Raw genomic sequence first — 72,089 nt, 5'->3', positions numbered from 1 at the left:
ACCAATTACAGCTGTAATTAAGAAAGATCTGCAACGTTTGGATAACCTACATCTCTCTATCATTGGCAGAGTAAATGTGATTAAAATGGTATTTTTCCCCAAAATTCTATATTTATTTAGAGCAATCTGCTTAGAATTTTCCATACCTTGGCTTAAGTCGATAGAACGGATATTCTCTTGCTTTGTATGGGCTTATTCACAACCACGGCGGGCCTATAAATTCCTTACTCTCCAGAAGGATCGTGGCGGGTTAGCTCTCCCAAATTTACAGGCGTACTACTGGGCAACCGTGTAATTATATAGTAAGGAATTACTGCATAGTGACTCGGAAGGTCGGGTGGGGGAGGACTATACGCCTTATGCGCCTTCTACTTTTCAACTACTCCTGGTTAGCGAGAGCAGAGGGTACTGGTGGAGACATCTTCACGACAGCTACCACAAAAAAGTTAAGCATGAAACATTACTTAGTGGATTCAAGGTTTGGAAAACCGTCAGGAAATTGCTCGGGATTGGAAGACTCTCGTTCTATACACCCATAAAAAACAATCCAGATCTGCCCGAAATTTGTAATGACAAATATATGCACAAATGGCATAATACAGGATTTACCCATTTAGGTTGCTTCTTCTCCTCTGCCGGGGTATACTCTTTTGAAGAATTAAAAAATAAATTTGGCTTAGATTGGCGGGATTTTTTTAAGTACTTGCAAATTAGAGACTTTTTGTTACAGAAAATAAGCCAGACGGTGGGGGTGGTTAAGTATAAAACTAAGCTAGTAGACAAATTGTTATCTGATACAAGAAACACGATTGGGGGCATTTATTCTCACATCAATGCTATGTTTCCTGATGATATGGAGAAAGTTGCACAGAAATGGTTAGAGAAGGCTGAAATTGCCAATGAAGAGTTTAATTACGCTTATGAAATGTCACAAACAACTTTAATGTCAACCAAACTCCAAGCACAATTTTTTAAAACTTGCTTTTTCTTATACTATACACCGGATAGAATTGCAAAATGGGGCAGTGGTCCGAGCTCTTGCTGCCCTAGATGTATGCTATATAAGGCTGACTGTATACATATCTTTTCTACCTGTGTAGGACTAAAATCGGTCTAACAAGAGATAGGGAAATTTTTATCTACAATTTTGCATAACACTACTGTTCTATCCAGTGGGGTTATTTTATTGGGGGCAGTAGACCCTGGAAACACCAGGGCAGGCCCCGAACTTCTCTTTATCGCCATGGCTGTTTTCAGGCTATGTATTGCCTCAGCATGGCGAGATAATTCTGCCCCCATCTTCCAACAATGGTTAGCCAGATTTCTGGCCGTCGCAAACACCGAAATTGCAATTTATAAACGTAAGGGCAATAGGCGACGTAAAAAAGGGTTAAAAATGTGGTCCCCTTTAATTCTATGGCGACAGACTCTTGGCTTTCTGGAATGAATTGTAGATTTAACAGGTAATCAGTTGTGGATACCTTAATATATATATTTTTGGTTTTTCTTGGCTTTGTTGATCAAAATTCATGATGTACAAATGTATGTATCCCTGTCTGTCCGGGGGGGGGGAGGAGGGTCAGGGGGTGCTGGGGAAAAATTAAGGTTGTTGTTAAAATTCTGAATAAAGATATTTAATTAAAAAAAAGAATCCAGATCTGCGGAGTCAACTACTAACAATGAGTATGAAACGTGCCCACACCATAACAGGATTAACTGCAGAGCATGAGTAAATTAAATGAATTTAAAAAACCATAGTAGGAAGATATAAAAACATAAAGAATCTAAGGCTTCAGAGTGACAGTTTCAATCGCATGAAGTCTAATGTCATGAAGGAACATCTTAAATTTGAAAGGAGTCAACAAAAGATTTAGTAGTGCCCTCGTAGGTAATGAGCCAAAAGTATTCCGAGCTTACTCCTATCTTGATCAATATATTCAGGAGTAAATCAGGAATACTGAAAACATAGCTAAAAGCAACATCTATGTAAATGTTGCCCAGAGAGACTGAGCTACTTCGAATGAGGACAAGCCGGTCCTTTTTTACCTAGAATGGGAACACACCGGTATTTTGCAGTGAGGATCTACAGCATACTGTTACATATGGTTATTTCATGAAGGCAATCCACTATGGCAATTCAAAGGAGCTATTTGGCTAAACTTTTAAGTAATTTTTTTTTAAAGTCTTTAAATATGTAATGAATTGACAAAATATTTTCAGAAACAAAATCAGATGTTTTCTTTTTAGCAGGAACAGGTGTTGCTATTGGAAAAGAGATTAATAAAAATGAGAAACTTAGTTTAAAATCATATTACAACATTATTGTGTAATTTGCATTGAACCAAATAGACATTATGAATAAAAAAAATATATACTAAACAGTTATATTTTAGGCCTCAAAATGTTTAAAAATTGGCTTTGTATGCCATAGCGTCGCAAAGACGCATCTATGACCTAGGTGACAATGCGAATAAACTCATTGCATGGTTGGAAAGGATAGGGCCGTAACTGGGTTTCTGAGATTCAGACCTCGGAGGGTGTGGTGAAGGGGACAGGTGTAGTTATTGCAGAGGCGTTCACCAAATATTATGAAGGGATCTATTAGTCCCAAACAGACAGGGGAGAAAAGGACTGTACAGAGTTTTTGAAAGATATAGTATTACCAGCGCTTAGTGCGGAGGACCGAGAGGCAGTTGACTTGAACTTCACTGCAGAAGAAATTTAGGGTGCCATGCGGGACCTACAGTCCATGAAAGCAGCGGGTCCAACCAGCTTCCTTGCTGTGCTATATAAATGTGTGGCAGGATACCTGGCTCCTCACATGCTCAGAATGTTTCAAGAGGCAAGGGCAGAGGGCCAATTGCCTCTTGATTTAAGGACGGCTACTATAGTTCTCATTCCTAAGAAAGGCAAACCACAGGATCTCTGTAGTTCATATAGACCAATTTTGCTCCTGAATTTTGAGGCCAAGGTACTGGCTAAGGCGATCACGAACAGACTGATTCCAGTGATACAGTCTTTGATCCACCTGGACCAGTCTGGATTTATGCCTCATAGGAGCACTAGGTTGAATCTCGGTCATCTATATGGGGTCATGCCCGTGGTACAGCAATAACCAGATGATCAGGCGGCACTCATATCGCTCGATACCCATATGGCATTCAACAGCATCGAATGGTCATACTTGTTTGCTGTTCTTGCCAAACTGGGATTTGGTCCGGATTTTCGAAACTGGGTTGGGCTTCTGTACGCTGCCCCTCTGGCATGTGTCAGGGTAAATGGGACCGTATCCCGAGTTTTTGGGCTACATAGGGGCATGCGGCAGGGCTGCCCGCTCTCGCGGGTGCTGCTTGCGTTGGCACCTGAACCGCTGGCCTCCTGGGTAAGGGGAGATCCGTTGGTGAAAGGCATCGATGTGGGAAGGGGAGGGGAAGAATGTATCTCCCTCTACGTGGGTGATATCCTGCTGTACGCCCACAGACCCAGATAGACCTTCCATAGGCTAATCCATATTAAACAGTCTTTTGGCCAGTATTTTGGATATTGTGTAAATTGGGACAAATCCTTGGTATTCACGCTGATGGGGGAGTCTCCGGCTCTGACGCCGCCGTGCAAAGAGCTGGTCCACAAAGATTTATTTAAATACCTGGGCATTTGGATTACTAAAATTGAAGAGGAGTTCATGCAGTTAAACGTACTCTCACAGCTGAAAAGGTTGAAAGGGGATGTGGCCCATTGGCGACGCTTGCCGGTCTCCCTTATGGGAAGAGCAGTCTTATTCAAAATGATGGTTCCTCCGCGCCTCCTATAAGCAATACAGAATACGCCATTCGGGATCCCAGAAGCTTTCTTCTGTGCGGTTGAGTCCAAACAGCATTCATTGATATAGGGAGGAGGTTGCCCTGGGATCGCTTTGACGAAACTGAAGAGAGGGGTCTATGAAGGCGGGCTGGCAGTACCGGACATCAGAAAATATTATTGGGCAACACAGCTAGTTAACATTAATGGATGGGTCTTCTCATCGATTGAGGAACCAGCCTACCGGGTCATCCAGTTTGCTATGGGCGAAGGTAGCAATCTCTCAGCTCTCTATGGGGGGAAAAAGGGGAGTCTGTACCTCCCGTCTCACACACAGACCGTGGTCACGGCATGGAGGAAGGTGACTAAAATGACTGGGTGGGAGGCCGGGTTAACCGAACAAATGCCACTCTGGGAAGGCAATTTTTTGTGTGAGGTAAGGCGCTTGAGGGGCTTCCGTGGATGGAGCAGTATTGGCATTAATCTCCTGGGAGACATTTGGAAAAAGGGAACAATGATCCCATTTGACAGTCTTCAAACAGAATTTCAAATTGGCACTTCCGAACATTTTAGATACTTACAGCTGAGACATGCACTACATTTCCACCTGAAAACAGGAGACTCGCTGCCAGCATACACACCACTTGACGATAGACTTCTTCTTGACCCAATGACTTACAAGGCAATATCCCTCACATACAAAAATGTATAAATAATGCCCCTGACTGTCTGGGACCTTTGCGGGCAGCTTGGGAGTTGGATGTGGGTCTCCTTGAGGATGATGATTGGGGAGAGGCCCTGCAGAGCCCCAGAGAGATAGCTGTAAGAGCAAGATTTAGGCTGATCCAACTTCGTATTTTGCACAGGTCATACGCCTCGAGGACAGTAAAATATCGTATGCGTCACTGTCAGTCGGCACAGTGTGTTTGGGGTTGTGGTGAGATAGGAACATGTTTCTATATACTGTGGGCTTGGCCCAAGATTCAGATATTTTGGATGGGTCTTGGCCGAGTGATGACAATGGTAGTGGGGGAGCAGGTCCCAGTAGAGGCGAGATGGCTTATCCTCGGGGTGACAGGCGAAATAACATGGCCCAAATGGACCACAACATGGCTTGCCTTGGCAGGAGTAGTGGCAAAACGAAACATAGCCCGGGCGTGGGATGCTAGTTTTGCCCCAACAGTAGAGTCCTGGGAAAATGATTTGGACTGGTGCCAGTGGGCAGAGCAGGCAGTATATCAGAGCACGTGAAGCCCACATAAATGAGAAACGATATGGTGGGCCTGGGTGAACTATAGAATCGGTCAGTGCCAAACATAACTGAGGGCTTTAGACACTTTAAGGAACACGTTGAATGGTTGTATCCCACACTCAACTGGGTGAGGGGGCAGGCCACTGGGAGGATTGAATTGCGGTATTTGCTATGTATATGTGTAAGCAATCCACATACTATGTATATTGTAATGCCTTCTGAAGCAAGAGTTTTTTGAATAATAAAAATAATTTGAAAAAAAAGGTGGCTTTGCTTCATGAATGACTCGACAAGAAATGCTGAAATCAACATGAAAACTGTTTAAAAATCAACCTTTTCATGACTATGTCTTTTAGTGAAAATCTTCCATCTAAGATAGTTTATCAATAAATGAAATGATGGAGTTTAATCGCACAAGAATGAAATGCTTGAATAGAAAATATTTTATTGAGTTTTTATAGTAGCACTTGGGTAGTTGCCCAACATAAACCATTTTGAGACAGGATAATGACAAAGTACCAAGCATGGAAACATCATTGGATACAGTTTGCATATATAACAACAACAAAAACCAAAACTTTGCGCAGATTTCCCCACACCACCCACATTGATGGGCATGTTTAACTATCGATGTATGCCCCAATAGAGAAAACAATATACAGTACATTATGGCCCAGAACACCGGATGAAAACTGCTTATCAAGGGGTTTGCGAAGGAAGAGGGGGAAGGTCTATGCCCCGATGCATAGCCCATCTAGACCAGATTTTCCTGTGCTTCTGAGGGTAACTCCTCACCTGGAAGACCGTAATCTCCGCACCTATGCAATTATCTAGTTCCAATGTGGACATATGCGAGCGAAGGAACTCCATGGGAAACCCATTGTTTGCAGGGGCCCGCCCCAGTCACATCACAGCCAATGCCGCCGTTAAGTCGTCCGCTGTGATAGGGGCATCTAGTTGGTCTCTCATCTGGTCTGTTAATCTGTGTGGGGTAGTATCTTGAAGGAACTCTGCTATGAGGTCTTCTGAGAGCTGTTCCCTCCGAGTGTATAGTGTGGAGAAATAGTGTGCGAATTCTGTAACTACTACTGCAGGAGATGTACGTAAGACACCATCGCTACCCCTGATGATTGGAACTGTGGCTGGGGACCACTCAGTTTGGCATAATCTGTGCAACATTTTATTTGGTTTATCCCCCACTGGTATATTTGGTGTTGTGACGCTAACCAAATTTCCTTCGCCTCTTCAAGAAGGTGTTGTTGTAACTGTTGCTGTGTGAGGAACAGATTTCACTGAAGGGCGGGACTGGGATTATGTGTTTATTGTGTCTCCAAGGATGTACACTGGGCCTCCAGCTCTGTCCGTTGGGTGGAGCGCTTATGTTTTTAATTTGCCCGGTAACTGATGTATACTCCTTGGATTGTGGGGAAATGTTGACCTTTTAACATACTTTTCCTCATTATATAATGGAAGATGTGGTGCTAAATAATTTCTAATTAAGACTCATGTTTCTATTTTACATAGTTCATTGTTTAGCTAACATACAATTTGTTATATTAGAAGTTTCAAAATGAAGTCATGTTTGTGGTAAAGAAGGTCTGAATCAAAATGTTTCTTATGTTGTCACAATTACAGATATAGTTTCACAATTTATGGTACTTGTAGTTCATTGTTTAGTACATGAGAAAGAAAAAGGAGAGCCTGTTCTCAGAAGAATTCTGAACACTGATTGAATGAGAAGAGAAGAAGATGCAAACTGGCCTTCAACATTTCTTTCTGACTGTTTATATTAGTGTGTTTTCCTAGAGTAGGGTAGCCATACTTGCTCCTGAGGCTGAATGCTGAAGTTGATTTACCAATTTTTTTAACTTATTGCCGATTGTGGTTTGCTACTACATTATTATTTTTGCTTCATTTGCTTGAGACTCTACTGAGTCTTATGAACCTGTCTTTGAGGAAAGTTCTGTTTACATTGATTGATTGAATTTGAGCTTTATGCTCTATCTCACTCTACCTCTTGCACTTGAATTGTTTACTGGTTCTGACTAACACATTTGCTCTATTTTCAGAATAGGGATTCTTTTCTTAATGCAATGCACTTGCTGCTTTATTATATTAAAACGATTTTGATCCAACCATTAGTTTATTATGAATTCTGTTATTTGACTGAGATATTGAACTAATCGATAAAAAAATGAGATTTTACTAAACTTAAATGAAAATAAAACCTTTAAAGATAATTCAAACTCTCATTATTTCTAAATTTAGAATTAAGATTGTGATTATAACTTATGTAATGACTAGCTTCTGATTCTCATAAATGACAGCCGTCTCACATGTTATTAGGGGTGGAGGAAGAGAAAAGCAGAACCTCCATCAGAAAAAAGGGAGCGAGGATCAGCCCTGTGAGTGAGACAATAATTCATATGATTTAAATTGATTCTTGCTCCAGCACCATGAAACAATTGTTTATTTATAGTATTGCTAATTATAAAAATAAAATGTATATGCTGAACTTTAGGTGCAACATGTATGTATGTGTTTATCACAAGCTATTACAATTGAAACACCTTGAAAGCTAGGGAGGGATGAACATGTTTTCTCGAGTTCACCTTAAAGGTGGCACACTCTTTGGCACAAATAGACTGATCAAATACAACCAATTATTTTAAATAGGTGTATGCACATAGAAGACATTATGACCTCTGATAGGCCTTGTGTGTGCTCTCACTAAGATGTACATGTTAGAGACGTTTTAGTGATTTAAACCAAGTATAAGATGGCAGTAGCAGATATGATGCCTTGGGCCTTGGATCTGAGTGGCGTTCAAAACCCACAACGTGGAAAAGATACAGGATTTAGGGCAGGAATGTCTAACATAGGCCCAGAAGTGCTGGATTCATGTTACACCATTCGGCTATCTACTGACATTTTTATTAATTCCATTCAGATTACTTATGTGTACATTTATTTTTAAAGATAAATGGGAATATTTTTATTGAACTAACCGTACATGTGGCAAAGTCAATTCACAAATATGAGCTAAAAAAAATTATCACTGCCTTGGAAGTACATTTGGTTTATCTGGCTCTGTGTCTTTAAAACAAAAATGCTAGATGTATTTTACTCCCCTCCTGAGAATCCTCTGCCTCATCTAATAACTCTCTTACAAGTGAAAGAACATCCAGAAGACGTCAGAGAAGCGATATCGCATCATCACTGATTCCTCTATTTTTCTATTCTGTGGAACTGAAAATCACTCTTGTCTTAAATGCCAGTAAATGTAGAAACTATATTTCCAGGCATTGCTTTCTAATAATATCTACAGCCCTTTGACGTATACAATTCAATATCAAAAAGTTGCTCCATCCAATTCTGCTGTGATTTAGGGTCAAAGGTTATTTTAAGGTTTGTGATGTATTTATCAAATGGATCTTTGTATCTGGAGAGGCAGGTCTGGCAGACTTGGGGGTGATCTAATTTTCTCTCTGTTGCAAGGGACGAGATTTTGACCTTTAAAATTGAATTTCATTGTTCTGTGAAACCGGAAAGAACTGCCCTCAAGCAAGATGCTGTGTCGCCTGACATGACAGTGGCTATTATTTAGGAGCAGTGAGGAAATTCATGAATAGACATGATTTTTATCAGTTAGCAACTTTCAAATGACAAATGTGTTCAGAATTAAGTACACGCTATACATGTCTCATTCAGAATTAATAAAACGTTTAATAAACATTCACCAAGAATTACTCATCTTTAAAAAATGGCTTTTACATTATATCTTGTCAGCTACTGTCTTTGCTCCTTTGCCCCTAAGAAAAATACTTCATTTTGATTCATCAGCTTGTAGTTATTAGCACTGGTCATTGCTCTAAAGTCATTACAACGAGCAAAGGTTTGCGATTTTAAAAGAGGTTGTGAAGTATGTTTTTTAACTTCACAAACTTTGCAATGCTTAAAAAATACAAATGGCAGAATGACACACTTGGTAAAAAAAGTTTGCATAAGAAAATCATTTCACGTTTGGTAGCAATTAACGTCTCCCACTCGTAAAGTTGTGAAAATCGGAGAACTTCAGAGGCTGCATAAAAGTGCTCAGTTGTCCAACTGTGTTCAACTTTGAGGAGGTTCGACCGTCGCTAATTGAATGAATGTAAGGTTTAATTTAATTAATATAATTAATATAACTGAATACATCACGCTAATGTGAAACATTGGAATTTCTTTTTTTTTACTTCTACTATCCACTGTACAAACATCACATGTGTAGATTTGGGAGCTTTACTGATATGGTGTGATATAGTGTCTCTTCTCTTTCTACAATTTCTACAGTTAGGAAATTTTACTTTGGCAGTTTAGATTTATTCTGTTGTTTGTCTCACTTTTTTAGCCTCGTTTTTGCCCTTGCAGTTTTAAATGTATTATTCCGTGAAGGCTGAGTTATCTGTTGTTGTTTTCATTCCATCACTAATTTTTCCGTTGCACAACAGAATGTAACAAACAAATAAATAAGCTACATGTCGGACTGTGAGGCTCTGCAATTTGCCACTTTTAAGAAGATGTTCTAAAGGATACCAGTAGTCTGTGCCACAGTGTGGGGATGACTAGTGTTTTAAGTAGTTGAAGATCTGGACCAGCACTCAATTACGACCTAAGACAGCAGTACACATTAATTGTTTCAGGCACATCCAAGGGCTGTGATACATTTGGCTGGTAATATAGCAGCATTTGCTGACACATCTAAAGTGAATAATGGAATAGAACACAATTGCATACGTAAAGCAACACATGGAATCAATTAACTTGATTGATGTGGACCAACAGCCAACACCAGCACCTTCACAATGGTTCTTTTGTCGGCCAATGGCCAAGAGGGCTAAAAATGATCATCAGATGCAAGCACCATAGGATACCTTTATTTCCTTAAGGGTAGGAAGCATGTGGAATTGCTTTCCTTTCCCTGACCCCCTCCCGCCCGTCAAGACACGCTGATGTTACAGATTCCCTACTGGAGCAGCAGAAGACAGAGGTAAGTGATCTCTCTTGCTCCCGTGAGCAAAAAGGCCCAGACAATGACTCCCTGTATTTCAGGGAGGCCCCCCCTTTCCAAAGAGGCCTCCTTGAAACTATTTTCTGACTGTGGATCATGATTGCACCGCAATCCATAGTCAGGAAACCCCACTAGGTCCTCTGGGACCAGTTTTTGGGGGGTCAGTCTTCATGATGAAATGTCCCCCCCCCCCCCATCAGGGGCCATTATTAATTTTTTTTAATGTGTCTTTTCCCGGGGGGGTCGCAATAGGCTCCCCCAGGAAAGGTTAAAAATAACATCAACAAAAAAGTGACAGCATCACACAATGTAAAGGTGTGTTTTTCCCGTGTAATCCATTTACCTTTACAGGACCATCTAAGGAACAGGATGGCCAATTTGGCCATCCTCTTGTATGTGTAGTTTGACCCCCTTTTCCACTACAAATGTGTACGTTTCCTGAATAATTTATTTACCCCACGGGAACTGTCCCACTTACTTAACGGCCCAGTATACACTGTAGGCTCTGTCTTTAATTATCCTTGCACGTATTGCTTATAGGATACCTTATTGAAAGTCACAAGATTCCACAGTTTCTGGGAAAGTTTAGCCAGAAGACTTTTGGTCTGATGAGACCTGAAGACATACTATAGGTCAAAACATCAACCTCCCCTTCATATGTTTATTTCAAAGCATGTTATTCCTTGCCAGGAGATACCATTTATGAACAGACAGGATTTGCACCTATTTTTGTTTGATATAGAAACCTATGCAATCTTGGGATCTGTTCAGTGCCTTGTTCTATGTTGTTGTTTTATATATATAGATATTTTATTTTTTTGTAAAAAAAAAATTTCACTGAAAAAGCCATAGGTTTCAGGGGCGTTATAGTTAGATGGACTTTTCACTCGTACAAAACCATTGAAATTCCCCCGTTATAGTTAGTTCAGCTAACTATAACTCGCGCGCCCGCAATGCACTGCAGATGACTTCACATATTACATCACTCATGACATGGTCAGTGACATCACTGATGACATCACTGATGACATCTCAAATGACATCACTGATGACATCACTGATGACATCATCCAGTGAATGTGTGTTTTTCTGAAAATTACATATGTTTTACATATGTATATCTCAAGGTCGATGGAAGACTAAATGGGTATATAAGTGTCTAAATGGATGATTTGTTTTTGAAAAATTGATTGTATAACTGACCGATTAAGTGTATCTTAGTGAATACATGGCTTAGTGAGTAATGTTTAAATATGTAAATATCTGTATCAGTCTCTCACTTTGTGTATAAGTGGCTGCATGGGTTGGTGAGTAGCTACATGAGTGTCTATATAGGTTATTAGTTGTTTTTTTGAGTATCAGTATGAGTGTCTGAGTGTCTGTATGGTTCGGTGGGTGGTATTACGTAGTGCATAGGTGCATGTTTGAGTGACTCACTGTTTGTATGTGTTGAAGACAGCATATGTGCAGGACTGTATGGGTGGATGAGTGTGTGCATGGGTGTGTTAGTGAGTGAATGACTGTCTCAATAGTGTCTTTATGAGTAACTACATATGTTTTAAACTAGTATGTGTGACTATTGGGGTATATAAGTGAGTATATGTGAGAGTGAGAGATTAAAAGAGTTCCTGTATGAATAAGTATGTGTTTCTAAAAGTGATTGTTTAAAAGACTAAGTATGTGTAAGTTTCTGTAGAAGTAAGTGTGGTGGTGTGTGTATAACTGTATATGCAAGTAAATGGATGTTTGATTCTTTATTAGCATGAGTGACTGTGTGTGAGTAACTCTATGGATGAGTGGCATTGTGTAACAGGATGTATAGGTGTATGAGTACATATGATGAGTGAGTACATGTATGAGTGACTGTATAGGACTGTTGGTGAATGAGTGGATGTGTATGTGGATCTTAGAATTACTGAATAGGTTGTTGTAACTGATTGGTATGTCCATTGTTTTGAAAATTTTAGTTTCTATTTTTGAATGTGTGTATCAAAGGTTATATTAGGGGGAGAGGAGGTCTGCCACTCTATCACAAGGATGATGTCATCAGTGATGTCATTTGAGATGTCATCAGTGATGTAATTCATGATGTCACTGACCACGCGAATTATAGTTAGCTGAACTAACTATAACGGGGGAATTTCAATGGTTTTGTACGAGTGAAAAGTCCACCTAACTATAACGTGTCTGAAACCTATGGTTTTTTCAGTGAATTTCAAAGATTTTTTAAATGCTAATTTCTAACTATGCCTACAGAGATAGGACATGTGAAGAAAGAAGAAAAAACGCACAGAAAGAAAAAAAAGAGATGCAGAAAGAAGCAACAGAAGTCCTCATAGACGAAGAAAAGTGCAGGAAGAAGGATAATGTGCAGAAAGAACAAACAGACGAGCAGAAAGAAGCCTTGTTGCAAACTCATCCTGTACCCTCAACTTTTTCAGACGGATACTGGTGGTAACTGAGTCTGATTAACCAGTCCTAGAGCCAGTGCTCTGTTAAAAGACACTCAGAATACAGTGAAAACACCTACATACACTAGGGAACACTATGCGTTGGGGTCCCCCTGTAATCTGCATGACCTCCTCTGTAAGCCCCTAGTATATAATAGGGCAGGGGATTAAAACTACCTCTTAAAACGCACCACAGGGCGTGTTTGCACACGTCACCTCAGGCCCTGTCCCCTCACTTCCCCACTGTGTAAACACACCCTGTGGCCGTTTTAAGTTGGGAGATTAAGTCCCCTTAAATCCTGAGGGTCCCTAGGGTCCAACTAGACCACTAGGTACCTCCAGTAAGCGCCACAGAGCTGTGTTGCAGAGAGATGTAAAAAGGGGCACGGCCTAGACCACCTCTCTGCAACGCAGCGCAGTGGCGCTTACTGGAAGCACCTGGTGGGTTAGTTGGCCCCCAGGGTCCCTAAGGATTGAAGGGGAATTATTTCCACAACTTAAAACACACCACAGGGCTTGTTTGCACACGTTAACTCAGGCCCCGTCCCCTCCCTTCACCACTGTGTAAACACGCCCTGTGGCTGTTTTTAGTTGGGAGATTAAGTTCATTTGAATCCTGAGGGTCCCCAGGGTCCAACTAGCCCACTAGGTACCTCCAGTAAGCGCCACAGAGCTGCGTTGCAGAGAGGTGTAAAAAGTGGCACAGCCTGGACCACCTCTCTGCAACGCAGCTCAGTGGCGCTTACTGGAAGCACCTGGTGGGCTAGTTAGCCCCCAGGGGCCCTCTGGATTGAAGGGGAATTATTTCCCCAATTTAAAGCGCGCCATAGGGCGTGTTTGCACACGTCACCTCAGGCCCCGTCCCCTCCCTTCCCCACTGTGTAAACACACCCTGTGGCCATTTTTTAAGTTGGGAGATTAAGTCCCCTTGAATCCTGAGGATCCCTAGGGGCAAAATAGCCAACTAGGTACCTCCAGTAAGCGCCACAGAGCTGCGTTGTGTAAAAAGGGGCATGGCCTCAGAACACCTGTCTGCAACGCAGCTCCCTCGCGCATACTGGAGATACCTGTTGTGCTAGTTGGCCCTCAGGGACCCTCAGTATTGAAGGGGAATTCATTCTCCAACTTACAACTGGCCAGGGGGCGCAATTGCAGAGTGCTGCAAGGAGGGGGCGTGGCCTCCGGCGCAATGGCGGTCTTTTATTTATTTTATTTTTTTAAGAAGGAGGGCTGTGTGGCCCCCCTTCTTTTTCTAATTTACTGGCCCTGGGGACCCCATCCCCCAGGGCCTGCACCCTAATTTTTTTTGTTGAAAAAAATTAATTTTGCCCTCCCAAGGCCTTAATCGGCCCCGGGGACCCCAATCCCCGGGTCATGGCCTTTTTAAAAAAAAATCTTTAGGAGGGGGCTGCGTTGCCCCCCTCCTCAGGCCAGGGGTCAGCCTTTGTTTTTTATTATTTTAAAAAATTATATATTTAGAGAAAAAGCTAGGACATGCTGGACAAACCGTATGTACCTATCACCATGACGATTTGCGTGATATTCATTAAAATGCATAGAATGAATCCACATGGAATGTATTTACACCGCTAGTGAAGCTCTGACGTGTCTGATGCCCTACCGTGCCTAATCCCGGCGCCCCTGCTGGTCGGTACTCTCCGAGTAGACACCCTTGTCGTTTATTTATACAAACATGGATAGCTATTGACAGGCACATTTAATATACACGCACACCAAGCCATTCAAAGGGGATTCGACAAAAATTCGACCAAACTATGCAAGAAACCCGCCTCACGGTTAATAAAACACACATCCACCGCCAGATGTGTAATACTTTTTATTTTACTCTCCGGAAAGGAAACAAACCTCACTTGAGAGTCACAGCGTGCTCCTGGCTGAGCCCAATGCTGTGTTACACCCACCAGTGCCCGCCGAGTGCCTCACACCTCTGTGTTGTATTCCACCAGCTAGTGCGTATGCTATGACACTCTCTAGCCCATGTGCACTGTAACACCACCCCATGAATATGTCATGCCACACTTGCCTTCGCACGGGTTATATTGCCCCATCTAACGTGCCTTCCTCGATGCCTATGTTATAACGCACAGCGCTGTGCCATACATATTACAATCTGGGATCCATATCTTTGTCACAGTGCATATGCAACGTTACACTCCCCAGCACATATTTTATATTACAACTTTAGAGACTAGTTAGGTTACACAACACTGCCCTGTGCATATTACAGTCCAAGGCGCATATCGCATAGCACGTGCTAGTGCCTGTGCTATCTCGCGCTCTCCAATGAATCTGTCATTGCGCAAAATGTATTGCATATTATATTTCACGCCCCGGTTCATCTTATATCACACTTTGTGGTGAATAGTTTATACCATATACTATATCTAGTTTTCATTTTCAATTGTGCTCTCAGGACTATGTTCTATATAACACTGCGTCCACCTACCCTTTTCACGGGCATTACATTTTGCGATGGGGGGTGGAGGGTCAGGGGTTGTTTCTGCCAAGTGAGCCCGGAGTCACAGTCACAAACGTCCTCTTCTTCCTGAATAAAAGTGAAATTATGCTGCATACTTGTTCATATTTTAAGTAGTTCGCACAGACAAACATTTTAAAAACAATAAAGTTCCTAATACCCACCTTCTCTGAACAGTTAGCTTGCTGCCCCATCCACCTCCTCCCTATCCTCTGTTGTCTGAATCCATGGACTAGCCTCCTCCCTCCTGCCATGCATGGTCTGATGTGCTGCCACTGCCCTCCATTTAGCATGATGTACCAGTCCACTCCTCCTGCCCTCCATTGCCCAATTCTATGTCCCATCATTGACCTCCTGCTTAGCCTCTGTGCTTAGCTTGCTGCCCCTATTCTCCTTCCCCCTGCCATCTGATGTCTTTGTGCATGCCCCTGCTCCATCCTTTTTGCCCACCATGTTCCATGGACCTGCCACTCTATCTACTCTGAGTGTTCTGTTGTCCCCTGCCACCTGCCTAGCATTGTCAGATGACTGTAACCTGACCCTGCCACCTCCACCCTGCCTGTCCACATGCCATGCCCCTATCCCCTTCCTCCTGTCCTCCATGGTCCATTTTACTGCCACACCCTTCTGCCCTCCATGGTCTGTTGTGTTGCAACTGCTCCTCCTTCCGCCCCGCGTGGTCTGTTGTGAGGCCCCTTCCCTTGAACTCTCTTGTCTGTGCCCAGGTCCTAACCCTCCCTTCTATCCTCCATTGTCCATTGTGCATGCCCCTGCACCCTCCTTCTTGCCCATCATAGCCATTGTGCTGCCACTAACCCTCCCGCTTGCCATGCATGATCTTCTGTGCTGCCATGGCCCCTCCCACCTTCCCTGTGTGGTCAGCTAGCTGCCCCTGACCCCCTCCCACCTTCCCTCCATGGTCTGTGTGTATGCCATCATAGTCTCATTGTTGCTCTCCATGGTGTGTCTTGTTTCTAGTGCCCATCCTGCCTGACCTCCATGGTCATCTTGCTGCTCCTGCCCTGCCCCCTTGCCCCCAGACCTCTGATTCCATGTGCAGACCCCTATTCCCTCCCTCCTGGCTTGTCTGTTCATTTGTAATGCCCCTGATCCGTCCCTCCTGCCCTTTATGGTCTGTTATGCTGCAGCTTTCTCTCCTGTCTGTCCATTATGGTCAGCTATCTACCATTGCCTCTTTCCCCTCTGTTCTCTGTTGTCCATGTGCATGGTCCTGTCCCCCCCCCCCCTGTTGCTTTCTATGGATTGATGTGCTGCACTCCCGTCCCGCATGCGCTGTGTGGTGTATTGTGCTGCTGCAAACCCTGATGCCTGCGCTGTAGGGTCAGTTTGGTGCACCTCTCCATGTCCCTCCTGTCCTCTGTTATCCGAGTCCATGTCCCTACCCCAATTCCTCCTGCCTACCATGATCCAATGTACCATACTTGCGAACATTTTGAACTTGGTAAGAGGGAGATTTTGGAAAAAAAACTGGGGTATTGATTTTCCCTTTTGAGTTACATTGAAAAAGAGGAGATTGTAGATAGGAGACAGATCAAATAAAGCCCATTAGAGCTTAAAAACATTGGACGTTTCCTGGCTGAAACGGGTCTGTTGGCATGTATGGTTGTACTGCCACTGCCTCTTCCTTCTGCCCACAATGGTCTATTATATTGCCACAGCCTCTCTTGCCAGTCATGTATTGTTGGTTTGTTGCCCCTGCCACCCTTTCCACTGTCCTCCATAGTCTGTTGTGCTGCCACTGCCCTTCCTGCCTGCCCAGTGTGGTCAAATTGTTGCATCTGCACTCTCCTACCTGCCTTCAATTTTCAGAGTCCGTGCCACTGGCCTCTGCCTCTCAACAGTATCCCAATGAACAACTAGATTGCTAACATTCTATATTTATTACAAAAGTGTGGAACGCCTAACGTCATCTTGATGTAATCAAAACTGTAATACCTAGAGCATTTCCTTTAGAACTTACATATATGAGAGGGTCTTATTTTCATCAAAACTATGGTTAGTGCTCTAAAAAACTAAAATGGGGACATATTTTCTGAGTTTTTAAATAGCGACAAAGCAATTTGTTATCTTTATGTTTTTTTATCCAGTTGACCACTTGATTAAATGTTGCACTTAGGGGAGAGGATGTGGTGTTACTTCCAGAACTGCAGACTTTGCAACTGGGGAACCAGGTTGGAGTTTCTGCTTCAGGTCGACATTCTGTGATTCTGGTCAAATCACTTAGTCTCCCCATGTCTACAACCAAAATGAATTTGTTCTTGTGTGATGTAACCAATGCTCATGTAACGCACTCCAATACCTGACAAGTCTGCACTATATAACACTGCAAAAACACAAAATTATAAGTGTTTTTCACACTTCTGTCATTGGGCTATATTTGGGCTACATCTGGGTGATTTTGGGCGACATTTGGTCTCTTTTGTCTCCGGTGGCCATCTTGGGAGATTTATTTGTTAAGAAGTTTCCTAATTTCCTCATGTACTGCAGTCTCCTCAGTAGGAAATGCTTTCAGTTTTTTACTTTGATTCCATCATGAAGGTATTCAGATATGTCACACATTTGCCATAAATTCTGAATGTTAGCACTCTAGTTGCTCATTAGATCACTGTAGTAAAACTACTGTTCACCATGGAAGTCTGCTCCTGGTATTAAAAGTGCATGTTTCAGTCTGCATGTCAGAATTTTTTAATGAAATAGAAGAGGATTTGAGAAGTCACTCAAAATGTGCCCTCATTTTCTTTCTTCAGTATTAATCATAATTTCTATGGCAAAATGAACCCCCTCATTGTGTTCCTTTTTAAATTAAATGTTTTAAGTGTTACCAGTTTATTCCAATCAAGATGGCTTCAGGTGTGCCATACTTTTGTCATAATGAAGACAGTAAGCGCTCTAGTTGTTTTTAAGAACACTGGGACATTCTGTCATTGGGCTATACTTGGGCTACATCTGGGAGATATTTGGGCTACATTTGGGCTCTTTTGTCTCTGGTGGCCATCTTGGGAGACTTATTTGTTATGAAGTTTCCTAATTTCCTCATTTACTGCAGTCTCCTCAGTAGGAAATACTTTCAGTTTTTTACTTTGATTCCATCAAGAAGGCATTCAGATGTGTCACACATTTGCCATAAATTCAGAATGTTAGCACTCTTTTTGCTCATTAGATCACTGTAGTAAAGCTACTGCTCACCAGGGAAAACTGCTGCTGGTATTGAAAGTGCATGTTTCAGTCTGCATGTCAGAATTTTTTAATGAAATAGAAGAGGATTTGAGAAGTCACTCAAAATGTGCCCTAATTTTTCTTTCTGCAGCACTAATCATACTTTTTATGGAAAAATGAACCCCCTCATTTTGTTCCTTTGTAAATTAAATGTTTTAAGAGTTACCACTTTAATCCAAGCAAGATGGCTTCAGGTGTGCCATACGTTTATCATAAGTAGGACTGTTAGTGCTCTAGTTGTTCTTTGGAACACTCTGGGTAGCTGCAGTAGAACACAAAGGAATCAACTGACAGTCTCTGCCCTTGTTGGATGTACATGTTTTACTGAGAATGTCAGACTTCATTCTCACATGACTGAGAAAGATAATGTGAATTTACAGAAAATAAGCTCTCAGTTTAGCTTATAGATCACCTACCAGACTCTGAAAATTGAAGGCAGGTAGGAGGGTGCAAAGGCAACAATTTAACCACACTGAGCAGGCAGGAAGGGCCGTGGCAGCACAACAGACTATGGAGGGCAGTGGAAAGGGGGGCAGGGGCAACAAACCAACAATACAGGACTTGCAAGAGAGGCTGTGGCAATGTAATAGACCATTGTGGGCAGAAGGAAGAGGCAATGGTAGTACAACCATACATGCCAACAGACCCGATTCAGCCAGGAAACGTCCAATGTTTTTAAACTCAAATGGGCTTTATTTGATCTGTCTCCTGTCTACAATCTCCTCTTTTTCAATGTAACTCAAAGGGGAAAATCAATACCCCAGTTTTTTTTCAAAATCTCCCTCTTACCAAGTTCAAAATGTTCGCAAGTATGGTACATTGGATCATGGAAGGAAATGGGGTGGGACATGGACTTGGATAACAGAGGACAGGAGGGACATGGAGAGGTGAACCAAACTGACCCTGCAGGGCAGGCATCAGGGTTTGCAGCAGCACAATACACCACACAGGGCATGCGGGACGGGAGTGCAGCACAACAATCCATAGAAAGCAAGAGGGAGGGGACAGGACCATGCACATGGACAACAGAGAACAGAGGGGCAAGAGGCAATGGTAGCTAGCTAACCATAATGGACAGACAGGAGAGAAAGCTGCAACATAACAGACCATAAAGGGCAGGAGGGACGGATCAGGGGCATTAAAATGGAACAGACAAGCCAGGAGGGAGGGAGTAGGGGTCTGCACATGTAAACAGAGGGCTGGGGGCAAGGGGGCAGGGCAGGAGCAGCAGGATAGCCATGGAGGTCTGGCAGGATGGGCCCTAGAAGCAAGACACACCATGAAGAGCAACAGTGAGACTGTGATGGCATACACACAGACCATGGAGGGAAGGTGGGAGGGGGTCAGGGGCAGCTAACTGACCACACAGGTGTTAGACCTGGCACCTTGGCTTGAGTCTCCCTTCCTCTTTTTGTCGCTGTGCCTCATGTGATTTTATGGTGTTGGCCGCTCAGCGCGCTGTGCCACTGCCAACCAGTGTCGCGGTGCGAGTGCTCCCTTGTAAATTGTATATGTTGGTTGGATTCCATGATTGGATTGTTTGATTTACTATCAGACCCCAGTAAAGTGCGCCAGGAGCGCCAGGGCATGTAAATGCAAACACCGCTGGTGGGCTTGCAGCACGGGTTGTGCCACCCACAGAAGCGGCCGGTAAAATACGTCCAAGGTCTGCCTCCGCAGAACCTGCGTGCAGTCTGGTACTGACATGCTGACTGGCAGGTGCCCACGCTTGCCGGTCCCTAAAACCTTCCCTTAACTTCATGTTAGTCACCCCTCTGGTAGGCCCACGGGCAGGGTGCGTTGCAAGCATAAGGTAGGACAAGCCTGGATGCGTGGCATGTCCTGGTAGTGAATGACCGCCATTTTGTTGTTCACTACTGTAAGGCTACCCTGTTCTCATAGGCCAGTATGGGCGGCTTGGATTGTTACACCCTATGATCCTAACCGACCCAGGGAACATGGTAGAAGATCGAGTTTAGTATGCCTGAACTCGGAATAATAAGGTACATCTTTTCGCAAGGTTTATTTTAATATCCCGGGTTTGCAAATGCCGCTTTTAGAAAGCTGGCCTTTGCTTGCCTAAACATTTCAGCCCGCCTCTGCGTGATGTGTATCTGATGTCTGGCTGGAGTGAGTGACAGGGCTGGGGGAACCCAGATGGGCAGGGCTAGGTAGCCTGGTGGTAAATAGGACGATCGACAGGTAGATGGGTGGGAGGAGTGCTCCTAGGCTCTGAATAGGACAGTGCTCAACCACCTCAATGCCGGCTCCGCCCCCTGTGGAGCGTCTGAGGACTCTGCCCTGCACTCTGAAAGAAGAAGCCTGCATCGCGTAAACAAAGTGCTCAGAAACCGGACTGAACTAGGCAAGGGCCCCCCTGGCCTGGGAGAACAAAAGATTTGCTGTATAAATGGAGGAGCCCTGCTCCTGAGAAACTAGATCCGCTTTTGACCAAGAAGAATCTCTGCCTGAGGAGGAGGCACCGGGAAAGCTGTAGGAGGAAGACTGTCCCTATCCTGGGGGATTGGCCTGCAGTGGTGACCTTGCTACCAAAGGGGAGAAGAGAACCTGTTGCTGAAGACTTTACTTTACTTTTAATTTCAAGACTTGTGCTTTTCCAAAACGATCTCCAAGGGCTTGGAACTGAGCTTGCCCCCTGAAGTGAGTCCCAGGACCATTGGGCTCTACCTGATCTTCACTCGCCTGCCGCTGGACTGTGGTGTCCTTTCCCTCACCGGAGCTGTGACCCTCGTGTCCCAGTCCCTCCCTGAGCCGTGACCAGGACTGCTTAGCCGCCCCCGCCTTGGGAAGAGCCTCGCTCGATCGGGGCCGCTCCCCCTACGCTGTGCTGGGCTGCCCCTGTCACCTCGCTCGTTGGAGGCTCGCTGTGCACCTTCACCCTCCTGCCGGAATCGGCGTTTGTGAGCATCTCCAAGCCTCGGACGGCCCGGACGTATCTGCGTGCCTGGCTGCCCCGCTTTGTTCATCCGCCACCTGCAACACCCCGCTCTTGTCGTGAGCCTGAAGATCAGACCCCCATCGTGAAGTGTGAGAGCCCCGGACGCCGTCTCGCCCTTCTGTCGAAGAGCCGCTGAAATCCCGCACCCACCTTCGCGTCAAGAAACAAGGTACTGTACTTACAACCTCGACCACGAGCTCGCATCGGATCCAGGGTCCGCAACGTTCTGATTTCCCTGTCATCTGCTGCGTGCTTCCTGGGCGCTGCCTCAGAGCGAAGTGCGCTGAGGCCTACAGTCACCTTGTGCCCGCCTAAAGAACTTTCCGTAACAAAGAGAACTTTACCGTATTCCTAAGAATTGTGGCCCCATCAGTTCAACGTTACTGGGCCGTGTATTTGAATCTGCTGAAACTACATAAAAGCTTATTTTTATATACTACCTGATTGGTGACCGTTTGTGGTGCATGCAAGGGGTTTACTGTATGTGTAATTGCATTTGCTTAACCGTGTACGCCTGAGACTTAGCCTAGACTGCTCGCGCCACGCACCTAGAGGGTGAGCAGGGGTTATTCTGGGGAGTCATCCTTCGCCCTGACAAGAAGTAAAGGGTCCCTGCTTGTTGTGGGTTCACACCTGCGTCAACCAGAGCCCCCTCATTTCTAACATTGGTGGCAGCGGTGGGGATTTACGGATTTGCATTTGTGGTTTGCGTATAGTGAATCACTGATCACCACGTAGTGAGAGCAGACCAGTAACACAGCCACAAGACTAGCATTTATTTTTGTTTTGCCAAGAATCTCCGTTGTTAAAGCCATGCCTGGTTCACTTTCCGCCGGAAGGGCAGCTTCTATAATCTCTGGATTTGAGGACATAGATTGGGAAGAAGACACACTTCAGAATCATACCAATGAAGAATTGAAAGGTTTTTGCTCCAAGTTCAGGATTGCCCAAACTGGATTAAAAAACAAGGCCCAACTTGTGAAGGCGCTGAGGGCCTGGTATGAGTCGAAGGCACCAGAGAATCAGGTGGAAATGGTTCCACCAGAAAGTGTCCATGAGTTGGGCAGAGGCCTGTCGCCAGAAGAGTTGGCAGACAGGGCAGCAACCCGGGCACACGAGGTGGAGATGGCAAAACTTCATGGGCAGATGGATATGGAAAAACAAAGATTAGCCATGGAAGAAAAGAAACTACAATTAGAGCATGACATGAAGCTGAGGGAGCTGGAGCTGAAAGCAAAAAGTTTGGAGCTTAATCCCTCTGGTGGCAGCACACCGCCAGTACCGGCGGAACCAAGAGTTTATATTCCCAAGGATGTAGTGAAGGAGTTCTTCAAGAATGACGACATCGGGCAGTGGTTCAGAGCCTACGAGGTAGCCATGTCTTCCCACCGGGTCCCTGAGAAAGATTGGGGAGCGGGGTTGTGGGGACGGTTCCTGAGTGAAGGGCGGGACACACTGTTCGATTTACCTGCTGATGTTCATAATTCTTATGCCCATATGAAGGAAGCATTGATGGCTAGGTATGGGTTGACCCCTGAGTTATATAGACAGAGGTTCAGGGGTTGCACTAAGATTCCCAATAGTACGTATGTGGAGTATGTGACTTTCTTTTGCAGAGCGCTGGATGGTTGGGTAAAGGGTAGTAAGGTAAATGATTATCAAGGGCTTCTTGATTTAATGGCATGGGAGCACTTGTCCAGTAATTGTTTTCCTGAGCTACGCCAGCACCTGATAGATAGTAGGCTGACTAACCCGAGGAAGCTTGCTGAGGAGGCGGACCGCTGGGTCAGTACCAGGGTCCACAAGGGTACCGTGGGAGATTCCGCCAAAGGTGGGCAGGGTCCCCAGCAGAAGAGTGGGGGGGACAGGGGTAAACAGAAGCAGTTCCAAAAAGGGCCCCAAAATAGTCCCCAAGGGAACCAAGGGAAGGGTTCTCAGCCTCCCCCACCCCAGAAACCGACCGGGGCCCCGACAGGTCCTCCTGTTCAGAAGGGGCCCGTAAGATGTTACAGGTGTAACAATTTGGGGCATTTTGCCTCTGATGTAAAGTGTCCGTTGTTTGGTAAGCCAGCACCCACTGGTGCTCCACCCCGGCAGGTGACTAGTGTAGCCTTGGGGGAGGAGAGGGATGTCCAAGGTGGGTGGGGTCCCGCAGAGATGTCCCTGGTCTCGCTAGGAGACCGTGAAGTGGTCCCTCCAACCCAGCTGCCTGAGAACACTAAGAAGTACAGGCAGTGGGTGACCATAAATGGCCATAGGGTGGAAGCTCTTAGAGATACAGGCGCCAGTGTGACAGCTGTCAGGTGTCACCTGGTGTCTCAGGAGCAGGTGGTCCCCAATGCATTCTATCCCGTTGTTGCCGCTGACAACACAGAGAGGCACTGCAAGGTGGCTCAGGTTCCCTTCGAGTGGGGGGGGGTCTCTGGTACTCTTCAGGTAGCTGTGAGGCCCGCCATGCCTGTAGACTGTTTGTTAGGGAACGATTTGGGGAGCTCACCTTGGGCTAAGGTGGAGCGGAGGGCTCACCTGGAGATGTTGGGTATGCCGGATTGGGCGTGTGTCACCACACGGTCCATGGCAGCCAGTAGAGGTAATCAAGAGGTCCTGGAGCCTGAGAGAGAGGCCCAGGAACTGGCCTCAGAGAGAAGGAGCAAGGGGCGTGGGAAGCCGGCCCCTGAAGTTCCCACGGTCCAGGAGGAAGCAGACCTTGAGGGGGATGCCCTGGAGCCTACAGGGAAACAAATAGCTGAACTGGGAGACCTGCCGGAGCTGACCCATTGGCAGCAGGAAGGGGGTCCCACCAGGGAGGACTTTTGTAAGGCACAGAAGGAGTGCCCTTCTCTCGTGGGTATGCGGCAGCAGGCTGCAGACCAGGCCGCAGGTGATCAGTCAGGATCACATTTCGTTTACTGGGAGAACGACCTTCTATATACAGAGCCTAAGGTTGCTGAGCCTGGGTCAGCCCGTGCGCTGGTGGTACCCCAGGACTTCAGAGCCTTCCTACTGGGGCTGGCTCACGATGTGCCATTGGCAGGGCATTTGGGGCAGGACAAGACCTTTGAAAGGCTTGTCACCCACTTTTATTGGCCTCAAATGCGCAGGAGTTCAGATACTCACTGCAGGACATGCCAGACTTGCCAGGCAAGTGGAAAGAGTGGAAGGAAGCAGAAGGCTCCACTCCAGCCATTCCCTGTGGTCGGTACTCCATTCCAGCGAGTGGGGATTGACATTGTAGGGCCACTGGACCCCAGGACAGCGATAGGCAATAGGTTCATCCTGGTCCTGGTGGACCATGCCACCCGGTACCCGGAAGCCATTCCTCTGAGGACAGTAACGGCCCCCGTGGTGGGACGTGCACTGATGGGAATTTTCTCCCGAGTGGGATTCCCTCTAGAGGTGGTGTCTGACCGAGGTACCAATTTCATGTCCAAGTACATGAAATCTCTTTGGCAAGAGTGTGGTGTAACCTACAAGTTCACCACCCCTTACCACCCCCAAGGAAACGGGTTGGTTGAGAGATTCAACCGAACCCTCAAAGGCATGATAATGGGCCTAGAAGGACCCATGAGGCGTAAGTGGGACGTCCTCTTACCATGCCTTCTCTTCGCTTACCGTGAGGTGCCACAGAAGTCTCTGGGGTTCAGTCCCTTTGAGCTTCTGTATGGTCACCCAGTCAGAGGACCTCTAAGTCTGGTCAAGGAAGGCTGGGAGCAATCTCCCAGGAAACCTCCCCAGAATGTATATAGCTACATGCTGGCCTTCAGGAATCAGACTAGGCGTTTCAGGCAACTTGCTGAGGCAAATCTGGAAGCCAGCCAGGAGGAGATGAAGCGGTGGTACGACCAGAATGCCACTCTGGTAGAGCTTCAGCCTGGGCAGAAAGTATGGGTCTTGGCCCCCGTGGAGCCGTGTGCGCTCCAGGATAAGTGGACCGGTCCCTTTGAGGTGGTGGAGCGCAAGAGTCCTGTTACCTACGTGGTGGACCTGAAGTCTCCTAGGAACCCCTTACGGGTCCTACATGTCAACCGCCTCAAGCCCCACTTGGAGAGGTCCCAAGTGGGCATGCTCTTGGCAACCGATGCTGGGATGGAAGAGGAGACAGAACCTCTTCCTGACCTCCTGTCAGCCAAGGAGCAAGATGGGTCAGTGGATGGTGTCATCCTCTCTTCCACCCTGACCCCTGAGCAACAGAATGATTGTCGCCAGTTGCTGGGACAATTTTCTGATCTGTTTTCCCTGGTCCCTGGTGTCACTGATTGGTGCGTCCATGATGTGGACACTGGGGATAGTCCACCTGTGCAGCACAAGGCCTACAGGGTGACTGACAGGGTGAGGACATGCATCAAGGAGGAGGTCTCCAAGATGTTTGCACTCGGGGTAATTGAGTCTTCTAGCAGTCCTTGGGCCAGCCCCGTGGTCTTGGTCCCAAAGGCTGCAGCGCCGGGAGCCACACCCGAACTCCGGTTCTGTGTGGACTACAGAGGACTCAATTCAGTCACTAGGACTGACGCACACCCCATCCCCAGAGCTGATGAGCTCATCGATCGGCTAGGGGCTGCCAACTACCTCAGCACGTTTGATTTAACGTCTGGGTATTGGCAGATCGCCTTGACCGAGGGGGCCAAAGAGAGGTCAGCATTTTCCACCCCAGATGGGCACTACCAGTTCCGGGTTATGCCATTTGGGATGAAGAATGCCCCTGCCACCTTCCAGAGATTGGTCAACCAGGTGTTGGCTGGGCTGGATTCGTTCAGTGCAGCCTACCTGGATGACATCGCAGTGTTCAGCTCCACTTGGGAGGAACACTTGCGTCACCTCTGGGAAGTGTTGATGGCGCTGCGCAAGGCAGGCCTCACGATCAAGGCGAGTAAGTGCCAGATCGGGCAGGGTTCCGTGGTGTACTTGGGACACCAAGTTGGGAGTGGCCAGGTGGCACCCCTTCAGCCCAAGATAGAAACCATCCTGAATTGGGAGGCGCCCAAAACCCAGACGGAGGTGAGAGCCTTCCTAGGTCTCACCGGGTACTACAGGAGGTTTGTCAAGGGGTATGGCAACATGGTTGCCCCCTTGACAGCGCTGACTTCGAAGAAGCAGCCCAGGAAAGTGATTTGGACTGACACCTGTCAGAAAGCTTTTGAGGCCTTGAAAACTGCTATGTGCACGGCGCCCGTGCTCTTGGCTCCCAACTTCTCCAAAGAGTTTATCGTTCAGACAGACGCTTCAGAGCATGGTGTGGGGGCTGTTCTTTCACAGATTAATGAGGAGGGCCTAGATCAACCCGTAGCCTTTCTTAGCAGGAGGTTACTTCCACGGGAACAAAGGTGGAGTGCTATTGAGCGTGAGGCATTTGCTGTGGTCTGGGCGCTGAAGAAGCTAAGACCCTACTTGTTTGGGTCTCACTTCCGGGTTCAGACGGACCACAGGCCCCTCAGATGGTTGATGCATATGAGGGGTAAGAATCCAAAGCTGTTGAGGTGGTCCATTTCCCTACAGGGTATGGATTTCACGGTGGAACATCGCCCTGGTACAGATCACGCCAATGCTGACGGTCTGTCCAGATTTTTCCGCCTTAGTGATGAGGAACTCCCTGGGGTAGGGTAGTTCTCCCCACTTTTCAGCTGGAGGGGACACGTGTTAGACCTGGCACCTTGGCGTGAGTCTCCCTTCCTCTTTTTGTCGCTGTGCCTCATGTGATTTTATGGTGTTGGCCGCTCAGCGCGCTGTGCCACTGCCAACCAGTGTCGCGGTGCAAGTGCTCCCTTGTAAATTGTATATGTTGGTTGGATTCCATGATTGGATTGTTTGATTTACTATCAGACCCCAGTAAAGTGCGCCAGGAGCGCCAGGGCATGTAGATGCAAACACCGCTGGTGGGCTTGCAGCACGGGTTGTGCCACCCACAGAAGCGGCCGGTAAAATACGTCCAAGGTCTGCCTCCGCAGAACCTGCGTGCAGTCTGGTACTGACATGCTGACTGGCAGGTGCCCACGCTTGCCGGTCCCTAAAACCTTCCCTTAACTTCATGTTAGTCACCCCTCTGGTAGGCCCACGGGCAGGGTGTGTTGCAAGCATAAGGTAGGACAAGCCTGGATGCGTGGCATGTCCTGGTAGTGAATGACCGCCATTTTGTTGTTCACTACTGTAAGGCTACCCTGTTCTCATAGGCCAGTATGGGCGGCTTGGATTGTTACACCCTATGATCCTAACCGACCCAGGGAACATGGTAGAAGATCGAGTTTAGTATGCCTGAACTCGGAATAATAAGGTACATCTTTTCGCAAGGTTTATTTTAATATCCCGGGTTTGCAAATGCCGCTTTTAGAAAGCTGGCCTTTGCTTGCCTAAACATTTCAGCCCGCCTCTGCGTGATGTGTATCTGATGTCTGGCTGGTGTGAGTGACAGGGCTGGGGGAACCCAGATGGGCAGGGCTAGGTAGCCTGGTGGTAAATAGGACGATCGACAGGTAGATGGGTGGGAGGAGTGCTCCTAGGCTCTGAATAGGACAGTGCTCAACCACCTCAATGCCGGCTCCGCCCCCTGTGGAGCGTCTGAGGACTCTGCCCTGCACTCTGAAAGAAGAAGCCTGCATCGCGTAAACAAAGTGCTCAGAAACCGGACTGAACTAGGCAAGGGCCCCCCTGGCCTGGGAGAACAAAAGATTTGCTGTATAAATGGAGGAGCCCTGCTCCTGAGAAACTAGATCCGCTTTTGACCAAGAAGAATCTCTGCCTGAGGAGGAGGCACCGGGAAAGCTGTAGGAGGAAGACTGTCCCTATCCTGGGGGATTGGCCTGCAGTGGTGACCTTGCTACCAAAGGGGAGAAGAGAACCTGTTGCTGAAGACTTTACTTTACTTTTAATTTCAAGACTTGTGCTTTTCCAAAACGATCTCCAAGGGCTTGGAACTGAGCTTGCCCCCTGAAGTGAGTCCCAGGACCATTGGGCTCTACCTGATCTTCACTCGCCTGCCGCTGGACTGTGGTGTCCTTTCCCTCACCGGAGCTGTGACCCTCGTGTCCCAGTCCCTCCCTGAGCCGTGACCAGGACTGCTTAGCCGCCCCCGCCTTGGGAAGAGCCTCGCTCGATCGGAGCCGCTCCCCCTACGCTGTGCTGGGCTGCCCCTGTCACCTCGCTCGTTGGAGGCTCGCTGTGCACCTTCACCCTCCCGCCGGAATCGGCGTTTGTGAGCATCTCCAAGCCTCGGACGGCCCGGACGTATCTGCGTGCCTGGCTGCCCCGCTTTGTTCATCCGCCACCTGCAACACCCCGCTCTTGTCGTGAGCCTGAAGATCAGACCCCCATCGTGAAGTGTGAGAGCCCCGGACGCCGTCTCGCCCTTCTGTCGAAGAGCCGCTGAAATCCCGCACCCACCTTCGCGTCAAGAAACAAGGTACTGTACTTACAACCTCGACCACGAGCTCGCATCGGATCCAGGGTCCGCAACGTTCTGATTTCCCTGTCATCTGCTGCGTGCTTCCTGGGCGCTGCCTCAGAGCGAAGTGCGCTGAGGCCTACAGTCACCTTGTGCCCGCCTAAAGAACTTTCCGTAACAAAGAGAACTTTACCGTATTCCTAAGAATTGTGGCCCCATCAGTTCAACGTTACTGGGCCGTGTATTTGAATCTGCTGAAACTACATAAAAGCTTATTTTTATATACTACCTGATTGGTGACCGTTTGTGGTGCATGCAAGGGGTTTACTGTATGTGTAATTGCATTTGCTTAACCGTGTACGCCTGAGACTTAGCCTAGACTGCTCGCGCCACGCACCTAGAGGGTGAGCAGGGGTTATTCTGGGGAGTCATCCTTCGCCCTGACAAGAAGTAAAGGGTCCCTGCTTGTTGTGGGTTCACACCTGCGTCAACCAGAGCCCCCTCATTTCTAACATTGGTGGCAGCGGTGGGGATTTACGGATTTGCATTTGTGGTTTGCGTATAGTGAATCACTGATCACCACGTAGTGAGAGCAGACCAGTAACACAGCCACAAGACTAGCATTTGTTTTTGTTTTGCCAAGAATCTCCGTTGTTAAAGCCATGCCTGGTTCACTTTCCGCCGGAAGGGCAGCTTCTATAATCTCTGGATTTGAGGACATAGATTGGGAAGAAGACGCACTTCAGAATCATACCAATGAAGAATTGAAAGGTTTTTGCTCCAAGTTCAGGATTGCCCAAACTGGATTAAAAAACAAGGCCCAACTCGTGAAGGCGCTGAGGGCCTGGTATGAGTCGAAGGCACCAGAGAATCAGGTGGAAATGGTTCCACCAGAAAGTGTCCATGAGTTGGGCAGAGGCCTGTCGCCAGAAGAGTTGGCAGACAGGGCAGCAACCCGGGCACACGAGGTGGAGATGGCAAAACTTCATGGGCAGATGGATATGGAAAAACAAAGATTAGCCATGGAAGAAAAGAAACTACAATTAGAGCATGACATGAAGCTGAGGGAGCTGGAGCTGAAAGCAAAAAGTTTGGAGCTTAATCCCTCTGGTGGCAGCACACCGCCAGTACCGGCGGAACCAAGAGTTTATATTCCCAAGGATGTAGTGAAGGAGTTCTTCAAGAATGACGACATCGGGCAGTGGTTCAGAGCCTACGAGGTAGCCATGTCTTCCCACCGGGTCCCTGAGAAAGATTGGGGAGCGGGGTTGTGGGGACGGTTCCTGATTGAAGGGCGGGACACACTGTTCGATTTACCTGCTGATGTTCATAATTCTTATGCCCATATGAAGGAAGCATTGATGGCTAGGTATGGGTTGACCCCTGAGTTATATAGACAGAGGTTCAGGGGTTGCACTAAGATTCCCAATAGTACGTATGTGGAGTATGTGACTTTCTTTTGCAGAGCGCTGGATGGTTGGGTAAAGGGTAGTAAGGTAAATGATTATCAAGGGCTTCTTGATTTAATGGCATGGGAGCACTTGTCCAGTAATTGTTTTCCTGAGCTACGCCAGCACCTGATAGATAGTAGGCTGACTAACCCGAGGAAGCTTGCTGAGGAGGCGGACCGCTGGGTCAGTACCAGGGTCCACAAGGGTACCGTGGGAGATTCCGCCAAAGGTGGGCAGGGTCTATAGCAGAAGAGTGGGGGGGACAGGGGTAAACAGAAGCAGTTCTAAAAAGGGCCCCAAAATAGTCCCCAAGGGAACCAAGGGAAGGGTTCTCAGCCTCCCCCACCCCAGAAACCGACCGGGGCCCCGACAGGTCCTCCTGTTCAGAAGGGGCCCGTAAGATGTTACAGGTGTAACAATTTGGGGCATTTTGCCTCTGATGTAAAGTGTCCGTTGTTTGGTAAGCCAGCACCCACTGGTGCTCCACCCCGGCAGGTGACTAGTGTAGCCTTGGGGGAGGAGAGGGATGTCCAAGGTGGGTGGGGTCCCGCAGAGATGTCCCTGGTCTCGCTAGGAGACCGTGAAGTGGTCCCTCCAACCCAGCTGCCTGAGAACACTAAGAAGTACAGGCAGTGGGTGACCATAAATGGCCATAGGGTGGAAGCTCTTAGAGATACAGGCGCCAGTGTGACAGCTGTCAGGTGTCACCTGGTGTCTCAGGAGCAGGTGGTCCCCAATGCATTCTATCCCGTTGTTGCCGCTGACAACACAGAGAGGCACTGCAAGGTGGCTCAGGTTCCCTTCGAGTGGGGGGGGGTCTCTGGTACTCTTCAGGTAGCTGTGAGGCCCGCCATGCCTGTAGACTGTTTGTTAGGGAACGATTTGGGGAGCTCACCTTGGGCTAAGGTGGAGCGGAGGGCTCACCTGGAGATGTTGGGTATGCCGGATTGGGCGTGTGTCACCACACGGTCCATGGCAGCCAGTAGAGGTAATCAAGAGGTCCTGGAGCCTGAGAGAGAGGCCCAGGAACTGGCCTCAGAGAGAAGGAGCAAGGGGCGTGGGAAGCCGGCCCCTGAAGTTCCCACGGTCCAGGAGGAAGCAGACCTTGAGGGGGATGCCCTGGAGCCTACAGGGAAACAAATAGCTGAACTGGGAGACCTGCCGGAGCTGACCCATTGGCAGCAGGAAGGGGGTCCCACCAGGGAGGACTTTTGTAAGGCACAGAAGGAGTGCCCTTCTCTCGTGGGTATGCGGCAGCAGGCTGCAGACCAGGCCGCAGGTGATCAGTCAGGATCACATTTCGTTTACTGGGAGAACGACCTTCTATATACAGAGCCTAAGGTTGCTGAGCCTGGGTCAGCCCGTGCGCTGGTGGTACCCCAGGACTTCAGAGCCTTCCTACTGGGGCTGGCTCACGATGTGCCATTGGCAGGGCATTTGGGGCAGGACAAGACCTTTGAAAGGCTTGTCACCCACTTTTATTGGCCTCAAATGCGCAGGAGTTCAGATACTCACTGCAGGACATGCCAGACTTGCCAGGCAAGTGGAAAGAGTGGAAGGAAGCAGAAGGCTCCACTCCAGCCATTCCCTGTGGTCGGTACTCCATTCCAGCGAGTGGGGATTGACATTGTAGGGCCACTGGACCCCAGGACAGCGATGGGCAATAGGTTCATCCTGGTCCTGGTGGACCATGCCACCCGGTACCCGGAAGCCATTCCTCTGAGGACAGTAACGGCCCCCGTGGTGGGACGTGCACTGATGGGAATTTTCTCCCGAGTGGGATTCCCTCTAGAGGTGGTGTCTGACCGAGGTACCAATTTCATGTCCAAGTACATGAAATCTCTTTGGCAAGAGTGTGGTGTAACCTACAAGTTCACCACCCCTTACTACCCCCAAGGAAACGGGTTGGTTGAGAGATTCAACCGAACCCTCAAAGGCATGATAATGGGCCTAGAAGGACCCATGAGGCGTAAGTGGGACGTCCTCTTACCATGCCTTCTCTTCGCTTACCGTGAGGTGCCACAGAAGTCTCTGGGGTTCAGTCCCTTTGAGCTTCTGTATGGTCACCCAGTCAGAGGACCTCTAAGTCTGGTCAAGGAAGGCTGGGAGCAATCTCCCAGGAAACCTCCCCAGAATGTATATAGCTACATGCTGGCCTTCAGGAATCAGACTAGGCGTTTCAGGCAACTTGCTGAGGCAAATCTGGAAGCCAGCCAGGAGGAGATGAAGCGGTGGTACGACCAGAATGCCACTCTGGTAGAGCTTCAGCCTGGGCAGAAAGTATGGGTCTTGGCCCCCGTGGAGCCGTGTGCGCTCCAGGATAAGTGGACCGGTCCCTTTGAGGTGGTGGAGCGCAAGAGTCCTGTTACCTACGTGGTGGACCTGAAGTCTCCTAGGAACCCCTTACGGGTCCTACATGTCAACCGCCTCAAGCCCCACTTGGAGAGGTCCCAAGTGGGCATGCTCTTGGCAACCGATGCTGGGATGGAAGAGGAGACAGAACCTCTTCCTGACCTCCTGTCAGCCAAGGAGCAAGATGGGTCAGTGGATGGTGTCATCCTCTCTTCCACCCTGACCCCTGAGCAACAGAATGATTGTCGCCAGTTGCTGGGACAATTTTCTGATCTGTTTTCCCTGGTCCCTGGTGTCACTGATTGGTGCGTCCATGATGTGGACACTGGGGATAGTCCACCTGTGCAGCACAAGGCCTACAGGGTGACTGACAGGGTGAGGACATGCATCAAGGAGGAGGTCTCCAAGATGTTTGCACTCGGGGTAATTGAGTCTTCTAGCAGTCCTTGGGCCAGCCCCGTGGTCTTGGTCCCAAAGGCTGCAGCGCCGGGAGCCACACCCGAACTCCGGTTCTGTGTGGACTACAGAGGACTCAATTCAGTCACTAGGACTGACGCACACCCCATCCCCAGAGCTGATGAGCTCATCGATCGGCTAGGGGCTGCCAACTACCTCAGCACGTTTGATTTAACGTCTGGGTATTGGCAGATCGCCTTGACCGAGGGGGCCAAAGAGAGGTCAGCATTTTCCACCCCAGATGGGCACTACCAGTTCCGGGTTATGCCATTTGGGATGAAGAATGCCCCTGCCACCTTCCAGAGATTGGTCAACCAGGTGTTGGCTGGGCTGGATTCGTTCAGTGCAGCCTACCTGGATGACATCGCAGTGTTCAGCTCCACTTGGGAGGAACACTTGCGTCACCTCTGGGAAGTGTTGATGGCGCTGCGCAAGGCAGGCCTCACGATCACGGCGAGTAAGTGCCAGATCGGGCAGGGTTCCGTGGTGTACTTGGGACACCAAGTTGGGAGTGGCCAGGTGGCACCCCTTCAGCCCAAGATAGAAACCATCCTGAATTGGGAGGCGCCCAAAACCCAGACGGAGGTGAGAGCCTTCCTAGGTCTCACCGGGTACTACAGGAGGTTTGTCAAGGGGTATGGCAACATGGTTGCCCCCTTGACAGCGCTGACTTCGAAGAAGCAGCCCAGGAAAGGGATTTGGACTGACACCTGTCAGAAAGCTTTTGAGGCCTTGAAAACTGCTATGTGCACGGCGCCCGTGCTCTTGGCTCCCAACTTCTCCAAAGAGTTTATCGTTCAGACAGACGCTTCAGAGCATGGTGTGGGGGCTGTTCTTTCACAGATTAATGAGGAGGGCCTAGATCAACCCGTAGCCTTTCTTAGCAGGAGGTTACTTCCACGGGAACAAAGGTGGAGTGCTATTGAGCGTGAGGCATTTGCTGTGGTCTGGGCGCTGAAGAAGCTAAGACCCTACTTGTTTGGGTCTCACTTCCGGGTTCAGACGGACCACAGGCCCCTCAGATGGTTGATGCATATGAGGGGTGAGAATCCAAAGCTGTTGAGGTGGTCCATTTCCCTACAGGGTATGGATTTCACGGTGGAACATCGCCCTGGTACAGATCACGCCAATGCTGACGGTCTGTCCAGATTTTTCCGCCTTAGTGATGAGGAACTCCCTGGGGTAGGGTAGTTCTCCCCACTTTTCAGCTGGAGGGGACACGTGTTAGACCTGGCACCTTGGCGTGAGTCTCCCTTCCTCTTTTTGTCGCTGTGCCTCATGTGATTTTATGGTGTTGGCCGCTCAGCGCGCTGTGCCACTGCCAACCAGTGTCGCGGTGCAAGTGCTCCCTTGTAAATTGTATATGTTGGTTGGATTCCATGATTGGATTGTTTGATTTACTATCAGACCCCAGTAAAGTGCGCCAGGAGCGCCAGGGCATGTAAATGCAAACACCGCTGGTGGGCTTGCAGCACGGGTTGTGCCACCCACAGAAGCGGCCGGTAAAATACGTCCAAGGTCTGCCATCGCAGAACCTGCGTGCAGTCTGGTACTGACATGCTGACTGGCAGGTGCCCACGCTTGCCGGTCCCTAAAACCTTCCCTTAACTTCATGTTAGTCACCCCTCTGGTAGGCCCACGGGCAGGGTGCGTTGCAAACATAAGGTAGGACAAGCCTGGATGCGTGGCATGTCCTGGTATTGAATGACCGCCATTTTGTTGTTCACTACTGTAAGGCTACCCTGTTCTCATAGGCCAGTATGGGCGGCTTGGATTGTTACACCCTATGATCCTAACCGACCCAGGGAACATGGTAGAAGTTCGAGTTTAGTATGCCTGAACTCGGAATAATAAGGTACATCTTTTCGCAAGGTTTATTTTAATATCCCGGGTTTGCAAATGCCGCTTTTAGAAAGCTGGCCTTTGCTTGCCTAAATATTTCAGCCCGCCTCTGCGTGATGTGTATCTGATGTCTGGCTGGTGTGAGTGACAGGGCTGGGGGAACCCAGATGGGCAGGGCTAGGTAGCCTGGTGGTGAATAGGACGATCGACAGGTAGATGGGTGGGAGGAGTGCTCCTAGGCTCTGAATAGGACAGTGCTCTACCACCTCAATGCCGGCTCCGCCCCCTGTGGAGCGTCTGAGGACTCTGCCCTGCACTCTGAAAGAAGAAGCCTGCATCGCGTAAACAAAGTGCTCAGAAACCGGACTGAACTAGGCAAGGGCCCCCCTGGCCTGGGAGAACAAAAGATTTGCTGTATAAATGGAGGAGCCCTGCTCCTGAGAAACTAGATCCGCTTTTGACCAAGAAGAATCTCTGCCTGAGGAGGAGGCACCGGGAAAGCTGTAGGAGGAAGACTGTCCCTATCCTGGGGGATTGGCCTGCAGTGGTGACCTTGCTACCAAAGGGGAGAAGAGAACCTGTTGCTGAAGACTTTACTTTACTTTTAATTTCAAGACTTGTGCTTTTCCAAAACGATCTCCAAGGGCTTGGAACTGAGCTTGCCCCCTGAACTGAGCCCCAGGACCATTGGGCTCTACCTGATCTTCACTCGCCTGCCGCTGGACTGTGGTGTCCTTTCCCTCGCCGGAGCTGTGACCCTCGTGCCCCAGTCCCTCCCTGAGCTGTGACCAGGACTGCTTAGCCGCCCCCGCCTTGGGAAGAGCCTCGCTCGATCGGAGCCGCTCCCCCTACGCTGTGCTGGGCTGCCCCTGTCACCTCGCTCGTTGGAGGCTCGCTGTGCACCTTCACCCTCCCGCCGGAATCGGCGTTTGTGAGCATCTCCAAGCCTCGGACGGCCCGGACGTATCTGCGTGCCTGGCTGCCCCGCTTTGTTCATCCGCCACCTGCAACACCCCGCTCTTGTCGTGAGCCTGAAGATCAGACCCCCATCGTGAAGTGTGGGAGCCCCGGACGCCGCCTCGCCCTTCTGTCGAAGAGCCGCTGAAATCCCGCACCCACCTTTGCGTCAAGAAACAAGGTACTGTACTTACAACCTCGACCACGAGCTCGCATCGGATCCAGGGTCCGCAACGTTCTGATTTCCCTGTCATCTGCCGCGTGCTTCCTGGGCGCTGCCTCAGAGCGAAGTGCGCTGAGGCCTACAGTCACCTTGTGCCCGCCTAAAGAACTTTCCGTAACAAAGAGAACTTTACCGTATTCTTAAGAATTGTGGCCCCATCAGTTCAACGTTACTGGGCCGTGTATTTTTATATACTACCTGATTGGTGACCGTTTGTGGTGCATGCAAGGGGTTTACTGTATGTGTAATTGCATTTGCTTAACCGTGTACGCCTGAGACTTAGCCTAGACTGCTCGCGCCACGCACCTAGAGGGTGAGCAGGGGTTATTCTGGGGAGTCATCCTTCGCCCTGACAAGAAGTAAAGGGTCCCTGCTTGTTGTGGGTTCACACCTGCGTCAACCAGAGCCCCCTCATTTCTAACAACAGGGAAGGTGGGAGGGGCCATGGCAGCACAGAAGACCATGCATGGCAAGTGGGAGGGTTAGTGGCAGCACAATGGCTATGATGGGCAAGAAGGAGGGTGCAGGGGCATGCACAAAGGACGATGGAGGATAGAAGGGAGGGTCAGGACCTGTGCACAGACAAGAAAGTTCAGGGGAAGGGGCCTCACAACAGACCGCACGGGGCAGGCAGTAGGAGCAGTTGCAGCACAACCGACCAGGGAGGGCAGAAGGGTGTGGCAGTACAATGGACCATGTAGGACAGGAGGAAGAGGATAGGGACATGGCATGTGGACAGGCAGGGTGGAGGTGGCAGGGACAGGTTACAGTCATCTGACAATGCTAGGCAGGTGGGAGGGGAGTGGCAGCTCAACAGAACACTCAGAGTAGATAGGAGTGGCAGGTCCATGGAACATGGTGGGCAAAAAGGATGGAGCAGGGACATCCACAAAGACATCGGAGGGCAGGGGGGAGGAGAATAGGGGCAGCAAGCTAAGCACAGAGTTTAAGCAGGAGGTCAATGATGGGGCATAGAATTGGGCAATGGAGGGCAGGAGGAGTGGACTGGTACATCATACTAAATTGAGGGCAGTGGCAGCACATCAGACCATGCATGGCAGGAGGGAGGAGGCTAGTCCATGGATTCACACAACAGAGGAAAGGGAGGAGGGGGATGGGGCAGCAAGCTAACTGTTCAGAGAAGGCGGATATTAGGAACTTTATTGTTTTTAAAACGTGTGTCTGTGCGAACTACTTAAAATATGAACAAGTATGCAGCATAATCTCACTTTTATTCAGGAAGAAGAGGACGTTTGTGACTGTGACTCCGGGCTCACTTGGCAGAAACACCCCCTGACCCTCCACCCCCTATCGCAAAATGTAATGCCTGTGAAAAGGGTAGGTGAACACAGTGTTATATAGAACATAGTCCTGAGAGCACGATTGAAAATGAAAACTAGATATAGTGTATGGTATAAACTATGCACCAAAAAGTGTGATATAAGATGAACCGGGCGTGAAATATAATATGCAATACATTGTGCGCAATGACAGACTCATTGGAGAGCGCGAGATAGCACAGGCACTAGCGCGTGCTATGCGATATGCGCCTTGGAGTGTAATATGCACAGGACAGTGTTGTGTAACCTAACTAGTCTCTAAAGTTGTAATATAAAATATGTGCTGGGGAGTGTAACGTTGCATATGCACTGTGACAAAGATATGGATCCCAGATTGTAATATGTATGGCATAACACTGTGCGTTATAACATAGGCATCAAGGAAGGCACGTTAGATGGGGCAATATAACCCGTGCGAAGACAAGTGTTGCATGACATATTCACGGGGTGGTGTTACAGTGCACATGGGCTAGAGAGTGTCATAGCATATGCACTAGCTAGTGGAATACAACACAGAGGTGTGTGGCACTCAGCAGGCAATGGTGGGTGTAACACAGAATTGAGCTCTGCCAGGAGCGCGCTGTGACTCTCAAATGATGTTCGTCCCCTTTCCAGAGAGTAAAATAAAAAGTATTACACATCCGGCAGTGGATGTGTGTTTTATTAACCGTGAGGGGGGTTTCTTGCATAGTTTTGGTCAAATTTTTGTCGAATCCCCTTTGAATGGCTTGGTGTGCATGTGTATTAAATGTGCCCGTCAATAGCTACCCATGTTTGTATAAATAAACGACAAGGGTGTCTACCGGGATTAGGCACGGTAGGGCATCAGACATGTCAGAGCTTCACTAGTGGTGTAAATACATTCCACGTGGATTCATTGTATGCATAGTCGGCTTTTAATGAATATCACGCAAATCGTCATGGTACGTACGGTGTGTCCAGCATGTCCTAGGTGTGTCTATAAATATATATTTTTTAAAAATAATAAAAAACAGTGGCCGGCCCTTGGGATTGGGGTCCAAAAAATATAATTAGGAGACAGGCCCCGGGGGATGGGGTCATCAGGGCCAATAAATTAGAATAAGAAGGGGAACCACACAGCCCCCCTTCTTAAAAAATTTAAAATAAATAAAAGACTGGCATCGCGCCGGGGGCCATGCCCCCTCCTTGCAGCACTCTGCAAACGCGCCCCCTGGCGAGTTGTAAGTTGGGGAATTAATTCCTCTTCAATACTGAGGGTCCCTGAGGGCCAACTAGCCCAACAGGCATCTCCAGTATGCGCCAGGGTGCTGCGCTGCAGACAGGTGTTCTGAGGCCAAGCCCCTTTTTATACCTCTCTGCAATGCAGCTCTGTGGCGCTTACTGGAGGTACCTAGTGGTCTAGTTTGACCCTAGGGACCCTTAGGATTCAAGGGGACTTAATCTCTCAACTTAGAACAGCCACAGGGTGTGTTTACAAAGTGGTGAAGGGAGGGGACAGGGCCTGGGGTGACGTGTGCAAACACGCACTATGGCACGTTTTAAATTGGGGATATAATTTCCCTTTAATGCTGAGGGCCCCTGGGGGCTAACTAGCCCACCAAGTGCTTCCAGTAAGCGCCACTGAGCTGCATCGCAGAGAGGTGGTCCAGGCCGTGCCACTTTTTACACCTCTCTGCAACGCAGCTCTGTGGCACTTACTGGAGGTACCTAGTGGGCTAGTTGGACCCTAGGGACCCTCAGGATTTAAATGAACTTAATCTCCCAACTAAAAACGGACACAGGGCGTGTTTACACAGTGGTGAAGGGAGGGGACGGGGCCTGAGTTAACGTGTGCAAAAACGCCCTGTGGCCTGTTTTAAGAGGTAGTTTTAATCCCCCTGCCCTATTATATACTAGGGGCTTAGAGAGGAGGTCATGCTAATCACAGGGGGACCCCAACGCATAATGTTCCCTAGTGTATGTAGGTGTTTTCACTGTATTCTAAGTGTCGTTTAACATAGCACTGGCTCTAGGACTGGTTAGTCAGACTTAGTTACCACCAGTATCCGTCTGAAAAAGTTGAGGGTACAGGATGATTTTGCAACAAGGCTTCTTTCTGCTCTTCTTTTTGTTCTTTCTGCACGTTATCCTTCTTCCTGCACTTTTCTTCGTCTTTGAGGACTTCTGTTGCTTCTTTCTGCACTTCTTTTTTTTCTTTCTGTGCATTTTTTCTTCTTTCTTCACATGTCCTATCTCTGTAGGCATAGTTAGAAATTAGCATTTAAAAAACCTTTGAAATTCACAGAAAAAACCATAGGTTTCAGACACGATATAGTTAGGAATCAGCATTTAAAAAACCTCAGAAATTCACTGAAAAAAACCATAGGTTTCAGGGGTGTTATAGTGAGCTGGACTTTTCACTTGTACAAAACCATTGAAATTCCCCCGTTATAGTTAGTTCAGCTAACTATAACTCGCGCGCCCGCAATGCACTGCTGATGACGTCACATATTACATCACTCATGACATCACTCATGACATGGTCAGTGACATCACTCATGACATCACTGATGACATCTCAAATGACATCACTCATGACATCACTGATGACATCATCCTTGTGATAGAGTGGCAGACCTCCTCTCACCCTAATATAACCTTTGATACACACATTCAAAAATAGAGACTACAATTTTCAAAACAATGGACATACCAATACCAGTTACAACAACCTCTTCAGTAATTCTAAGATCCACATACACATCCACTCATTCACCAACAGTCCTATACAGTCACTCATACATGTACTCACTCATCACATGTACTCATACACCTATACATCCTGTTACACAATGCCACTCATCCATAGAGTTACTCACACACATAGTCACTCATGCTAATAAAGAATCAAACATACATTTACTTGCATATACAGTTATACACACACCACCACACTTACTTCTACGGAAACTTACACATACTTAGTCTTTTAAACAATCACTTATAGAAACACATACTTATTCATACAGGAACTCTTTCAATATCTCACTCTCACATATACTCACTTATATACACCAATAGTCAGAATTATAGTTATCTGAACTAACTATAACGGGGGAATTTCATTGGTTTTTTACGAGTGAAATGTCCACCTAACTATAACCTGTGTGAAACCTATGGTTTTTTAAGTGAATTTGCAAGGTTTTTTAAATGCTAATTCCTAACTATAACGTGTGTGAAACCTATGGTTTTTTAAGTGAATATATATATATATATATATATATATATATATATATATATATATATATATATATATATATATATATATACAGTCCAATGCTCACCCGCCTTCACAAATAAGCTCGACATATGCTGAGGTTCACAAAAGGATTTATTCCAATTAGATAGCACGGGTGATGCAGAAAGTCGGGAAACGCCAGGCGGACGCGTTTCAGCAGTTATGCTTTCTTCAGTGCCGGTTTCCTTAAGCTGGGTTTCTCACTGGGGGTTGATTTAAAGGTCCTGTGATGTGTGTGTAGCCACTCCCATTCTTGTGATGATGCCCCGCCTCTGCTTGCAGCTGTAATTCGTCTTGTACTCCACTGAGACCAATTGCATGCTGGTTATTGAAGTTTGTCGTGGAGACCCATACATTGAGGGGCCTTCCAAACACCAAGTGGTGTCCCAACTGTGTTGGCTCACCGAGCCCCGCATACCAGCAGCTACCGGTCCCAGTGGGAATCGATGTCAGTTACTGGAACCTGATGTGACCGCTGCAGTTAAAACTGCACCCTCTCTCCCGATGCGGTCAACGTAAGTACTAATGCCTCGCAAAGGGGGGCAACGCGCTGTAGGAAATACAAAAAACCAAAGGGTGCTGCTTGGCGCGTCGCACCACACCGAGAGGGCATGCCGATAGCCAGTGTCAGCAAACTGGCCTAACATAAAGTCCAATGCTCACCCGCCTTCACAAATGAGCTCGACATATGCTGAGGTTCACAAAAGGATTTATTCCAATTAAATAGCACGAGTGATGCAGAAAGACGGGAAACGCCAGGCAGAAGCGTTCCAGCAGTTATGCTTTCTTCAGTGCCGGTTTCCTTAAGCTGGGTTTCTCACTGGCGGTTGATTTAAAGGTCCTGTGACGTTTGTGTAGCCACTCCCATTCTTGTGATGATGCCCCGCCTCTGCTTGCAGCTGGCATTCGTCTTGTGCTCCACTGAGACCAATTGCATGCTGGTTATTGAAGTTCATCGTGGAGACCCATACAGTGAGGGACCTTCCAAACACCAAGTGGTGTCCCAACTGTGTATATATATATATAATAATCTACTGGCGGTCGCCAGTAGATAGTTATAGTTAGGACCTAGTTTCCATAGGAAAAGCATTTTTTGTTTTCCCAATAACTTTGGCGCCGGTTGACGAATGTTCACGAAATTTTCAAAATGTATGGCCCGCTCCGGTCAGCTCCTATCCTAAAAGTTTCGGGGTGATTTGCCAAGGAGGGACTGAGAAAAAAGGGGCGACCCAAAACTTGTTTTTTCAATGTTATTTTCCATAGGAAACTTTAGACACGGCTACAGCTCGAACTGCCGAACGGAATTACACCAAATTTGGCAAAAAGGTAGCCCTTGGCCCAGAAAAAGACTTTTTGTTAAATGGTGTAAATCCGTTCAGTAGTTCCTGAGAAATGTAAAAAAAAGAGGTCGAAAAATGCATTTCCCGTAGGAAACTTTAGACACGGCTACAGCTCGAACTGCTGAAGGGAATTACACAAAATTTAGCAAAAAGGTAGTGCTTGGTTCAGAAAGAGACCTTTTTGTTAAATGGTGTAAATCCGTTCAGTAGTTTTTGAGATATTAAAGGAAAAAAATCTTTATATATATGGGCGGGACCTAACTACACAAGCACAAGCTTGGCTCTAATTGGCTGCCAACACTTCAATCCAGGAAGTGTTGGCAGCCATCTTGGTGCAATGCATTTTAGGTCTCGCCTAGCGACGCATCGCATGCGCTGCCCACTACACAAACACCACTGCACTACCCTACAACCTAAAACAATACCCCAGCATGACCCTCTACACTACCCAAACACTACTGTACTACCCTAAACCCTAAAACACTACCCCAGCACGACCCCTTACACTACCCAAACATCACTGCACTACCCTAAACCCCAAAACACTACCCCCAGCATGACGATCCCCTACACTACCCAAACACCACTGCACTACTCTAAACACTAACACACTACCCCCAGCATGACCCCCTACACTACCCAAACAAAACTGCACTATCCTAAACCCTAAATCTACTCCCAGCATGATACCCTACACTACACAAACACCACTGCACTACCCTAATCCCTAAAACACTACCACCAGCAAGAGCCCAACACTACCCAAACACCACTGCACTACCCTAAACCCTAAAGCACTACCCCCAGCATGACCCCCTACACTACCCAAACACAACTGCACTACCCTAAACCCTAAAACACGACCCCCTATACTAAACAAACATCACTGCACTACACCAAACCCTAAAACACTACCCCCAGCGTGACCCTCTACACTACACAAACACCACTGCACTACCCTAAACCCTAAAACACTACCCCCTACACAACCCAAACACCACTGCACTACCCTAAACCCTAAAACACTACCACCAGCACGACCCCCTACACTACCCAAACACCACTGCACTATCCTAAAACACGACCCCCCACACTACCCAAACACAACTGCACTACCCTAAACCCTAAAACACGACCCACTACACTACAAAAACACAACTGCACTACCCTAAAATCTAAAACACTACACCCAGCATAACCCCCTACACTAAACAAACACCACTGCACCAACCTAAACCCTAAAACACTACCCCCTACACTACACAAACACCACTACACTACACTAAACCCTAAAACACTACCCCCAGCACGAACCCCTACACTACACAAACACCACTGCACTACCCTGAACCCTAAATCTACCCCCAGCACCACCCTCTGCACTACCCAAACACCACTGCACTACGCTAAACCCTAAAACACTACCCCCAGTATGACCCCCTATGTTATGTTATGTTATTTTAGTTTATTTTTATAATGCGCACAGCTACCCAAAAAGGGTTTCCCAGCGCAAAGCAAAAAAGGGAACTCAGAAAAAGAAAAGCACAACAGATTAGGCAGATTATTGATTAAACAGCCAGGTTTTTAGTAGGCCTGGGCCAAAATTCCGTTCCGTTCGCGGAAATTGCGATATTTTGGCATTTTCGCGTTCCGCGGAAAGCGTGAAAATGTCAAAATTTCCGCATTCCGCAGCTTAGCGATAATTTGTTTCTTGCTCGCGCTGTAAAATATTACATTCTCGCGCGCGCGCGATCGCCTTACCTGAATCCCTGCGTTCTCCGACAAGTTTTCTTGACCCGGTCGCGTTCTCCACGAGATGTTGGATTTTGGTAGCCATTTTGCGCTGTCTCGCGAGAGTTCGCGGCCGCATTAACGTCATTTGTCACGCGATCACGTCATTTGTCGCGCGATCACGTCTTTCTTCTCACGATCATGCACCGCGTGAGTGTGAGAAGATTGAGATCTCGAACATGTCATTCTACATCGCGAGCCAGAGGATGAGGACGCGGGCACGTGTAATCGAACGCGAACAGGAGAAAGAGACCGCGAACACGTCATATCCAACGCGACAGGGACAAAGAAGAGAACGCGATCATATCGTTTTCGACACGCCGGCGGAAGTAATGTGAAGCTCGAGAACTCAACAACGTAAAATTTACAATTTGGAGAGGAATATCGGCTCTAGCAGCATGAAACCATCTGCGAATGCTGATTTTGGATGAAAAGAACTCCTTACATTGACATTTGGCTTTCCTTTTTTGTGCAAGGAGTCATTTTTTTAAAAGGTGGAGAGAGGGAGGAAGTGACACAGAATCTCCAACTTCCTGTTCCTGTCCAGCAGGCTCCTCCCAGTGCTTTGTCCATCTCCTGCTCATTCTGCCTTTGGATTTGGAGGTGGAAAGATCACTCTTTTTGTCTGCTGCATCATTGCAATTGGATTTCAGGATTTTTGGAATAGGATATTTTACAAGTAAGTGGTTGTTGTGTTTGATTGTGGGCATTGCAGTTGTTGTAACTACAATTTATTTTTGATAATTAATTAATTATCATCATTCCTTTTTTTATTTTTTTTATTTTGTGGGTTGTAGTAGTAGGCCCGAGCTAGCCATGGGCATGGCCTCATGGGTGTGTGTGCATGATGAAGCAACTGTTCCTTTTGTTTTTTGAATGCATTTCATTTTCAAGCACATTTAGGGCATGGATGGCATTGGATTGAGTTGGGGAAGTGTGTTTTTTGGGGTGGCCTTTGTGATGTTGTTGGGCCTGGCCATGTGGCTGGTGGCCATTTTGAGGCCTAGGCCTGCAAGCTAGCCTGGCCTTGTCTGCCAACAGGCCTGCTTTCATCCACTAGGACCAGGGCAGGTAGCCACAGCTTTATTAATCTACTGTTTTCTATGTGACCTGTTGAATTTAGACATCATTTAGGGCATGGATGGCATTGGATTGAGTTGGGGAAGTGTGTTTTTGGGGGTGGCCTTGCTGATGTTGTTGGGCCTGGCCATGTGGCTGGTGGCCATTTTGAGGCCTAGGCCTGCAAGCTTGCCTGGCCTTGTCTGCCAATAGGCCTACTTTTTCATCCACTAGGATCAGAGCAGGTAGCCACAGCTTTATTAATCTACTGTTTTCTATGTGATCTGTTGAATTTAGACATCATTTAGGGCATGGATGGCATTGGATTGAGTACCCCTTGGGGCACAGTCTTTACTGCCATCTATACTAAAACACATGGTGTTCCGTCAATTGCAGTAATACCAGATGCCCTGAAACAAATTCAAAATTAATATGGGGCAGAGCCTGCTCTGAATTTAGGTATGAAATTACTGAAAAACTTCGACCAGGTCTCAACAATAATATTATCTAATATTAAAGGGGAGGCAGCATTAGTGTCGATCCGCCAACGCTTAAGGGAATTTGATGTAACAGAACATCAACATGAACTACCCAGAATAATAGAAAAATCTTATGCAGATTTAGGTAGAGACAGTTTGGGTGGAAAACCTTTGAAGCCAAATCTGTCTGAAGGTCCTGAGAAGGACTCTATCAAACAAAATCCTACATCTTCTAAAATAAAGTGGGATACTAATATACAAAATTCAAAAGAGAAACGTTCTCAATCCCGAGGTAGGTCTCCTCAAAAGGAGCCCTCTGAAAGGACGTATAGCCTCAGGAATAGGGATAATTTAAGAAAACCTGACAGGTATCAGGATACTGATACACATTCCTGTCGTACCTTTCAGATATTGTCACAGACATCAGAAAGAAGAGGACGGTCGGATCACAAAGAATAACGCGTGGAGTCCAAAGACGATCAACACGTTCAGAAAAATAAACCAAAACCTCAATTAACCAAAAAGAAGGTAGCAGGTCTAAAAATCAGACATGCCGAGAATACTGAGAACACAGCTCAAGAACGGAGAATGGGCTCAGACAATGCTGGACAGTGCAGCAGAAGTAACAATAGCTCGCCAAAACCTGAAGGAACGTCTGGAGATAGTGGACTTGAATGAGTACATCACAGTAGAAACTGTAGACACCAGGGTTAGTACTCCACAAAAGTTATATGAAATAACACTCCGGATGGAGGGAGGCATACCAAATATACTTATGCCAGGAAATGGGCAGGTGCCCAGGCCCCAGCATTACACAAAACTCATGTAGGATGGGATGAGGACTCACCTTACCACAAAATACAGCTAAAAAATCAACCGACTGCACAAAGGCAGTACCCAATGACGCAATAAGCTAAAAAACAGGTCAGGGAGATCTTAGATCAACTTGAATACCAAGGGGTGATTGAAACATGCACCTCCTCAATGAACATTCCTTTGTTTGCTGTATCCAAACCAGACAATACATATCGTCTAGTTTTGGATTATAGACATTTGAAAACTTGTTCCAAAACATTTGCTGTGCAAAATGCACATAGTACAGCATTAATGAATAACATTGTGCGTAAAAAATATAAAACTACATTGGACATTTCAAATGGTTTCTTTTGTCAAAACATAGCACCTGAAAGTAGGGGACTCAGGGTCAATTTTGTCGACTCCCACAGGGGTTCAAAAACAGCCCGGGGTTATTCTCAGCAAGGGTAACAGAGTTACTACAAATTTATGATGACGAGGCATTGTCATATGTCGATGACATTTATCTGACAGACGATGACCTAGATAGGCACTTGAACAGGGTGAGTACCATTATACTGGGCTTCGCCTCTGAGGGCTATAAATTCAACTTTAAAAAATCTAGAATTGCTCATCTCAATGTCCTTTTCCTAGGATATGAGCTTTCAAGTGAAGTCAAAAGCCTGGCAGCTAACTTTTTAGAAAAGTGTGCGCTGCTCCAACCTCCAAAAACGCTGAAAAATTTACAATACACCTTGGGTTTCCTAAATTTTGGACGAACTTACATTCTAAATTACGCAGAAAGGCTTAAACCTCTCTATGAATTAATCAAACCTGATTTTTCAACAAAACATTGGACACAGGAACACACAGACATCCTGCGTTCACTCCAAGCTAACATGTTAGCAACAAATCACTTACAAACACGCGTAAATAAATGCAATTTAATGATCCGAATAATTTTGGGTCAATGCGGATTCACCTATTTAACATTTAATGAAGGTGAAAAAGTACAAATAGCATACAAATCACATTTGTATACACAAGCAGAAATGCGCTTCACTTCAACAGAAAAAATACTGACAGCAGTTCAAACCGCTGTAGCAAAAGAAAGAGCACTATCTCAGGGGAAAAGCATTATTGTTGTGACTCCAGTACCAGCCTTAGAGGCGGATTTCAAAAGCGAGTGTTTCAAATCCAAAAGCTTTACATCCTAGATGGATACAATGGGTTCATTCTCTTGCTGCAATAGATGTTGAATGTTTTTGATCCTGATTTAAAAACACAAGCATTCCTGCAATATGAACATGAATGTCCTATGCCCACTGAAATTCTGCCTCTCGATCAGTACGAATTTATAATTTATACTGACGGATCAGCACAACCCGCTACAAGGAGTAAGCAAGCTTACAGTGCAGCGTGCGCAATTGGTAAAAGTTGCATGCTCGATGGTAACTTCGTCACTAAAACTCAATCTCTAGGAGACTGTACAGCTCAGCGAGCTGAACTGCAAGCATTGAAACTGGCACTTGAATGTACAGATTGCGAATTCCCCACACTTATAGTGTGCGATTCCTTTTACTGTGTTGAGTCATATAATGAATATTTACAGAATAGGCTTTAAAACGGATTCAAAGATGCAAAAGGTGGCACAATAAAGCATAAAACGCTTTGGGAACAAGTAGTTCAGTTGAGAAACGAACTACCAAAAGCTCACGTGATGCCCATGCTGAGTCATCAACGTGATGGCGTTCACGTTGCAGGGAATTCATTGGCTGATGAAGCCGTAAAGGGGGCTGTTCAGACGGCTTCCGCAGCTGCGATCACTCGTTCAAAAACTAGAATAGACAGTGAGATATTGTTGGCTGTCAATGCTTCAAGCAAAGGCAGTGGTGCAATGTTACCAAATACATTTCCACTCAAGTACTCTTATGTAATTGATGCAAACAACGTTCCTTTTGCTCGAATCCCTGGAGTGCGGAATACAGTAATTCCAAACATGGAACGTAGATCAGCTTTGATTTATGAAGCACATCTTGGGGAGGGTCTGTCACATCAGGGGATCTCTGAAACACTATTAACATTAAAAAGAGAAGTACTGGTGGCCTGCAATGAATACACTGATTCACATCTTCATCAATGACTGCAGAGACTGCATAGATAGCGTAGTGCAGAACGCCATAAGACACCAGACTACGAAGTAGCTTGCCCAGTCCAGACACCATTGTTAGACAGCTTTAGACTATCTACGTGCAGGCGTTCTTTATGACAAATGCATTCCCACAAACACTAAGTTAAGGTTCCTATGGATGTGGCCTCAGCGCTCGGCTGACACTCGAACTGTTATAAAAGATTTGCGAGTCCTTATCTGCACATACGCAATTGGCACACTACATTCTGACCAGGGCCCTGCGTTTAGCTCTCTGGCTTACAAAGAAGCCATGGCCAGTTTGGGCGTAGCATTGCGGTACTCCTCTCTGTTTCATCCTGAGGGAAATTCTGTTGTGGAAAGGAAAAACTGGGACATAAAGCAGTCTATAACAGCTAGAGTATTAGGTTCGGGTGATGGGTGGGTCAAACATCTTTATGGGGTCCAAAGCTCATTAAATAATTTGTCAAGAATTTCTCTAGGGGGGGTCACTCCATATGAGGTCCTATTTGGGACAAGAATGTGAGTTCCTGATCTCGAATGTAAAGGCACAGTCCTGGAAAATAAACCCTTTGGTATCAAAGATCCTTTGGTTGTTTAACAGGATCTAAATGAACTAAGATCGAAACAAAGCAACGTGTTCCTGAAGCCAACCACCACTGGGGAAAAACCGGCAGTCCCAGCAAGGTCTGTCTGGATCCCAAAAGTTGGGGATCTAGTCAGAGAGAAGATTGCGGACAAGAAGGAATTTGGACCTTCTTACTAACAACCAGTACCTGTTCAAGCCATCCATGGAGCAAGAACAGTACTTCGGCCGCCCCTTGCTAGAAAAAAGGAGTAATGATTCGTGTCAATCGACCTCATCAAACCACACTATGTGGCCGATACTAAATAGTAGGCCTCGTGAACTCCGACCTAGTAGCAGACCCCCTCCTCTCACTACTACCCAAGAGGTTCAGACTGAAAGGCTCATAACCATTGAGAATTCACCAGTAAGCGATGAAGGACTAAGCAACAAATCTATGGAACTCATCCCTCTTGAAACTCAAGTAACAGTTTGTCCAGATACACCTGTCTACACCAACGTAACACGTGATCAACTTGTTCCAGCGATTTCGGTGAATCCTGATGCAATTCCAACAATTGACCAAACTGCTTCTGGCTACTTCATTAACTTCGATCTGTTTTCTGAGGATCCAAGTGAGCCTGAAACGACGCCAGCCCTAAAAAGGTTCATACAACAAGTATAAGACTTTTTTCATTCTCTGAAAGACACTTATCTGGTTTCACCATGGATTGAGCTATGGATTATTTCTGGATTATTTTTCTTTCTGCCTTGGCTAGCTTTGGTAATGACTCTTAGCGTGCTTATGAATGGCAGATGCATTCGTTTGGACACTGAAAGTAAAAATCTGAACTTACTTTTAAAGTCACACAAATCTTCCCATCGTGAAGCAAGAGAATTGTCAGCCATGAACATCACAGCCGTTCCTATACAGGATGGTATAGTTTGAGACAAAACCGATTTCGACATATTCGGCCTGACGGAACTTTTGAAGATTGCCAACGGATATCGATACTCTGCTGGACCCGATAACGGACCAAGCTCTGTGTTGTCCCCAGAGGCTACCAATCCTGATGACAGGATGCGTTGAGATCTCACAGACACTTCCTGCTGCTGCGGAGGTACGAGATGGATCAACAGGCACACAGGTAACAACAGACGCGAACATTGCTGCGGCATCCCATGCTGAAGGCGATGCTTCACATCTCTGTGCAGTTAACCTTCTAAACAAGGTGTTCCAACTGTCCCCCACTTCAGTAGACGATCTTTTGTCTACAGGAGTAGATGATTTCATGTTTACACCAGACCCATGCACTGACTTTTGATTCGGCTCATAGTGTACCGGGGAAGCTATGAATTTGGCCTCCATATTTTAAAAACAGAAAAAAAGTTGGAACTCTTCCTAAAATTGACTTTTTTCAATCTGCTTATAGTAGAACTATTCATATAGAACGGAGTTCTTTGAACACTTCCAGGGACACATTGTCACCTTATTTACCACTATTTCATTTAGTACCATGTTATGAAATGGCTTTGTTTTTTGAATAATTGTCAACCATTTCGTCATATGTATATATTTCTATTCATTCATATTGCATTTATTTCTGATATATGCATAGAATGAAAAACTGCTTTAAAATGTACAGTACCTTTGCATTACATGTTTAGCAAAAGTTTAAAAAAACTAAAAAAACTTTTAGTATGCTTTTACAAATGTTTTTTTTTTTACAACATGTGTTACTCTGTTTAATGTTTAACATTTAATGTTTAGCATTTAATGTTATCGTTCATTCAAAAGTGGAGCGGGTGTTGTATTCCGCTTTCGGTGTCCGTATATAGGTTTTCCTGATACATGTCCTTATATAGGCACAATTCGCATTGCCCTTATATAGGCATAAGATCCCAGTCCTTATTTAGGCATTAGCCATGCTATCCAAATACAGGCATGGTCACCTACATCCATCCACCCCAACGTCACAACGAGTTCTTAGAAACCAGACCCTTAAGCTCTTGGGAGTTCCCCTAGCACAGGTTTATTGATTTCTCCAAGAACTCATTTATTATGCATGAACCGCTATTCCTTAAGGGTTCATTGCTGACGTCTTCCTCTGCCCGACTTTACGTCAATGCTAACATTCCAAAGCACCTACCAGGTATAAATATACCTTCCCTTGCCCAAGCAAGTAGGAGGAGACCTCATCTTTGGAGGAGCCTGTGTCCCGGCCTGACACACTGACAAGAGACGCTGTCATCCCTGCTAGCAGAGAATCCAGCTCCCAGTGTTCTGACTCCCTTCGCGGGGTGTTAGAGTTCGAGACCCGGAAAGAGATTCCCACCTCTCTCATTCTCAAGGTATGGAGCTGACTAGAACCTAGAGGGACTCTTGGCATACCAGACTTGGAATACCAGACTATAGCATACCATACTATAAAATACATCACCTACTTCTTACCTTGCACTACACTTAGGTTAGGTACACTGGGGTAGAACTAGTTAGAGAAGCATCTTAAGAGTACTCACATTTTTAGCTTATGTTATTTATGTATATGAATATATGTGTCATAGCTAAAATATAATGCTAGAGCATTATTATTTCTTTCTACTGCTTACGCTGTACATAATATATCTCACATACTGTCTTACGATTGTAACAGCTCATACCTCTTACACGAGAAAAAAGACTGTTCAATGAATCCTTTTATTGAAACGCCCGACTATTCTTTCTGTGTAACTCTGAAGAAACTAAGCATGCACGATTAGCTGAGTGAAACTGTTATCTGTTGTTTCCACAATTCTGAGAGTGTTCCGATTCTAAAGGGAAACAAAGTTGTCATGTTTATGCGGTTGCCAGAAACTTCACCCTTCTTGTTTACAAGGAGTTTCTAGTGGCCTCTGAGTTAGCTGGCACAAAGTAATTAAGTTTAATATACTCGATAGGGGCATACTGACCTCAGTCCTATGCCTATGTTATAGGGTATATTATTCCAATGCTCAGAACCTATTAGGGAAATAGGAACTACACAGCAAGCCCACCCAATATATACGTGAATGGAGCATTGGTGTCACTGTGGAGTGCTCCATCTGTGGCATGGTTGCATCCCTTCCATGCCCTGACTAAGTAAGGACCTTCTGTGGCTGACCTCTTTGTTCACTCAAATATTTTAGATGTGCAGACATAAAGGTCAGTTTTCACCACTCGAAAAACCATGGTGGTAAGGGGCAGTGCTAATCGTCTAATGTCAGGCTTTTTTTCAAAAACAAAATCTGGCTTCGAGATGTTCTGTTTTTAAAAATAAAAATAAAAATTTGATGTATAGCTCCATCATATTGATGGGGTAGTGCATCAAACGTACAAAGAACCTTCATTTCAGTGGCTCCTGACAATGTTTTCTAATTGACTAGCAGCTTTGCGGCCATTTCTAAATTTGGTGGGTGAAGTAGTTTCAGCATGGCAGATGTTGAGTCCTCCCCAAGGCTGACACAGTCCTCTTTGTCAGATAAAATGTAAATATGGCCCTTATTAAGAACACCTTTTCTTTTTGTTTTGCAATGCAATGTGGGTAGCTATTGATTTAGGGTCCTGTGACTGTCTCAGCTACACATTTTTGAAAACTACACAATCAGGGGGTGCAGAGGTTGCATGACTAGCATGTCTTCCACCAGGTCATTTTACCCTTAAGCCTTTGCAAACATCAAACATTGGTGAGAAACACACATTTCTCTCATATTTCTGTGATGAAAAGACCTCGAATCTGTGGGGACCCACAGGTTTCCTACCATGCTAAGTTCCCACCTGTCTCCTGATAAGAATGGTACCCCACTTGTGTGGGTGGACCAAGAGAAATTGACACAAAATGCCCTAAATAGATTTGTTAAGAGGTGAGCAACAATGGTAGGTGCTGCAATTATAGTCGTGCTGTGGCGCCACCCATGCAACCCTATGAAACACAGACATTATTGAAAACTAGACAACCAGGGGAGATCAGGGTGGTGTGCCTTGGATGTATCCCACAAGGTTTTCTTACCAACAGTGCTCTGCAGACATCAAACTCTGCCTGGAATCATACAATTTCCTTCACTTCCTGTGATTGAAGCTTCCAGAAACCGCAGGAATCCACAACATTCCTACAACTCTGCAATACCCTTTTTGTGCCAATAAAAACACAGCCCTGCATGTGCGGCTGGCCCTTGTGCCCATTACAGAAACGGTGCAAACCAAGGTCATTGGGAGCCCTTGCCATTGACCTTGGTTTGATCTGTTTCTGTTACGTGCACCAGGCCTACCCACACAAGTCAGGAACCATTTTTATCAAGAGACTTGCAGGAATGGAAGGTGGAAGGAAGTTTCTGGCTCCCCGGAGATTCCAGAACTTTCCATCATAGAAATTTGAGGAAAATGTGTTTTTTTGTCAAAGTTTGAGGCTTACAAGGGGTTCTGGGTAAAACAACCTGGAGAGAGCCACGCAAGTCACCCCACCTTGGAAGCACCTAAGAGTCTAGTTTAAAAAAAAAATGTTTTTGCTAGGTTTCCTTAGTTGTCGGCTGAGCTAGAGTCCAAAATCCACAGTTACCCACATTGCAAAAACATGGGTCCATTTTGATTGGAGCAATGTGATGTGTGCAAATTGCATTTGGGACTATTTCCTGTAGTGGGCACTAGGCCTACCCACACAAATGAGGTATCCTTTTTATTGGGAGACTTGTAGAAAATGCGGGTTGTTTGGTGTTCATCCCAGGATCCATAACTTTCCATCACAGAAATGTGTGGAAATATGTGTTTTTTTTAATTTGGAGTTTATGGTTTGAAAAGGATTCTGGGTAAAAAAAACTGCCACACTTCACCCCACCCTGGCTACCCCCTAGGTGTGCAGTTTTAAAAAATATACAGATTTCCTAGGTCTCCCAAGGTGCCGGCTGAGTTGTGATTCAAAATCGATGGCTATCCACATTGTAAAAAAAAGGTCAGTTTTGAGTGGATAAATGTGATGTGCCCATATTTAGTTATGGTACATTAAGGTAATGTCACAGTGGGGAACAATCAAAACACATAAAGAAGGGCAAGAATTAATCTATTGTATCTATTCAAAGTCAAGAACCACCATAAAGTCTTTCCACCAATGGATGTGATTTTATTTCATCACAACATTGAGATGAATCAAGTTATACAAAGCATTTCATAATTGGATATTTTGAAAAACAGGTGCATGAGAAGGATTGTGAAAGAGGACAGCAGTGCGCATATATACATCAGCAAGTAAATAATTAACAGACTATCCAGACAGATTCCTGCCGAGTACATTAAATGTCAAAAGAGAGAGGAGACAAAGGCACTAGGATCTATATTCCATATGGAAACTGTGGAGTATAACTTAGGAGCATAAGACTTGCAAAACAACTCACTCAGACTTCTTCATAGATGTTCATGGTAAGCGATATAAAGGCACAGGTTGATCAGTAACCTGTGGCTGAAGAAAATGGTACACTATGTCACGATATGTACAGCCCCCTCTTGTCAGAGGTCAGGACACAGCATAATTAAAACATATGCGCAAACAACGAGCCAGTGTGGCAGCTGCAGGGTGTGCTGAATGTATATAGCACAAAATATGTTAAGATCTTGGTCAGGTTCGGGGCGCCTAGCTGCCTAACCTGGAACTGAATCCACCGACCTAATGTGTGAGATTGCTTACAAAGCGCGGATTACGCATTGCGTCAAAACCGAAAACCAGTGTTGTCTATGCTTGCTGCTGGCCTAGTAATAAGAAGGGTATAAGCGTGTAGGGTAAAATGGGATAGCTTACAAAAGCGCGCAATATGCCTCGCATTAGAGGTCTAAAGACAATTTTCTTTTACTCTTCCAAATGGCCAATAGTTATAATGCAACAGGTGTGTGGCATAAAGATCCCGTCTATTTGTGCGGGCCGTGCTTACAAAGAACAAATAAACACGGGCTACTCTAAAAATTCCATTAACGCTCCCAAACTGCCAATTGTTACAATCGTATGGAATCAAGAAGGTTGCTTCTATCTGTGAGGTTAGGCAGCTAGGTGCCCCGAACCTGACCAAGATCTTAACATATTTTGTGCTATATACATTCAGCACACCCTGCAGCTGCCACACTCGCTCGTTGTTTCCGCATATGTTTCAATCATGCTGTGCCCTGACCTCTGCCACGAGGGGGCTGTACATATCGTTCATATCGTGACACTGGTGTACCATTTTTGTCAGCCACATGTTACTGATCAACCAGTGCCTTTATATCGCTTACCATGAACATTTATGAAGAAGTCTGAGTGAGTTTTTTTGCAAGTCTTCTACTCTTAAGTTATACTCCACATTTGCCATATGGAATATAGATCCTAGTGCCTTTGTCTCCTCTCTCTTTTCCTTAGGAGCCTACCAAACCCAGCTTCCTTATCCGCAGCCGGAAGAAATCTCGCTGTCTTTACTGGTAATTCATCCTTTAATTCAAATGACATATTGATACGTTCTACTCTGACACACCACCCCTATAACCCAATTCTATTGTCCATAGGTGCCCACTTCCCTACTTTCACTTCGGTCCTGATGAAGACCCCGTTCCCAATGCACAATGTTTGCTGTTTCATATAGGGGTCGAAACGTCAACACTTCTTTATTTATTTTTTGTCAAACATATAAGACAGAGAATGTAAATCTGCGATTTGACATTTAATGTACTTGGCAGGAATCTGTCTGGATAGTTTGTTAATTATTTACTTTCTGATGTATATATGCGCACTACTGTCCTCTTTCACAATCCCTCCCATGCACCCATCACTTCACCTTATGTGCACCTGTTTTTCAAAATATCCAATTATGAAATGCTTTGTACTTTATACCTTGATTCATCTCAATGTTGTGATGAAATAAAATCACATCCATTGGTGGAAAGACTTTATCGTGGTGCTTGACTTTGTATAGATACAATAGATTAATTCTTGCCCTTCTTTATGTGTTTTGATTGTTCCCCTGTGACATTACCTTATTGTACCACTATTTTCCCGGGTCCAGTGGCCTTTCGGGTTGTCCCATTGTTACATAACTCATATTTAGTTATGGGCCATTTCGTGTTGCGGCACTAGACCTACCCACACCAATCAGGTATCATTTTTATTGGGAGAAAGCTGGGTGGTAGGAAGTTTGTCGCTCCCCCCAGATTCCAGAACTTTCCATCACAGAAACCTTAGGAAAATGTGCCTTTTTAGTCAAAGTTTGAGGTTCACAAGGGATTCTGTGTAAATAACCTGGTGAGAGCCATGCAAGTCACCCAGCCCTGTATAACCCTAGTTTTCAAAAATATACAGGTTTGCTAAGTTTCCCTAGGTGCCGGCTGAGGTGGGGTCCAAAACCTACAGCAACCCTTAGTTGTGCACATCTGGAGCACTTTTCCTACTTTTCTCAAAAAACAAAAAACGTTGCTATATTTTGCCTATTTTCTTGGTCTTATTCAACCCCAGGAACCTTTAGAATCCCCAGTATATTTGTAAATAGGACACATGTGACGTGGAGACCTTATGTGGAAATAAGATATGGAACCCTAAACCTGAGCTACACAAAATGGGCAAAAAAGGGAAAAAGGGCTCAGCACCGTGGAGGGGGGAGGAGGGGGGAGGCCCAGCAGCTAAGGGGTTAAATTACAACGATGCATCACAACAAAAGAGTCAAAACTACATACAGCATAACCACCACATTACAACACAATAAAAGTACCCTGAAGTTTTGCTGCACAAAAGCACAGCAGCACAAAAACAACAGAACACATTTCCTCCACAACAAAATGCCACATAACAAATGTGCACAAATGTTTTTGTCACAATTACCACCTTCACTGTATTGTTTTCATACTACAGAGTTAAGACAAGTTTGGACTAACCCTGGGTGTAGTGCTACGCTACGCTTGCGGAGCGTGCGGAGTTTGTGCTACTACGCACTACGCAATTGCACGTAGCACAATGCAAAAACACGTAGCGTAGCGGGCATTTTTTGCTTGCTCGCGGTCCTCAACGACAAGTTGGCGACCGCGAGCGAGCAAAGTCAACATCCTGGCGAGACTTTTTCCTCGTTCGCGATCAGCAACATCAAGTTGCCGATTGCGAGCGTGGAAAATAAACCTCCCAGCGAGATGTTCAATGCGGGGAGGTCAGGTTTCTCTTTGAGTGGTTCCGTATGCTCGCGACCACTCGCGATGAGAAACAACCAGTCCGTGTTGAGAAAGCTGCCGCTCGAGTACAAATTACCTCGAGCGGCAGAAAACAACCACTTGCACTGTGCAAGATGCCGTTTGCAATGATTGCACAGTGCGGACAAGCATCCGGCACTATGCAATCAGTGCGAACAGCATTTCCCGACCACACTACGCAGCTCGCGTACGTAGTGCGAAGTGCACTTCGTGTAGCCATGCATAGTGTTACTACGCAAACTACGCCCAGGGTTAGTTTGGACCAAACACGGTCTTAACTTATCCCTAAGAACCTGAAACTTTGCCAATCAAAAAAGGTTTGTGATCCAGACTCAAAAGTCTAAAAAACAACTAATGTATCTGTTAGGTAGAAATTTCAAGTCTGATCATAGTGGCAAAGGTATTTTAATTTGGACTCATTTTAGATAAACCGAGTAAGGCATAGTCCAATCCTCCTGAACGTTGGTGATTTTTCAGAAAGATGCTCAGTTGTGTTCTTGCAGTTGGAAGAGATGTTTCAATTGTTTATGGTAATAGGAGGATTAACAGTTGAAAAAGAGGGCTAAACAGAACAGAAAACAGGCGATGTTAACATATCTGTATAAATTTTAGAGGCTTATATAAATCAATTAATTAACTGAATGAGTGAGTGGATGAATGTGGTATTCGTAGAGTGTGCAGCAGATTTAAGGCGCTCCGCTGCTACAAACACATTACTTACCTCAGATATTAAACAAGCATTCTCAAAGTCAGTTGTCCTTGCCATAACTTTTTGGTTCACAGTAGAGGTCAACCGTAAATGTGCATGCTTCCCTGGAGATCATCTTTGAATTGAATTTCTAAAAATGAAATTAAATTCATACAACAATGATCACTCTGGATGTAAAAAGCCACAGTGGCTATTTTTGGAACCACTTCACTTTAACACTTCTTTTTCAAAGATAGTCATTGTGGATGTGACCCATTTTTGTAATTTGAATAGTAAAAATAAGCTGCCCACATGTATTAATGCACACACACCCCTGCAACCAGGCATCTTGAAACGTAAAACAATTATTTAAAACCACTGCCAATTGAGAATGTGGAGTGCCGCAAAACATTAGCAAGGGAGCTGAAGTGAATAAAATGATGCTGAGTGTGGGGGTGTGAAAGTAGAGGGTGGGTAAATATGAAAAGGATGGTCAAACAAGAGAGGGGCAAGGGGAAGCAGAGGGAGGGAGAATGAAAGAGAAAGACATAGATAAAATAAAAATAGTCCCTCACATGCACTACAGTGCTGATATTAGCTACTGAAGGAACCACAACCAATCAATATACTTTGAGATTGAAATCCACACTAGTGGAACCACCACAGCCATAAGGAGGAAAGAAAACAAATTAGAAGAAGGAAGTGAAATAGGCAACATAACCACCAAACCCAGCAAGAGGCTGACCTAAAGCACACTCTATAAATATGCAATATATTTAGGAAAATAAAACCTTGGTCATCCAGCCCACCATGTGAGTGAGAGCAGTTTTCAGTGAAAAAACCCTGCCACATTTCAGAAAACTTTGAAAATGGTGGGCAAGACACCACTAAGAAATTGAAAGAGGTGCATCTACATCTCCAACCTAATGCCTGTTGCTGTGTTATACTTTAAAAAAAAAATACCTTCATCTGCCTTTATTTGGGACTGCTGTTGTTTCTGCAAGGGTGCACAAACCATAAGGGATTATTACATGAAGCTAAATGTTTTTGTTATTTGACATCATATCTAATGCTCAAAGAGTCACTGAGCATTAGATGACTCCAGCCTTATGCCTAACTGGAGTCAGTGACAGGGACTAAACTATTAAGTAGTCATTCCCTAGCTTTACCATGTTTTCATCTTAGGGACCAGCTTTTCTTATAAGCTGTCTTTTTTGTGTTTTTTTGGGGGGAATGGAATATGATGCCTAGTGTTTTGATATTGCTTTTTGGCTTAATGTCTCTACAGGAAAGAAAGTTATCCAGGGTTGCCAATTCATGGGTATCTTCGTATTACATAAAGTAGCTTGAAAGAGGCAAGCGGCAGTCTCTCCCTGAAAATCAGAGAAAGATGTTTGAAAATCACCGTCTTTCTTTCTTAAAGATTAACGCGTTTGGAGTGTCAGGGCTGCACTCTCATGTAGCAGTAGTTTGGTAATTTAATAAGCAATTCTTTAATGAATTTAGTGTATTAATTAGATTTTCTATTAATCCATTAAATCATATATGTAAATGTTATCTACATTTCTGATGATAAAAATGCTTTCTCTTTAATGAGACTTTGTGAATAAAGTAAAATATTTATTATTGGTGAGGGGTGAACAATTGCACTGACTTAAATAACTAGGTAGTACAGTGCTTCTTAAATTGTGGTTCGGAGATCCCAAGACTCCACAGCACCTTCTCAGGTGGTCTGCAACTGCTTAGAAAATGAAATAATATTTTAGATTAACAAAGTGTATGTATAGACAGAAAGAAGCAAAATGCAAAATTGAACATTTGAAAACCTTCTGTGAATGTAAAGGAATTTGAAACTGTAGGCTAAAATTAAGTTGGTAGGCTCAGAGAGATTCAAGGAATTAGAGCAAGTACATCAAACAGACTATGGAATGGGTGGCCTTAACGTGAACTTAGAAAGACTCCAACCCTACTATTAAAATTACAATTTAGATTTGTTTAGATTTGTTTGTGAATTAGATATAATATTTCATCATTTGTGTATTTGTTTTATGATGTTTAGTTTGTCTACATTTGTGTATTTTGTGGTACAAATCATGAAACTGTCTTAGCCTGGAGACCTCCAAATTCAATAATGACTAAGTGGAGGTCCCCGGGTTCCGATAAAGATTCAGTGAGGGTCGCAAGTTCCAGTAATGATCATGTGGTGGTTCAGAGAAGCCAAATCCTAAAAACCACTGCTGCAGTGCTTGTAGAGATTATAGATTTGTAAATTTGGAGAGAGATTTCTGGCTGCCCTTTAGTGGCCAGATTGCAAAGACTGTGTCAGTGCTGGTGCAGTTATTCTACCACAATATTTGAATCCTGAAACCATAAGTGCCAAATTGCCATCATAACTCTGTTCGTATATTTCATGGTATGTGTGATTGTGCAATATCAGATGACATCAGTATTTAAGGATGAAACATTTTCTAATGTTGTTCTCCTTGTCAACTTTGTTGAATGCCAGCGAGGTCAAGTGAAATGCACAAGGCAGCATTTTCAGTGACTTTAGTGACCTTTATTGCTACTGCCTCTGTACTGCAGTATAAACAAATGTCAGATCGATATACCTGTCTATTTGGTACTGGATTTGAAGAGTAATTTAGTTTTCCTATGATGCAGGTTTGATGTATTTGAGGTCCTCAGAAGAGAGGGGCATGAACAAATACAAAGAGTAAATGTTGAATTTTAGAGAATTGATAGGAGTGTTGCTGTGGGGATTTAAGATTTCAGTCTTTTATCTGTGCATTTGCAGATGAAGAAGTGGTTAATGTTGGGCAATCTATCAATGGAGTGTGTGATGCTGCAACTTGGGTGTGGACTTGAGGAGTGTTCAACTGCCTGGAAATGACATTGGTTTAAAATAAGGATTTCACTTTACATATGTATTCAAATTAAGTTGCTTAAGGACTATTGTGCCCTCTGCAGAGATGGTGGCTCTCCAAGTCTTTCCATTTTCCCTGTTTGCATGTTTTACATGTTCTACTATTTTCTGTCCCCCTCATATCTATCCTCATAAATGTATATCTGCCAAGATAACAATCAAATTTGTTTCATTTGGTAAAAGATGTTCTTACTCAAAACATTCAGTTTATATCCTTAATAGCAAAGCTAACTAAAAAGATTTTGGGAATCTTTATTGTATTATTTCAAACATTTCCTGGAAAAGTGACATGCTGAATCAGTGGCAGTAGAGAGGACTAATTTAGGGGGTGATTAGGATTGCGGAAGGACCGCCACCGAGGGCCGGCGGTGGCAACCGCAGGCCCTGCGGTGGAGGTCCTTCCGCCATCATACAGATTATTCCCACCGCCAGATTAGGATGGTGGTGGGACCGTCCGCCACCAGCAATCATTCCGATTACCTGGCAGATGGTGCAGGGTGCCTAAAATGGTGGCGGTGCCTAGCAGGCACCGTCCACCAGATTAGGATACCTGTAAAAGGCAGCCTTTCCATGGCGTTGATTCCGCCATGGAAAGGCATGTAAAGTTTTGATAGGTGGCCTGTTACAGGCCCCCGGGGGCTGGGGGGTAGGGGCTGCACTTGGGCGGTATCTAAGGTACTCCCCTACATTACCATGCACCACACGGTGCCTGCCACATTGTGCATGGCAATGCACAACATGCCTCTTTGGCATTGCGGCGGGTGCTACTTACAGCAGCACCCGCCGCAATGTTAGAGATGCAGGATGCGACCTCCAGGGTGGCGGTCGCATCTTAATCGGCAGAGCGGGGCGGCTGGTCCCAGCACCGCTAGGGTGGCGGGCGGAATGAAGTCCGCCCGCCATCCTAATGGGGCCCTTAGTGTATCTTCACAAAAAAGGCATTCCCTGTTTTTTGTGCCTTAACCTTTTGATTGAAGAAGAATATTTGATCATAACCTATATCTGACAGCTTCTATTGAAACTGTGAAAGTTTGACTATTTGATTGGGGATAGATATTTCTATAACATAATAGTCAAATACCTTCCTGCAATACATTGAGCTAAGTCTGGTGAAAGCATCTGCTACCCTGTTAACTCAATCACAAGGAGCAAAGGGAAAAACTGCATGCTCGATTCTTCATGGTGAGCCAAAATGCAATTGTGCTGGAAGTAATTTGACCATGGAGATAGCATAGCTCTGTTAAACTCCCCAGGGGGTTCCGTTTCATGGATGCTTCCATATGTTAGGATGCAGAACAGCCACACACATCCATACAGTCCTGCCAAAGACCTAATCTGTCCTGTCTAATCACTGTAAACTGGATCAGACAAACTAAGGCACATTAGTCTGGCCTCCATCCCTTTTTTTTTAACCATCAGCTCACATTTAGGCAACCACTCACCACCTTTGGAACAATTTCCAGGCCTCCAAGGCTGACATTTTCAATTTTATACACAAGTTTTTCTGGTAATTGTGCAAGTTTCGCAAGGCCTTTCTTAGCACTACCCGCTACTGTACCAGCAGTACACAATGAATACACAATGAATAGTCAATTACCATAACCTCAAGCTTTAAAAATCTGAAGTTGCTTGAGACACTGTTTTCTATCATTCGTCAACAGCTTTGGTGCGGGAAATGTTTTAAAAAATAGATGAATATGTACCCAAATATCCATATTATGTACCACAAACCTTCTGCCTGCGTAAGTTCCCAAGAAATAGACATACAGTTCTTGATGCCTGACATTAATGTTTGGCTGAATGCTTTCTATCTCAGTCATTTGCTATTTGCATGGCCAGTCATGGATTAACTTAATCTTGTAGCATAATCTAACCTATTCTTTCTATCCACCTCTATAAATGTGGCACAGAGTTAAATGTAGGCAGATGATATTTGACAAAAGATTTGAAGATTCCAAACTATGCTACACACCCCGTCATGAATGCCATACTCCGACCTTGCAATCAGACTGCGTCCTCATACCCAAGCATCTTTCTGCATAGCACAGGGCACAGCAAAGCTAGAAAAGGCTATTAGTAGGCACGTGCATTTTTCATACCCTATGAAGTGTTGCACAACTCTCGTATTCCAGCAGCATGAGCTACGTTAGACTAGCAATTGTTGATTTTCTTTGTTCCAAAGGATGCTCAAACTCAGAACTGCATATTGCCTGGTAACTCATTGCTTTGACACACTCTCGGTTAACCTGTTAGATGCAGGAGTCTACTAAGCATTAATACACTTTCTCTGAACAGCCAGTAAGGCCAACAACAATAACATCATAATAAAGCCACTCTTGAACATCTGGCCATCACCATAACATGATTTTCCAACTCCGATATTTCTATTGGCCAGAAGTAGAAGAGGACATTAGAATGGGGGAACGATTTACACAACTTTATTAATTTGATCGAAACAGCTCCCATATTTTTTATTTTTTTTAAAACAACCATTCTGGAGGAGTGTGCATGACGCTGCCTATCATGGCGACCTAGATACGATGCTCCATGTCGCTTCGGGATTGCTGGTTGATGTTATGTAGTTCTTGGACTCCTGATATCATGAAAATGGGCAGGTAATTGCACTGGAACAACTCCTGCAGGGAAGGCCAAGCTTTTTGGTTCTGCTTCTTGGGTCCTTTGTTTTCTTATAGTTGCTTGAGCTCTGTTCCTGCTCTCCAGCTGCCATTTTGTTTTTCCTCCCACAGTGAAGTCTCCTCAGCGCTGAGTTTTGTCTGAGGTATTGCGCTTTTTCCACGTTACTGGACATTTCCTCAATCTTTCTCTCAGGGCATTATTGGATTTCCAGAACTATCCTGTGCATTTCCCATTTTGTTGGCTTGCTGTTTTTCTTCTTTAGGATCAGTGATTTAGTTAGGGCTCTGCATATTTGCTTGCGGCTACCTAGCTTTGGCTCCTATTTAAATTCACATATGGGTAGAAGTTAGAGTTTATTGTACTCAAATAAAAACTGTTCTACCAATCTGCCTATGTTTTAATCTTCCTCTACTGTGCCCTCAATGAATTGTTCACATTCCACTGACATTAAGGCTCAGCCCACCTCCTCTAGGTCTGCAGCTCTATCATTGTTGTCTTCCAAGACACAAGTAACATCTACCAATAATAAATGCCTCAAACAAAACCCTCCTTCTCCACTTAAATCTCTTTCTCCTGTATCTATATACACTGCTCTGGAGAAGATACGTGCTTTATGAACACTCACTTACAAATCCTAGACAATAGGTGGTCTATGGAATCCCGTCTTTCCTTGGTGGAACAGCACAGCACGTTAGTGAAATCCAGGATGCATCTGTAAAAATTGCGACTTTGGAGAAAGATATCTTACTTCTTAAAAGGTCAGCTGAAGATCTTGAAACTAGGAACCGATGCAATAACTTTTGTCGATATGGTCTTTCGGAGGGTATTGAGGGGATTGATCGGGTTGCTTTTCTCACCTCCTTTTTTCCAAAGCTTTTAGATCTTCCTGGATCAACTCATTTGAATATCCAGTGAGCCCACAGGTCAGTTCCATGCCTGTTTTCAACAGCAGCCCCATCAAAACCTTGTGGAGTGATTTTTCTCTTTTTGCAATTCACTGATCTTCTGAATGTGTTAAATGCGGCCAAAATTAAAAAGCATCATGTTTGGTCTGGGGCAAAATTATTCATTTCCCAAGATGTTGCCACAGCAACGGCTATGCAGCTGAAAGACTTCCTTGAACTGAGACCTGTAATACGGGCCTTAGGTGCATGATATTGACTAATCCTGAATTAGAGAGGAATCGTGAGATTTTTATGGATTGTTTATCCTGGATAGAGCAAGCAGTATTTCATGGCTATGGTATGTTAAGAAGTTAACATTGAAATTAGGGCACCCAGAGATGTTTGATTTACCAAATAAGCTATCAAAGAGGGATCTATCTTGAGTCAAGAAACAATTCTTATGTATGATAAAAGCTGAAAGAGAGGTCAGATAGTTGATGAAACCAACGGTACGAGCCCATTCACTCCTGAAAACAAACCCAGCAACCTATTAATCGAAGTAGCAAAGTCCTACCACCACTTTCTTTTAGTAAGATTTAGATTCAATCATTTGCATTTTTTACTGGCAGAACCACAAGGGTGATGAAGGGTGGAAGATTTGGGTCCCTGCTTCTTTCATAACTTTTCCACCCAAGATACTTTGCACTTTGTTATGTTTTGTGACCACTATCTGCATATCTGCAAACGTTTTTTAGCACCTATTTTAAAAAGTAAGGGTTTTGTTCAGGTAAGGTAAGGTTGAACAATGCTTGGGAAACTTTTAACATTGCTATTTCTTTTAGTTGCAGCGGTTAGAGAAAAGAAAAAATGGGGCCTTCAAGATATGAAAATTTGTTAACTTTTTTTACAACTTGGACGCACTTTGTGTATAAGATCATTTTCTGAAGGAACTGTACAAGATTCTATTTCTACATCATAAAGATGGGGGGGGGGGTTATTGTTTTGTTTTTTGGTGTATATGAATACTCTAAATCAATTTTGTCTTTGTGCTATTGTAGTTTAAAAATGATTTTTGTAGTGTACTTTGATGGTTTTAATTAACCAAATAAAGCGATTATGACTGATTGACTCTTTCATCCATGTTTCTTTAAGGTGACCTTTCAGAATAACACCTCTATGTTTGAGGATCCTATGGACCAAAGAATATTAATTCACTCACATTATACGACATTGATGGAGATTCCTGATCCTTCATCTTTTATTTGACTTTTGCGCAACTGTATCTGATTTACTCATATATGCTTCCTTTACAGGTTGTACTTTGATGCATGTTCTCTTATTTGTTTGATGTTATTGTTTCCTCTTTAAGACCTTTGCAGATTATTTGTATCCATTGTTGACTTTTACCCTACTTGTCATTCCTGGCGTCCGGATGTGATACTTCCTTCCTTGTTCATCTGTTGGTCACCACCCCTTATCTGTTTCCTTATTTTTTCCTTAAACAGTATGTTTGACAGCCGTCAGTTTGACATGTACTGTCCCTTCTTGCTGTGTCTTTTGTCCCAGTTTTTTCTTTTCCCATTCTATTTTCCCTCTTTTTCTTCTTATTTTGCGCATTCTAGTATATATTCTCTTCCATACCTTCTTTTTTTCTACATTCCTTTCCTTCCTTTTCATTACTGATTGTAATGTAGTTTTCTATGTTTTGTTGATGTGTTTCATTCAGAGTAATATTTTGGAAAGTAAAAGGTTTTATTAATCCTATTAGGAGGCAGGACATTTTGTCTCATTTAGATTCCTATAATTCAGATTTGGTTATTTTGCAAGATACACATCTAACGGAGAAGAAAGCTTTCAAACTTAAACCTAATTGGGTTGGCTCGGTCTTAGTACCTGCTACGTCCACCAAGAAAAATGGGGTAATTATTCTGTGCCATAAGAAGTTTAAATGTTCTCCTTTCCCTCAAGAAATATATTCTTAGGGTAGGTGGGTGTTGGTCAAATTACTTATTGATGGTATTTCTCTACCTACCGTTAATGTTTATGGCCCAACTCAACCTGACTACTCCTTCTGGCCTAATGTTAATCAAAAATGTATTCAATATAAAGATGAATTTTGTATTTAAAGTATTGATTGCAACCAAATTATTGATCCATTTCTAGATAGGAAATTCAATGTTTGCTTTGTTTCTCATAAATCCCATAAACAATTCCATACCACAATCTCACCTAGTCGATGCTTGGCGCCTGTGTGATCCAGGCGCAACAGAGTTATCTTTTTTTTCACTCCAGCATGGGTCCATTACTCGATTTGACTATATATATCTTCATTTCAAAACCTTATTTCTTCTTCACCTGAGCTGATTGTTATTTCTGATCATGCCCTGGTTGTTACTGATTATGATTTGCTCCACATCTCAGATCAAATAGATTTATCTCTCTTACTTCTCTTCCTCATACAGCCTCTTATGCTTCGGTTTTTGTTAATGGTCATACGTCCCAGTATTTTCGATTACAACAGGGAGTTTGGCAGGGTTGCTCTTTATCACCTCTTTTATTTATTCTAGCCCTTGAACCCTTGTTATCTCGAATCCCTAATGACAAATCTATTTCTGGCTTTCAGTATGGTGATTGGCATCTAAAGTTATCCGCTTATGCTGATGATATTCTGCTTTTTATTACCATCCCAGATGTGTCTATCCCCCCTTTATTGCAGGAAATTTCTGACTTCTCTTTTGTTTCAGGTTACACAATAAATTCAGATAAGACGGAGATTTTCCCTATTACCAAATTTTGTGTAAAGCATTCTTTTGACTCTACTGGCTTCCTTTGGAAGAGTTCTAGAATTTATTATTTCTAGGTATGAGGTTTACTGAATCTATTTTAGCGACAATTATAATCAATATGAAGGAAGGATTCAAGAAAATTGAAAAATGTATTTCTTCCAGGAATCTCTTATTTCTCTCATAGTAGGGTTGTCTTGACTCTATTAAAATGATGATTATTCCCATGTTGGTATATATTTTATCTATGATTCCACTTCATATTCCATCCACTTATTTTAAAAACAGAGATTTGCTACTTTCCAAATTTCTTTGGAATAATAAAAAACCTAGACTCTCCTTAGCACATCTTAGGAAATCTAAATCCAATGGAGGGGTGCACTCTCCTAAATGTCGACTTTACCATAAAGCTTTTTGTCTTCGGTAGGCTTCTAAATGGCTCCTTTATGATTCCTCCCCCTTTTAGGTCGTGCCTGGCAGCGCGCATGCGCTGCTATAAGACTAAAGTATTTACTAACAGGAGTGAAGTCCAACCTGCTGCTTCTCATAGGTTGATTCCACCGTTGCTCTATTTTACTGCCTTCTAATTTGCTCCTGACCCGATACGTCACTTCCGTTGTCTTGCTGTGCAGCACCGCTCGACCACACGTTCATTTCTCTTGATTAATCGCCATCCGCTGCGATTCAGGTACTTTTTCTTCACCCCACCTCCCTTTCCCCCTTTCCCTTTCTCTGCCCATTACTGTTTTCTGCTATGGGGGACATTTGCTTTTTTTAATTTACTTTCTCCTGTTGCATGCAGTACATGCTTTCCTGCAAGGGACCGCTTTTCAATTCTCTGCTTCTGATTTCCCCGGGTTTGTTTCTCAACTCTGCTCCTCATTGTCCTGGTGCTGTGCTTAATATTTCAGCACCGCATCTGCTTCCATACAATCAACGACGCTGGCGGGGGTGGGCACAATGCAAACAAGGGTGTCATCAGCTTTTTTTCTTTTCACAGCAGGGGCCCGCTTTTATAAGCCATTGCGGGCATGCAGCCCCTGATTAGCAACAATGGCGGTTTCAGATTTATTTTCCCACAGCCGGTGCCCGCTTTTATAAAGTGCTGCAGGTATTTATTCTGTTTTTTTATTTTTTAAACGGTGGCTGTAGTGCTTTTATAAAAGTGGACACCGGCTGTGAGGAAAAAAAACTACGGCCATCACTGGGGGGAATAAGAAACTACGGCCGCCATTGTTTGTTTTGTTTTGTGCCTCTTTTTTTGTTACTTGCGGCTTTCCTAACTAGTTGTTTTTGGGGCATGTGACTCAGGCTTCACCTGTAAATTGTGGACCTGGCTGTGTGTTCTTCTGGTGACCTTTATCTGTGCCCTACCAACCTTTGTGAAGAAGAACTGAGCTGCAATGGAGCTTGTGCATTGCTTAAGTGAAAAGCTAAAAATTAACCAAAGTTGGGTGAATTTGATTCCAGCAAGGCAGAGCGAGTTTTGTGTCAATCAGGGTTTTATGCAGTACGGACTCATGCGGGGTATCGCTAGTTTGCATGCTGAAGCTGATGCTCTGTACTGCGGCGCTCACATTCGCCTTATACTCTGTAATGTCGGGTTCAAAGGCAGGCACTAGTTTACCGGATGAGATAGCTAGTTTTTGCTGCAGGCAAACATGGGATCATAGTGCAGATATGTTTAATCGAAAGGAGACAGATTAATAATGCCCAGTGCTAAAACATGCAAATATATTCTAAGCTAAATTGTAGTTTCGCTTCTGTTTGGCCGCAGTTCCAATTTCCTAATGGCCCCTCCTCTTTTCTTTACTAAATGACTGACAACTTGCCCAGACAAACATCGTGTGTAAGAACTAACCGACCACTGCTCGCTCGTGATCTAAGGCAAGTTACACGTTCAAATAAATTGACTTGTACATTCCATAGAATGACACCAGAGAAATGTGCGTTATGTGGATTAGTGTAGCGCAGGTGAAAGGGCATTTTGTTGTGACAAGGCTTTCCAATTCCTTAAACACAGGTCATGTCAAGCTGGCTAGAAATGTAATGGAGCATAAAATTGCAAAAAACAAGGATAAAGGATCATTTAGGTTTTCTGAGCAGGAAGCACTCACTGTGGGCAAGAAACTCTCATGGCACATACAAGACGGGCAAGCTGCTGAAAAACCTTAAACCCAAAGGCAGACAAAGGATTTAAATGTACCCTGTCAAAGGACAGTTAGAGAGGTGTTTTACTAGTATTTATTTTTATTTATTTATTTATTGAATACAATTTTATGTAGCGCAGACTTTACCCAAAGGTGTCAGAGCGCTTCACAATAGAACCAAGTACATTACATAAGGAAATTTACATACTTACATGTTACAGATACAAACGAGATAGATGAAAAAGTCAAATAAACAATAAATGACATTCCTACCCTTTTGTGATAAACTAGCAAGGAATGTCTTTGAAAACAACCAATAACCAATTACAATATAACGGTACAATATGACGTCATCAGGGACATTAAAGTATTCCCTTCAAATGTCGTTTTTTTCTGGCGTGTTGTTCCAATTTGTTTGTTTGAATTTGTCCAAAACTACAAATCCCAGAATGCATTTGTAAGTCACAGGAAAGCCTAGCTAGGCCCCCTTGATGAGCTAGAGTCATCTAGTATCCTTATTTCAATGTAACTTCAGGGCAGGAGCATAAACACATTAGGGCAGAGGATGTGGTGTAAGGGCCAGAGCTGCCGACTTTGGAATTGGGGAAGTGGTTCCAGTCTCAGAATGGGCTTAACATCTTGTGATTCTGGGAAAATCACCTAATCTCTTTGTGCCTAAAACAACAAAAAAAGCATTTGCAATGCAATTGGTCTCACATTTACACAGGTTTTAGCTATTGGCACTGTAAATGACAATGCCTTTTTATTTATGTTTAGGTTTTTAAAACAGAAATTAAAGGCATTGTCATTTACAATGCTAATAGCTTAAACACTCGCAAATGTGAGACCAATTGCATTGCAAATGCTTGGTACCCTTATGGTGTATTATTGAGCACTGTTTATTTCCACCTTTTACTGTGAAAGAAGTTCTTGCTTTTTCCTCAAATGCTACTGTAACCTCTCTTCCGCTATTTAAGCATACCTCCTCTTTGCTGCGTCCCCACTATCACCCCAGAGTTTTTTCTAGAGACAATTTTCTCTGTTCCCCCTGATGGTACAATCATCTAATCATTCTAAATAATAGACTTCTTTATTGGAAGGCATGGAGACTTAGAGGCTTAATTTGGCATAATGTTTGATGGAATGATCCCTTGTTGTTTCCCTCCATTTCAGGCTACCTTTTGTTGTCCTCATTCCTTTTGGCATAAGTATTAAATTCTTATGGAGATAATTCTGGAGGTTTTCTATTCACTCCCACTCTGACGATACCCCTTCAGATTATCCCCTTCTCAAGATGCTTACTCTTTTCCCAAAAGCTGCTTTGATTTATAATCATCTGTGAGCTCCAAATCCTAAATAGATTTAAACTTAACTGGAACTTGCTTTAGAAGCTGATTTGGGATGTGTTTGGAGCATTGATCTCTGGAAACAGGATTTGGAGTAGATCATTAAAAAATTCTAGATCAGCTTCCACCACTCAAACTCTGTTCTTTTTATCATATCATATCATAGATTATATCACACACCGGAATCTAGTGCCACTTTTTGACACACAAATAACTCATTGTGTTGGTCTTGTGGCCATCCCTTTGTGGATTTGTTGCATCTTCTTTTTATTTGCTCACCTATCGCCTCCTTTTGGAAAACTGTTCACCCCGTATTTTGCTCATTTTCAATTTACAGTGTCCCATGTCCAATGTACTACTTTTTCTTGGTAGTCTGTCTCATACTTTGGGATTAACTTCCTGAAAAACATGGTTTATTTGACCTCATGTTAGCTTTAGCTTTTTAACACATTACATTATATTGGAAATGCTCTAGTAAACTTTCAATTAAAGCTTGGTGGAATAACGTTTGTCATTATCATAGGTTAGATGTTGCATTTGCTTATTCATGTAAACAGCATGTAAACAGAGACTTATTTTCTTTGCAGTTAACTTCTTATTTGAATAAGGTTGCAAAGCGCCAGGAACCTCGAAATTGCACTGAAAACTTAAAGCCTCTATGAATTGTTTTCTCTGTGCTCTCCTTTTTTTCATTTGTTTTTGTCACTTTATTTATCTTCTAGATATTTCAACCATTTACGTTTTTTCATATTATTATGCATTGTTATTGACCCTCAGTTTTATGATGTACAATTTATTTTCTTTCTCTTCCTTTCCTCTCCTTCCCATACTTTTTGTTAAAAATTGTGAACAACCTTCTTTTCTGCTGCATCGTTATTTCTTCTCACCATTTGGTATTTCACATGTAATGATTGTATTTTACCCAATGCAATCTTTGTTGATAATAAAGCATATTTTACACACAAAAAACAACCATTCTAAGTATTTGAGTTGCCACAGGTTGAAAGAGGAGGAGAAGGGATGCCTCCACCACAAAGTGAAAGAAGGCCAGACAGCTAAAGAAGAATTAAACCTTCTCTCTAGGGTGCCTGCTCCAAGAAAGAAACATAAATCTGTGCAACTGGTTAATCAACAAATCTAAAGACTGCTTGGGGCCAGTACAGGTGTTAATTGATGGAATATGGAATTTATCATTTTAATGGGAGCATATAAAAAGGTTTTCACTAGGTACAGTCAGTATAATACTAAAATATTAGCTTTTAAAAGCACTTTGAACACTTAAATACAATTTGTGTGCTTTTTGCGACAGCCTATTTATAATGCATGCAACCTGTCTTATACTGTGTGTGATACATTTTAAACAAATGACTTGCAGATTTACAGTGCTTTCTGTCACAGGCTTGAACAACTTAACACTATAAATACGCATCACTATTTCCACACTGCACCGATTCATTTAAAGTTTGTGCATTATATTTTGTATGCAGTTACTTGTGGGTTAAAGGCTACTATTTTGTTCTTTTTAGCCACGCTTCTGACGCCACTCCCACACTCGCAGACCCCATTGTGACTCTTGTCTAATATCCCCTTTATAGTGATCCCTCAACCCATATATATATCCTTCAGTCACATTTTGGCTATTTTGGCCTCTACTTTGTCACTAGGGTTGCAGTGACGTTTTGCAGTCCCAAAGAACTGGCAGTTTTGGCAACAGAGTTTGCTGATCAAGCTCTGACCTTGATGGTTAAAGTGATCTTGGACTTGCGCACCGAGGGGCATATCATCAAGACGATTATCGCCGCTTT

This window comes from Triturus cristatus, chromosome 11, assembly GCF_964204655.1.
Source record: "Triturus cristatus chromosome 11, aTriCri1.1, whole genome shotgun sequence".
NCBI lineage: Eukaryota > Metazoa > Chordata > Amphibia > Caudata > Salamandridae > Triturus > Triturus cristatus.
The sequence above is the reverse complement of the archived record's forward strand: the minus strand, read 5'-3'. Positions refer to the sequence as shown.